The sequence below is a fragment of the Esox lucius genome, chromosome 4 (genome assembly GCF_011004845.1).
Source record: "Esox lucius isolate fEsoLuc1 chromosome 4, fEsoLuc1.pri, whole genome shotgun sequence".
Taxonomy (NCBI): Eukaryota; Metazoa; Chordata; class Actinopteri; order Esociformes; family Esocidae; genus Esox; species Esox lucius.
In genome coordinates this window covers 3,993,996-4,066,084 of record NC_047572.1, presented here as the reverse complement: position 1 = coordinate 4,066,084, position 72,089 = coordinate 3,993,996, and the positions used below count along the sequence as shown (strand labels likewise).

At 41.6% G+C, this 72,089-nt stretch overlaps 3 protein-coding genes and 1 long non-coding RNA gene across 9 annotated transcripts; 2 read left to right on the top strand and 2 right to left on the bottom strand.

The window, feature by feature from the left end:
- Positions 1-19,061: 19,061 nt before the first annotated feature.
- On the bottom strand, positions 19,062-23,329 carry LOC109615249. Its single transcript, XR_002196227.2, has 3 exons — positions 23,088-23,329; positions 19,510-19,635; positions 19,062-19,094 (listed from the first exon to the last, which is right to left on the bottom strand). It is a non-coding gene; the product is annotated as an uncharacterized LOC109615249 (long non-coding RNA).
- A 5,030-nt stretch (positions 23,330-28,359) lies between these two features.
- Positions 28,360-36,858, bottom strand: LOC105029312. Of its 4 annotated transcripts, none has more exons than XM_013131935.3 (3): positions 36,827-36,858; positions 33,432-33,504; positions 28,360-33,045 (listed from the first exon to the last, which is right to left on the bottom strand). In XM_013131935.3, the coding sequence occupies exon 3, from the start codon at positions 32,839-32,841 to the stop codon at positions 30,769-30,771; it is 2,073 nt and encodes a 690-aa protein (XP_012987389.1). In that variant the 5' UTR covers positions 32,842-33,045; positions 33,432-33,504; positions 36,827-36,858; the 3' UTR covers positions 28,360-30,768. The 4 variants fall into 4 exon arrangements, with proteins under 4 accessions (XP_012987389.1, XP_012987392.1, XP_012987390.1 ...); XM_013131938.4 differs by lacking the exon at positions 36,827-36,858 and adding an exon at positions 33,788-34,622; XM_013131936.3 differs by lacking the exon at positions 36,827-36,858 and adding an exon at positions 34,446-34,622.
- LOC105029314 lies at positions 33,833-46,091 on the top strand. The gene is made up of 7 exons (XM_010902604.2): positions 33,833-33,911; positions 44,029-44,223; positions 44,320-44,433; positions 44,545-44,628; positions 44,735-45,153; positions 45,241-45,362; positions 46,054-46,091. The coding sequence occupies exons 2-5, from the start codon at positions 44,034-44,036 to the stop codon at positions 45,046-45,048; spliced, it is 702 nt and encodes a 233-aa protein (XP_010900906.2). The 5' UTR covers positions 33,833-33,911; positions 44,029-44,033; the 3' UTR covers positions 45,049-45,153; positions 45,241-45,362; positions 46,054-46,091.
- Positions 46,092-48,329: 2,238 nt separating this feature from the next.
- gsr (glutathione reductase) lies at positions 48,330-67,151 on the top strand. 3 transcript variants are annotated; one of them, XM_010902606.5, is made up of 14 exons: positions 48,330-48,497; positions 49,108-49,267; positions 50,386-50,412; positions 50,600-50,688; positions 54,461-54,530; positions 54,693-54,840; positions 55,184-55,238; positions 55,339-55,438; positions 55,584-55,670; positions 55,858-56,025; positions 56,456-56,567; positions 63,760-63,891; positions 64,179-64,312; positions 66,504-67,151. In XM_010902606.5, exons 1-14 carry the CDS (start codon positions 48,418-48,420, stop codon positions 66,651-66,653), a joined length of 1,512 nt encoding a protein of 503 aa, XP_010900908.1. In that variant the 5' UTR covers positions 48,330-48,417; the 3' UTR covers positions 66,654-67,151. The 3 variants fall into 3 exon arrangements, with proteins under 3 accessions (XP_010900908.1, XP_010900907.1, XP_010900909.1); XM_010902605.4 differs by having other exon boundaries at positions 55,858-56,028; XM_010902607.4 differs by lacking the exon at positions 48,330-48,497 and having other exon boundaries at positions 48,989-49,259; positions 55,858-56,028.
- Positions 67,152-72,089: the final 4,938 nt, after the last annotated feature.

The following is a 72,089-nucleotide window of genomic DNA, read 5'->3' as shown; positions in this document are numbered from 1 at the left end:
GACTATGCATACTGACCCTTGGTACAACATTCTATATTCCAACAGATTGAGGACAGCTGGGGGTGATGATACAAAGTACATTACCACAATGGGGTCAGTTACGGACACCCTTCCTTGTGGCTGCACAGCGTGAGGGGATTTTTGTTTTCTTTCAGGCTTGAAAGCTGAAGGTAATACAGCCAACTCTTCAAAACTGCGCTGTATGTGAATGTATGTTTGAGTTAGAATATTTAAATCTGAAAAGTGGATTGTTATTTACACGTTAAACCAGAGAAATGGCGAAAGATAATGCTAACAACAGACCAGACACGGAACAGCCAACAACCTCTACACATAATCAATCTACCACACCCCAAAATACAAATGAACCAACCGTTACTTTGTTACACAGCGATGCGCACAATAATCCTCAGATACAAGGTTTGTTAACCAAGCTTAGTAGCCCCCATTTTTCACACAATCTAGTTGACACTCCTTCAAGCTCTCTGATGCAAACTCAGTGCAGTGATGGCGATGTTAGAGTTATACAGTGTAATGCGTTTGACAATGTTGAATTACGACAGTTGATAAATTTACAAAATACTGGTGAAGTTGGTGATTTTGGCACATTCTACGCAAGTATTATGGCAGGCTTGGATACTTTGATTGTTAGAGCCTCAGACTTTGTACACGGGCCTGGTGATCGTCTGCAGATTGAGTTGATTGGTGAATCTCTGATAGCCCCCGTACATGTGACCATGAGAGCGGATGAATATAATGAACGCACGTTTGGTAATTTACTTGAAAGTGTTATGCAGAGTAATGCCGAGATTATGATTGATGAATCACTAGAACTGGTGGTACAAATTGTCAAAAACCGTGAGGGTGGTGCCCCGCGACATAAAGCTCAAACATTGTTGATAGATCAGATTATCAATAAAAAAAGAAGACATTTATATGTGGCTGTGAATAATGATTCTGCATATTTTTCCATTTGTTTGATGGGTATGTTGAACCTGCAGTACACATATCCTGAGGCCCTGGTTAGTGGTCGTGAGCTACGTAAGGGGGCTGGTTTAGCGTTAGATGAATGTGTGTCATTCACAGATATCGTTAGGTTTGAAGAAATGACAGGGTGTAAAATTGTTGTCTTTCATCGAACAAGGGATGGTCACTTTACCAAGTTTCAAAACAGCGAGGACATCCACCCTAGAACTGTCTTTATGTACTTACATGATAACCAATTCTACGGTATCACAAATCTGAAGGGTTTTCTGGGTGTGTCTTATGTTTGTGACTGGTGCTATACCAGTTTCAACACACGTGGTGATCATGGTTGTAAACATAGCTGTAGTGTCTGTCTTCATGAAGATTGTCATACCCAACCCCGTAACACAAAGCAGTGCCCTGACTGTAAACGGATATGTTATTCTGATTTTTGTTATAGCCAGCATAAACGCTTGAAGCACTACAAAAGTGCGGGTCGTTGGGTTAGCAGGTGTGACCAGAAGAAATATTGTGTCGACTGTGGTCGCTATTACAATGTCAGTATTGCCAACTATAAAGCACACAGGTGCATTGCTAACATGTGCCCCAATTGTAACGTGGATCTGGCGGTTGAAATGAATCATCAGTGTTTTATAAAACCAGCCAAGCCCGAGGACCCCAGTGAGCGCTACATATTTTATGATTTTGAGACTATTGCCAATCCGGTGAATGGTGTACACACTGCACATTTTGTGTGTGCAATAAGCTTTGATAACAAGACGTGGTGTTCAGCCGGAGATGGTTGTGTCACTGCTTTTTTTCAAAAGTTTAGGCAACCGAAATATAATGACTACACATTTATAGCACACAACTCTAAAGGTTTTGATGGTTACATCTTGATGCAGTACCTTGCTAACAATGGTATTGGCACGACACTTATTGCTAATGGTAGCAAGCTCATGATTTTTACAGACAACACATTCAATCAGAGATACATTGATAGTCATTGCTTTCTACCTATGAAGCTGTCAGCCTTGCCACGTGCTATGGGTTTTAAGGATTCGAAAAAAGGCTACTTTCCTTACAAATTTAATATCAAGGAGAATGAGAAGTATGTTGGCCCCCATCCGGAACCGCATTACTATGGTGTGAATACCATGATGGCTAAAGAAAAAGATGAGTTTTTGCAATGGTATGCAACTGTTTCCGCAGACCCCTTTGTCATGCAGGATGAAATAAAGGCTTACTGCGTGAATGATGTGGTCATCTTGAGAGAGGGTTGTATGCGCTACAGACTCGAGTTCCTGGAGTGTGGTGGTGTTGACCCATTCCGGTCAATTACGATTGCTTCGGCTTGCATGAAAGTCTTTTGCAACAGATTCCTCACCAAGGACACCATTGCATTGGTCCCCTCAGACAACTACAACCGTTGTCAGAAGACATTCTCAAACAGCTCAATCCAGTGGCTTGAATATGTGGCCTCCGATGAGAATATATCAATACAGCATGCCCGGAACAGGGGTGAAGTGAAAATCGGTGCCTACTACGTTGATGGATATGCTGAACGCGATGGTTTTAGCACGGTCTATGAATTTCTATGTTTCTGGCACGGTCACCCAAAGTGTCATTGTTCAACAAGCATCAATCCAAGGACAAAGATTCAGTACGGGTTGATGCACCAGCAATGGTTGACAAAGCTAGAGGCTTTGAAAGAACAACACAACGTACATGTTCAATACATATGGGAGTGTGAATGGAACCGGCTTAAAAACACATCCGCAGATGTCAAAGCTTTCTTGAAGACCTTTGGTGCTCTAGAGCGCCTTGACCCTCGGGATGCTCTTTTCGGTGGTTGTACTAATGCGATTCATCTGAAGTTTACGGCTCGAGAAGGGGAGACTATTCAGTATAACGATGTCTGTAGTCTTTTCCCCGTTCTGCAACAAGACAAAGACTTATCCGATTGGGCATCCAGACATAATCTTTCGAGATTTCAAACCACTAGACAACTACTTTGGTATTGTTAAGGCTACAGTGTGTCCACCGAAAGGCCTTTATCACCCCGTTTTACCACACAGGGTTGGCGGTAAGCTGTTCTTTCCATTGTGTAGATTATGTGCAGAGTCTGAAAACCAGGTAACTGATTGTTCACATACTGATTCAGAAAGATCTTAACCCGGTACCTGGGTTTCTATTGAGCTGGTTAAGGCTGTTGAGAAAGGTTATCGCATTGTGGAAATATTTGAAGTCTGGGATTTCACCAGGACATCAGATGATCTTTTTGCAGATTACATGAGAACATTCCTGAAGCACAAGCAGGAAGCTAGTGGCTTCCCACCATCTGTGGTTGACGATGAGGCTAAATACCGGTATATCCATGAATATCATGAAAAGGAGGGTGTGCAGCTTGACAAGGAAAACATTGTTGTAAACAGTGCTAGGTGATCTTTAGCTAAATTGGCAATGAATAGTCTTTGGGGTAAGATGGGTGAGCGGACTAACCTTATGAACACAATGTTAATTACAGATCCGGAGGAGTTTAGCCACTACCTTTTTTCCAGTGAAATAGATGTTGGTTATTTCTCGTTCATCTCAGACACTGTTGCGATGGTACAGTGGCGTTACACAAAACAGACACCAATCAAACCACGTAACATTTTTATTGCCGCGTTCACAACCGCTTATGCTAGACTCGAGTTGTATTCACTCTTGGAGAAGTTGGATAGACGTGTACTCTACACAGACACTGATTCCGTGATCTTTGTCACACGCCATGGGGATTGGGTCCCCCCACTGGGCCCGTTCTTGGGTGACTTGACCGATGAGTTACCGGATGGTGACAGCATAGCTCAATTTGTTAGTGGTGGGCCAAAGACATATGGTTACAAAACCGTTAAAGGTCTGACCTGTCTCAAAGGAAAAGGCCTTACGCTCAACAGCTACAACACAACCATTGTTAATTTGGAGACGCTGACACGACTGGTTGACAACTTTGTATGGGGTGAGGGCAGTGATGATGATCATGTCCTTGCTAATGCAGACACAATTGCTAGAGATAAAAGAACATTCACGTTGAAAAACTGAGTAGTGTCTAAGCGTTTCAGAGTTGTGTACAACAAGCGTGTACTGCTCCCTGATTACAGCACAAGGCCTTATGGGTACTAAACCACAGTCTAGGATGGATAGCGGTTTTGACCCGCAACTACAACACCCGTTCAGCTGTGTCATTAGTGGCCCCAGTAACTCTGGTAAAACATATTTTGTGAAGATGTTGGATAATGCAGAGGTTGTATTCTCCAAAGAAATTCAAAATATCGTCTGGGTTTATTCATGTTGGCAACCTGTTGAAAGTAAGGGAGATACATTTTATAGAAGGTCTACCAACATCGCTGTGTGATGACAATCTGCTACCGATTCAGAAAAACAACCTTTTAATTATTGACGATTTAATGAAAAGTGCATCAGAGAGTTTGGAGATGGAGAGAGTTTTCACACAATATTCACACCACCGTAACCTGAGTGCAATTTACCTCGTCCAAAACATGTTTGTTAAAGGCAAATCTAGTAGAACTATTAACTTGAACACAAACTACCTCATCTTGTTTAAAAACCCCTGCGACAATCAGCAGATTAGTATTTTAGGCAGACAGATATACCCCGGTCTTTCTCGATTCTTCATGGAGAGTTTTAAAGATGCAACACATCCGCCTTTTGGTTATTTACTTATTGACTTTAAAGCTACAACACCAGAAGACTACCGTCTGAGAACAGGGTTATTTTCAGGGGATTGGCCTTTCGTGTACGTTCCTAAGAAAGTTTGATCATGTCTAAACGCATTCGTAGAAATTTACCACTTTTGAAAATGATATTTAAGGCACCGGCAAGTCAACGAAAAGTTATTTTAGAATCAGCATCCACCTACCTCATTCTATCACTCTGTGAAATAGCGCTTAATCTAAGGCGCGGTAATATACCCTTAACCGAGTCGCAGCTCCGAAAAGTAAAGAGACAAAAAGCCAAAATTATATACATGTCAAGAAAGAACACGGAAAAGAAAAACCATCAACCAATCTGGAGGTTTTCTACTGCCTTTACTAAGCGTTGCAGTTCCATTCTTAACCAGTCTAATTGCATCGAGACAGGGTTAAACAACATGGAGCATGCTCAGAAAATGTTTCTGGTGCCACAACATCAGTTAGAAAAACTGCGAGAATCCAAAACGACTAGCACCGATGTAAGACAATCTGTTGAGAATGATTTGGACTCATCGATTCGCAATATACTGTTGAAGCCTGATATGGATTTACATGAGAAAGCTAAAAGATACTCTGCCATTTTACAAAGATTTTTGACAGTTGTGCGCCAGGGGGAGCTTGATACAAACACCCTGACTTTAAGTCTACCCGGGTCTGAGACCGGGTCTGCTGTAGTAAACGTGACTGAGAATAAGCAAACTGTTGACCGAAATGTTGACCTTGTTGATTAAATTTTGGATAATGTGCCTGTGAAGCGTAGAAAGAATGTTGAATATATTCTTAATAGAATGCACAGGTCTAAAGATTTTACTTCATGGAATTCAAATGGTGAATTTGTTTTCAAAGGAGAGATAATCAAGGGCTCGCACCTATTGGATCTTGTTAAAAGTGTGACAGCTACCAATAAAATTGCTGACGATAGAAGACCGTTGGGGTGGGGTGTGTTTTTAGAGGCCATGGCATGTCTCAACATGCCTTTTACAACTATTCCAAATGCGCATGTAAGACGTAAAATCAATTTGTATAAACAAAAGTCTGGTGACACAATGGATGATTTAGCCACACCACCAGCAACTGGTTTTCAAACAACCAAAGCTTTCTTTGAACCTCATACCACGGACCCCGCAACATGGCTTCCATTTTAATGTGTTTTAATTTTATTTGTGATACATTGTATGTTTGTTTTATCTTGAATAAATGTTGTATGAAAAATAATATGTAAACATTGATGTGGTTTTACAAATGTTTTTATTTTTGAATAATAAAGTTGACATACACGTGATTGGCTTTTCTATTTCTTCAACAACCATGGCACAAATTAAACGTTTCACAAGATTGAGCATGTTGTATGCAATTAAACATTTGCTTATCACGCTTACTCTGGTACATCTTAGCTACAAACTTTGAGACTAGGGCATCATTTTCTCGTAAATCATCAGCATAAAAAGACATAAAATCTTTAAAACGCAGACCTTTTGTCATTAGAAAGAGAAAGAACAAACAATGCTGTCCACACGTGGTTGAAACCAGGTCCTGTACTTGTTTTGAACTGTATTCCACATTCTCACAGGTTTTCAGAAAGGCCTTGATTGACTTGGGAAAATATGTAAAATCCGGGGGGTTTCCAAAACTGTCATAAAACCTTTCAATGCCATCATCTGTTATGTAAATAGCCAGCCAGTGCTCCCCAGGTTGATTGCTTGGGTGTGTATTAACAATCATCATTGATGCAACATCTCGGACAGGCACCCTAGGTAGTTGGTCACTTGCCAGCACACCATAGAAATGAGTCCTAGATGAAAATTGGTTCACAACACTGGTCAACTCTGTGGTATTCATTTCCACACAGTTCTCCTAATAGTAGTCAACCATGACTTGTCGCCGGTTTGACACTTCGATAATGGAGTCAAAGATTGAATAAACAACTAAATTAATTGTGTGGGGTAGTGGTTGTCTGAACCTCATCTCAAGTCGTACATTCCCTGACTTGATCAAGGATATGTGCTGACCACATTCCTCGTCTGGCGCGCAGTTGAATGCATAAAGGGCATAGCCGTGTAAGAAGTCCGACCTGTCAATAGCCAAGGCTTGGTCCTTTAGGTGTTTTCCTGAAGCTAAGGCCAATTGGTAAAATTCACGCACTGCTGACCCTGTTGTGTAATTTGGTTGGAATGGTTTGCTAGGAAATTGCTGACCATCTAAATACATAGACAAACTCCAAATTATAATGTTTGAAATTAAATGGATTCTTTGTGTAACTTCCGGTAAAACTGTCATTGTCCACCAATCCGATTACAATACATTTTGGCAGAGGTCCTAAAAATAGGTTTTCCTGGTTACAAACACGACCCCCAGCCGATAAACTAAATGTCTTCATACACACTCTTTCAATTGGGTACTTGGCATTGGTTGAGAGTAGCGCTTGAGCGTGTCCAAGTTTCACGGCTGGTGAAACAGACACTTTCTTGACAAATAGTGACGCTGATAGTATATGCAAACGATAACGCACATCCCCGACCCCCATAAGGCAAAACTCATCTTTACCGCGCACCATCCTAACCTTTATGTCAACGCCGTTTAACATAAGTTTCTCTTGAAAGAAGATATCGCTATGAACAGGGCCGATCATTTCAAATGTTGTGCTATCCACCGAATAGGCTGCCCTTTTCGTAAGTCCATCATTCTCGCCTGCAGGGTCCGTAACATCCATGTGACCTGCGGCATCCTTGTAAAACAACCCAGCTGAAAACTGTGTCTTTAATGTATCACATCCATAATTCAGAATGCTCTCTATAACGGCTCTGTAGGGGTATGTGTTGCTACTCTGGCTAATTAAACGATCACCCAAGGAGACATCCACTTGTGAAAATAGGGTGGCTATCGGATAGTTTATAACCCCAACACGTGCTCCGGCATCAATATTAGTTCCGTCCGGTTTAGTGACTTTTACACGTAGGTACAGCAAAGTATTGTTTAGATCAACGTAGTCTTCGCCATTCCCGGCAATAAAGAACTCCAGAGGGGCTGCGTCTGATATTGCTGATAGGGTCGGTATTTCAATGTATGTATTTTTCTCAATAGATGTCTGTGTGAATGGAACTGTGAATAAATCCAACTCTGTCTTCATACATTCGCCAGACATACGGTGTAGGAGTGCCATCTCTCTAAAATATATTCTTAATCAGATTTGTCGTGTTCCCTTTGAGTGTCCTCTGGTGTGTATGTCCTCTTTTAACCTTGGCTCTGGTTTTTGTCTCATTCTTGCGTTTTTTACTCTTGGGTAGGCTCCGCCTACCAGGTGGTCTAACACCTCGAGACATAACCATCAATCCAGAACTATCCTGCTGTTTTGTTTGTCGTGACATAACACTGTTGACAACATCGCCGACTATATTCCTAGCCGCACTCTTCAGATGTGGTTTTGCTATGGAGAACCCGCGCTTCAACAAAGGTATTGCCATCCGGAAAAGCCCTCGGAAAAGGCCCCCTAGACCGGCCCCATACATTGCTAAGCTACCATGATACCCTGGTAAACCGTTACCGGCCTGTGTTGTGTAGTATTCAACATACCTTTGAGGATCATCATAGAGCTTCTGCAGCTGCATCTTAAACTCTAAAAGATTGTTTGACGGGTCTGAGGTGTAATTTTGCAATCACCTTCCCCACTACAAATGAAACCAGCTGGTTTTGATCAGATTGTACTTCAATACAGATCTCATCAAATTGTCTCTTACTAAGAGGTACGTAGTGTGGCTTGTCGTACGTCACTGTGACAACTTCATTCTTTCTCCCTGTAATATGTACAGTTCGCAGCAGTGGGACATGACTGTCACCAACACATTGATAATCAATTATATCTGTAGATGTATAAGGTGTTAAACCCCGCCAGAATATCTGTGGGGTATGTTCCGTACCATGTGGCGGGCCACCACTCGCCTGGTTTTAACCCCAATATCTGTTCCAGTTTTGCGCTAAATTTCAAACTAAACTGGGGCTCACCTTTTAGAAACACTCTATTTTTAAATTCATCGTACCCCACCGATAAACCATGTGTTTTTATATGACTGTTGAGCTCTATCACTAGTTTTAATATGCTGCTGTAATAACCGGTGTCAAGTTCATATTTCAAGTTTTGTCGTTTTTCAAGTCAAGTAGTTCAAATGCGTTTTCGCCCCGTGTAAAAGTTTTCCACGTATGTGGGTATTGGAACTCTATCAAAGATACTTCCCAATCGCCTTTCAAATCTATACCTTTGGCAAATTTAGTGGTATAGCACGAACTCGTGTTGCTTGGATAGACATGTCTCGATGAGTTACTGGGCAGCGTTATGTAGAAGCCACCGTCACCCATGCTGATCGCAGTCAATGTAAATGACGTGATCCTGTAAATCCTGGAGTTTTATCCAGTTTCTAGGTCAACCACTTGTTCCAATGGTATCCAGCTGTTGAATTTCTCAGGCCAACTGTCACGGTCGTGGGATGGAAAGGACACAGGCGCAGAGTAGAGGTAGGGAAGGTAATCCATGTTTAATCAAAAAAAAGAAAGAAGGACTCCAACAAACAAAAAGGCAGCAACCAGTGACGTGGGTCTTCCTTACACAGGATACACAAAACCAAAATGAACCACGCCTTGGGGCCTACAAACTAAACTTAAATAGGGTCCCCAATTGGAGGCAATAACTAACACCTGCCTCCAATTGGGGAAACCAAAAAAAGGAGTAGAGGTGGCTAAAGGCCACCTCCTGTCCTGTCCTGGCTATGCCCTGAGCCCAGCGCAGAGATGGCTAGGGGCACAGCCAGGACGTGACAGTACCCCCCCCCAAAGGCGCGGGCTCCCGACCGCAAGACCGGGACGACCACACCCGGACCGGCGGAGGCTCAGCGCCCGGAGCCGCCGGCACAGGCCGGGGAGGCGGAGCCGCAGGGACAGGCCGGGGAGGCAGAGGGTCAGGAGACGGGAGAGCCGGCGGAGGGACAGGAGCCGGCAGGAGAGCCGGCGGCGGGTCGACAGCCGGCGGAGGAGCAGGAGCCGGGGGAGCCGGTGGAGGAATAGGAGACGGGGAAACCGGCGGAGGGTCAGGAGCCGGCGGAAGAGCCGGCGGAGGAGCAGGAGACGGGGGAGCCGGCGGGGGAATAGGAGCCGGCGGAGGAGCAGGAGCCGGGGGAGGCGGCGGAGGGTCCGGAGCCGGCGGAAGAGCCGGCGGAGGAGCAGGAGCCGGGGGAGGCGGCGGAGGGTCCGGAGCCGGCGGAAGAGCCGGCGGAGGAGCAGGAGATGGGGAAACCGGCGGAGGGTCCGGAGCCGGCGGGAGAGCCGGCGGAGGAGTAGGAGCCGGGGGAGTCGGCGGAGGAATAGGAGACAGGGGAGCCGGTGGAGGAACAGGAGCCGGCAGAGGAACAGGAGCCGGGGGAGCCGGCGGAGGGTTGACGGCCGGCGGGGGAGCAGGAGCCGGCGGAGGAGCAGGAGACGGGGGAGCCGGCGGGGGAATAGGAGCCGGTGGAGGAGCAGGAGCCGGTGGAGCCGGCGGAGGGTCAGAACCCTGTGGGAGAGCCGGCGAAGGAGCCGGAGACGGGGAAGCCGGCGGAGGGTCAGGGAGAGCCGGCGGAGGGACAGGGAGAGCCGGGACAGGCGAGGGCGCCGCTGAGGCCGGGACAGGCGAGGGCGCCGTTGAGGCCGGGACAGGCGAGGGCGCCGCTGAGGCCGGGACAGGCGAGGGCGCCGTGGGACGATGCGGGGGCTCCTGGGCAGATGAAGGCGCTGCGGGACAAGGCGGCCAGTCAACCGCTGGCTCGGGCGGCGGCAGCCAGTCATCCGCGGCCCCGGGCGGCGGCGGCCAGTCATCCGCGGGCCCGGGCGGCGGCGGCCAGTCATCCGCGGGCCCGGGCGGCGGTGGCCAGTCATCCGCGGGCCCGGGCGGCGGCGGCCAGTCATCCGCGGGCCCGGGCGGCGGCGGCCAGTCATCCGCGGGCCCGGGCGGCGGCGGCCAGTCATCCGCGGGCCCGGGCGGCGGCGAAAACAGGGCAGCGGGAGGAGCTGGCAGCTGCGGCCACTGGGCAGCGGGAGGAGCTGGCGGCTGCGGCCACTGGGCAGCGGGAGGAGCTGGCGGCTGCGGCCACTGGGCAGCGAGAGGAGCTGGCTGCGGCTCCCAGGCAGCGGGGGGCGCTGGCGGTGCTGGCTGCAGCGCTGGCGGCGGCTCCCAGGCAGCGGGGGGCGCTGGCTGCGGCTCCCAAGCAGCGGGGGGTGCTGGCGGCGCTGGCTGCGGCTCCCAGGCAGCGGGGGGCGCTGGCGGCGCTGGCTGCGGCTCCCAGGCAGCGGGGGGCGCTGGCGGCGCTGGCTGCGGCTCCCAGGCAGCAGGGGGCGCTGGCGGCGCTGGCTGCGGCTCCCAGGCAGCGGGGGGGGCGCTGGCGGCGCTGGCTGCGGCTCCCACGCAGCGGGGGGGGCGCTGGCTGCGGCTCCCACGCAGCGGGGGGGCGCTGGCTGCGGCTCCCACGCAGCGGGGGGGGCGCTGGCTGCGGCTCCCACGCAGCGGTGGGGCGCTGGCTGTGGCTCCCACGCAGCGGGGGGGCGCTGGCTGCGGCTCCCACGCAGCGGGGGGGCGCTGGCTGCGGCTCCCAGGCAGCAGGGGGCGCTGGCGGCGCTGGCGGCGCTGGCGGCGCTGGCGGCGCTGGCGGCGGCTCCCAGGCAGCGGGGAGCGCTGGCTGTGGCTCCCGGGCAGCAGGGGGCGCTGGCGGCGCTGGCTGGGGCTTCCGGGCAGCGGGGGGCGCAGGCTGCGGCTTCCGGGCAGCGGGGGGCGCTGGCTGCGGCTTCCGGGCAGCGGGGGGCGCTGGCTGCGGCTCCCGGGCAGCGGGGGGCGCTGGCTGCGGCTCCCGGGCAGCGGGGGGCGCTGGCTGCGGCTCCCGGGCAGCGGGGGGCGCTGGCTGCGGCTCCCGGGCAGCGGGGGGCGCTGGCGGCGCTGGCTGCGGCTCCCGGGCAGCGGGGGGCGCTGGCTGCGAGAACCGGTACGGCGGGTCCCGATAGCCCCACCAGTCCTCACATCTCCCTATATCAGGGAAAGCCCTCATAGGCCCCACCGGCGTTGTTGCCCGACGCTTAGGAGCTGGCACCGGGCAGGGCTGGGGCACCTGGACTACCCCACACGTGAGCACGGGTGGCACGGCCGCGTCCTTCCACTCCGCCTGCCCCCACAGCACCCCGCCAAGAAATTCTTGGGGCGGACACACGGAGGTTTGCTTACGTCGCCTCCGTCGACGTCTCCTCCGGGGTGGATGCTGTGGAGGCCCGGTGTGCCGCAGAGGACAGTAGGGGTTCTCCTCCTCCTCGGTGTCGCTGTCCGGCCAACCGAGGAGTTCCCCTACCGTCCATTTCTGCTGTGTCTCTTGGTGGTGGTTCATTCTCTCACGGTCGTGGGATGGAAAGGACACAGGCGCAGAGTAGAGGTAGGGAAGGTAATCCATGTTTAATCAAAAAAAAGAAAGAAGGACTCCAACAAACAAAAAGGCAGCAACCAGTGACGTGGGTCTTCCTTACACAGGATACACAAAACCAAAATGAACCACGCCTTGGGGCCTACAAACTAAACTTAAATAGGGTCCCCAATTGGAGGCAATAACTAACACCTGCCTCCAATTGGGGAAACCAAAAAAAGGAGTAGAGGTGGCTAAAGGCCACCTCCTGTCCTGTCCTGGCTATGCCCCGAGCCCAGCGCAGAGATGGCTAGGGGCACAGCCAGGACGTGACACCAACCAAGCCACTTCACAAGACACATTTTCCTCCCTTTCTGTACTTTCTCATTCAAAACTGCTTCCACTTTAAAAGTTTGATCCTTAGCCACGATTATTTTCAGCAATTCCTGTTCATAAAAGGTCCCAACTATCACATCACCATCGTAATCTTTTATTCTATATACAGGAGGTACCCGAGGAATGCATTCTGTTATTGTAAAATATTCATCTGTGTACCCTTTTTCATAGCCTTTTGTAAACGCACCTCTCAGCTTTGAGAGTCTTACAGTATCCCCAACCTGGAACTTGTAGATTTGATTACCATTTCTCGTTAATGTTGTGCCATACAGGTTCTTGAGAACTAATCTAACATTTTCTTCACAAACGTCAGCAGGCTTCATCTAAATAGACCGATGGTAGCTATGGTTGTACCCACGAACTAAGTCTTGAATAACCTCAACATAGCGGTGAGTGTTGGCTGCTGTCAGATACCTCCACATTCGTGATTTAATTGTTTTATTAAACCTCTCAACGATACTCGCTTTGACATCATTTCCTGTAGCAAAATGTTTTATGTTGTACTTCTTCATCAACATTTCAAAATGTGAATTAAAAAACTCCTTCCCCTTGTCCGTTTAGACTTTTTGTGGTGTTCTTCCTTCTTTTAATGTCTTCAAATGCTCGCTTTACTTCTATAGCGCTTTTATTTCTCAGCACGCGAATCCATGCGTATTTGCTTAATACATCTATGCATGTTAACATAAATTTCATGTTATCGTTTTCCACACTGTAAGCACTCATGTCAACCAAATCCAGCAGAAATTGTGAATTCATATCATGAACAATAACTCTATTTCTTTTAAAATGTATAGCTACAGGCCTGTGTAGTGTGTATGTATCCTGGGCGAGCAGCCAGTCATTGGCCTCACCATTTTTGAGGATCTCCCCGGTTTTTTCCAAGTATGCTCTTTTCAAACCCTCTCTACCCACATAAGCACCAGGGTTTGCCGGGTCATAGTAAATACTTTTCATAACCTGTTCAGACATCGTAGAGTGTTCGAGCAATAATGAGAATTAATACATGTTTAACAATGTTTTATTTTGAGTTTTCGAAATTACACAACCAATATATTCAGAAAAGTTACACAAACATTCAGATTTCTCATAGTCTTTGTTTATATACATGTTAACATGAGAACTGAAGCTACCCTGGCCTTAGACAACAGACTCTTTGCTTTCATCACACCATGACCCCGCTGCGTCGCATACAACATCCTCATTAAATGTGTCCATGTACTCATCCCTGTTCTCACTCAGTCTCTGTGTGATGTCCAACTTGAGCTTGTGCAGAAAGTTCTCAGCGGCCTTGTGAACATCAGTCATCGGTGTGTGAAAACCAGATGCGTTCAAAGCCTTGACCAACACATGTTTCAGTCGCAGTGTTAAAACTGTCGCCACAATGTCATCATAATGGGCCTCAAAAAAATACTCAGGCGGTTCGAGACATGAATGTCTTGTCTGGCTCGGGTGGTCCACTTCGCATCCGATGCATGCTTTGTGTAGAATAGCCCCAACAACGTTTTCCAGAATCATACCCATTGTTGCTTTGATGATCTTTAACATTTTTGGTGCAAGTTGTTTGTCCATTTTGTGATAACTCTTGTTAGCATTTGAAAGGTATGACAGGTTAAGAGGACCTAGTTGATCACCAACCCTGTCAATCCAATGGTAGTTTCTTGTTGGGTATGCCGGTGGAATCGAGCTGTCTGGGTCAGGGGTTCTGTAGAAGGCTTCAGCGTTGTCATCCCAGGCGTCACACAGCCAGTCCTCAGCCTTGGGTTCTTCAATCACCGCTTGGTTGTAATCTTGAGACATGTTTCGTAAATTCTTCCGACTGCTTGAATGTCACCGGCGGTCTGTCGGTTTTTATGCTGTGTTGATGAAGGTGTTGGCTTAAGGCGGGGCTTCGGGGTCTTAGGTCAGTCGATCAGTCCGCAGTCACAAACTAACACGCTGATATTTTCCGGAAATAACTCCAATCTGACAGAGTCATACTCTTTCAGCCCCTCGACAACTTTAAACAGTACATCTACTGTATTATGTGGGCCTTGTTTTGGCCCCAAATAAAACACTTTTCGAAAGGTGACCCATAAACTGGCATTAAAAACCATTTGATCGGTCACACCAGCCTTAAACACTTGGCCTTCGGGTAATTCATAAAATGCAACCTCCGGTAGCTCTGGGTTGTAGATGTATCCCCCGATCCGACCATCGTCCAATTTCCACTTCTGTGTCAACATATCCTTGTGAGAGGCATGAACAGAACAATGTGTTGTATACAAACGTGATTTATTACAAAAGCTTTTGGAGACAAGTGTCGCCACACAATGTCTACGGATCAACAGTCAAAACAGCATTTTATACTTCACCTACGCCCAAAAGATAGAGGCGTTAAGTTAGCAAAGCAAGTGTGCCATTGATCCAATTCCAGTTCTATACCTTATAAGGATAAATGCAAACATCTTCTTGCCCCCTTGTGGTTTCTGTCTTGTCTGTCAGACTATGTGTGTGTGTCTCTAACCTGTTTCCTGTTTCTCAAAAGACAGACATGCTAAATCTTTCTCTCCCAGGCAACCGCTTGAACAGGGTTTCCTGTTCTCCTACTTGCACCTTCAGTTTTAGCTCATGTTACAAACACTTAATATTTTGCTTCATTGCTTACAACAGTTCACTAACTTATACAATCAATATATCTACACAACCCAAGTTGTAATTAGCGCTCAGTTCAGAAGCCTGCATCTCTGATGGTATGGGTTGCATGAGTGCGTGTGGCATGGGCAGCCTACACATCTGGAAAGGAACCATCAAAGCTGACAGTTATATCCAAGTTCTAGAACAACATATGCTCCCATCCAGACGTCGTCTCTTTCAGGGAAGACCTTGCATTTTCCAACATGACAATGCCAGACCACATACTGCATCAATTACAATGTTATGGCTGCATAGAAGAAGGATCCGGGTACTGAAATGGCCAGCCTGCAGTCCAGGTCTTTCACCCATAGAAAACATTTGGCGCATCATAAAGAGGAATGTGCGACAAAGAAGACCTAAGACAGTTGAGCAACTAGAAGCCTGTATTAGACAAGATTGGGACAACATTCCAATTCATAAACTTGTCTCCTCAGTCCCCAGACGTTTGCAGTCTATTATAAAAAGAAGAGGGGATGCCACACAGTGGTAAACATGGCCTTGTCCCAACTTTTTTGAGATGTGTTGATGCCATGAAATTTAAAATCAACTTATTTTCCCCTTAAAATTATAAATATTCTCAGTTTAAACATTTGATATGTCATCTATGTTGTATTCTGAATAAAATATTGACATTTGAAACTTCCACATCATTGCATTCTGTTTTTATTCACACTTGTAGTGTCCCAACTTTTTTGGAATCAGGTTTGTATACAACACATTGTTCTGTTCATGCCTCTCACAATTTATTAAAAGTGAGTTAAAGTGAGTAGGGGACAGCAGGATATGTTGTCACACTATTCACACTGTAACATTTACAGGGCACAATACATCACAATGCTATAAATTTCATTCCAAATGAAAGGAGGAAGTCTTGGGCACATACTTTGTATTCATTACCTCCTCATATCTTATTTCAGTATGGAATTGTAGACCGTTAAATAGAAAGTGTGACAATTTTCCCCATCAGCAGGGAAGTTGTCACACAATGTAGGGTAAGCTGTTACATTGGATTATCAACAAATAAGAACACAACTAATTCATTGTGAATATTGATTTCTTATTCAAACCAAATTCAACTTCATTAAAGAACTCAAAATGAAAACAATCATGCCTAGAAAATCTGGCAAATCATGCCTGTCAATAATGCTGGCATAGCAACTGCAACTTCACCAGCCCCACAGCCTTTAATATTGTCAGGTGGTGTGTTGTCATTATCTGTCTTTCTTTTATAATTTCTTACAATCTTTCTTACAATCTTTCTTACCTTCCCCCAGAGGCGTTGCTAGGATCACAGTACATTCAGGGCTTAGCTAGTCTAGGGATATGTCAGCTGCTTTAAACTATACGTATATATAATAATCAATTTACAGTAACATTTAATAATATCATCTGAGCTGATTAAAACATATTACAATGTTTTCTGAGCATGTTCTACATGTCTATTTATACCAGGGCAAATGGTCACATGTGAAAACTTGCCCCAAGGTCATTGAGACAACTTGCCCCAAACTGACATGCGTGTTAATGTTGGTTAAATCTCAAGTATAGCTCAACATAGGACTGCAAATAAAGTATCAAAAGACATGCTATTGTCTCCTCCTCTCAGTGCAAAATTATAATTTTCTACGTTCATACCTAACAAGGTTTTCTTGCATAAAAACCTTTAAAAAAGAAATGTGTGTTCACCTCAGATTAGAGTGATTGTGATCACTTGGGAATAGGAAGTTGACCATAGAACTTGTAGTCACACAAAGTAGCTATTTGATTTTTGAGAGAGCACCTTTTTAGTGTTGAGGTATGAGCAGTGTGACAATTTACCCATGTGACAACTTACCCCGCTCTCCCCTATTCTTAAAACATTCCAATTCTGTGATGGCTCTATGACTAACGAAAGTAATAGCCACAACCCAATAAAGTAACAACATGAGTGGGTAGGGAAAACGATACTAGCTGTGCTGGTAATCTGAACAGCAAATGAACCAGTCAGAAACATGAAGATGCAGCGTAGAGCCCACTGTGAAAGAATAGTGCGGAGTAAGGCTAGCTGTTAAGGTGGGGAAGAGGATCGATTAAGAAAATGAACCCAGAGGACAATGAGATAGAAACTAGGGATGATTTGGTGACGAAAATAAATCATCTGTTGTTTGAGAATATATTTTGGGTTCCAGAGAGATTTCATAAACTAATGCAGGCCTAATATTAAAAACTGGTAAGACGGTGGTTAGAACAACAGCATCACAACAAATCCATGAAAAATGTGTGGCAAAGAAGTCTCCTCTGGGGGTTGGGCGGGTGCTAAGCCCGGAATGTATTGTGATCCTAGCAACGCCTCTGGTCAAGGATATTGTTTTTATTTTGTTTCACTAACAATGTATTACTGTGATCTTCATGGTTCTATAAAATAATTAGCAAAACTTCTTATTCATACAGATTATATGTTTGAATTTCATGAATAAGATTGTAATAATAAGTTTATAGCTAAAACGGATTTTGTCGCGTTGCATGTGATCAAGTATGTCATCAACATTACAGTTAATTCACAGGGAGCGTCATCCTTTATCTGGGGGTATCACTCATTAAGAGTGATCTGCTTCCGTCTGGGTACTCTCTGGCCACCTGGCTATCGCAATTATTACATTGCCTGATCAAAATAATTTGAGCCACATTGCAATTATTTTTATAGACAATATTTTTGCACAATGTTGAGATTTCAAAATCATCTTTCAAATCTGAATAATGGATTTTAGATTTACTGTACACCTGAATTCATCAATACATGTGGTTAAAACTTCTCATGTGTCTAATAGTTCATTTTAATCATAATACAGTGTCCCACTTTACCTAACAGAATTTCCCACACAAAAAAAGAATAGCCTACATAGAATGATTATTTCTAAGAACACAGGCAATAATATTTTCAATTTTTTATTAGGCCCTACAAATGTAGTTAATGAAAATTACACAACATTTAATTATTCAAAATAATTCCATTAGAATTTAATTTGAATCTCATTGTGATGTACAAGTTAAAATAAGAGACCCTGTCGACCAGTTTGCTATGATCATAGGATATCGGCATGAATAGCCTTACAAAGGCCTAAAGCACATTTGCTTGATAAAGACAATAAATGGGATAAATAAATAAATGAAAGGATGATTTCCAATTGCCTACACTGTCACAGTGTCACCCGTGATCAAGCCAGCCTCCCGCCGCTGGCACCGCTTTCACAGTGCCGTTTTCACAGTCTCCACTATTAAGCACATCTGTTCCTGATCACATCAACCAGGATTTCCCATCATTATGCACACCAAATCCTCATTACTAGGCCTACAGCTAAGGAAAACTGTGCATCAGGGTTTATGTTAGCCAGCAAAGGCTTTTCATCGGTATGAGGTGTATTCTGCCAGATGAAAATATCAATATCAACATGACCGGGCTCCTTTTACGTGTTCCCGCTGTTACTTTGCATTTCTTGTCTACTGGATCGGATTGGCCACATCTGATCCTTGTGGCACCGGATCACCCCGCGGGGGTCTGGTACCCTGTGATGGCAATTTCTAAAATTCCAAAGTTCTATGAAAATGGTAGGTAAGACAGGAGAAATCAATTGCGCAATAAACGGTTTTAATGAAACTTGCAAGGAGAAAGTATACAGGTTACAAAGTAACGGTGAATAGTTTCTAAATAAAAACATCATTTCGACATCTTTTTCGGATGCCTCCGGAACGCCTTCCTGGGAAGGTGTTCCGGTCCCGTCCCACCGGGAGGAGACCCCGGGGAAGACCTAGGACACGCTGGAGGGACTATGTCTCCCGGCTGGCCTGGGAACGCCTCGGTGTCCCCCCGGAAGAGCTAGAGGAAGTGTCTGGGGAGAGGGAAGTCTGGGCATCCCTGCTTAGACTGCTGCCCCCGCGACCCGGCCCCGGATAAGCGGAAGAAGATGGATGGATGGATGGATTTCGACAGTATTTATTACATAGGAAAAAGGGGTGTGGTAAGATGCTGCCATCTGTTTCATGTCAATCAAACACCTTTCCCTTTGTTCTATCACACACGTCAAATGCTATCTCCCCCCACCTTATCCTTCCTGCCATAATGTTTACTGTAGTGTTTACCCAAAGGGGCCAACTGACCTTACTGCCCCCTTGCTGTATCTTCTCCTATCCTGTCCTAAAACCCATTGATCTGCATCTGGACAGACAATAGATGTCCCCTATGCAAATACCAGATCCCACACATTCCTGTACCTATCTTAACAGTGGGACTCAGTATTTTAATCAGTGAGAATACATTGTATTAAGAAATTTCCACAACATACCCGCAAATGATTCAACTGCTGGAGGACCACCCGTGGACAGTCCCTCTCGGACAGGACGTGCTATCCCAGGCCGGGGGAACGATCATTCACCCACCTTCGCTCTCAGAGACCCTCATGGTCTGGCTCCTGAACGGGACAGGCTGATTAGAAGGGGACTGTCTACTGCAGTAGTACACACTATACAGGGCGCTAGGGCTTCATCTACTTCCAAACTGTATTCCACGAGGTGGGACATGTTTGTGACTTGGTGTGAGCGGTCTTCCTTAGACCCTCTATGTTGTCCAGTTAAATTGATTCTGTCCTTTTTACAGTACCTATTCGACATAGAGAGATCACCCTCTACTATTAGAGGTTATGCCTCTGCGATCTCAGCTTGTCAAGAGGGGTTTGCTGGTAACACTGTTTTCAGCCACCCGCTGATTAGGCGTTTCCTTTTGGGTACACGTCGTCTCCGACCTGTGGCCAGGACCGGTGCCCCTCAGTTCAGATCTTTCCAAGGTGCTCAGAGCGCTCTGTGCACCTCCTTTTGAGCCCTTGGAACAGAGCTCTCTCAAATCGCTTTCTATGAAGACGGCCTTGATCCTCGCATTGTGCTCTGAAAAATCTAAGTTGTCAATGTTTAGTGATTATAAGGTACATACAAATGTTAACTAGCATGTTGTTATTAATTATCATTTCTGAAATTCCAGTGGAAATATTACTATTTTACTTTGGTGAGCGACGTGGCTAAAAAATACGCCTCCTATTATCGGTCATCATGCTCGATTATCAGCCGCCTTACTATTTTGTCCAATAACGTTTTATTTCCTCTTTATTTGTGTTACAAATGCCTGATCATAGTTTCAATTACGTGTTTACTAGAAAGTTTTAACTACCTTTCATGCCTTCTGGTGAAGAAGGGAAAAAGTTAGATCACTGATATTAGCCTACGTCTGGTCTGTCACGCAAGTCGATGTTCATGATTTGCAACAGAAAATTCCATACATAAAATGTTGTAAGTATTTAATCCTCCATATATCACTATAACAAATAGGGGGTGGCCGATAATATGGGATGTTAGCTAGGCTAATAACATTGATGTTCCAGTAGCTAACTTTGGTATTTGTCTAGAGCAGGGGTGGGCAATTATTTTTTACAAGGGGCCACATGAGAAACCTGAATTGTGTCAGAGGGCCACACCAACAATAACTTGAACTTAATTCTGATCAACTTTCTCCCATTGTAAAATGCACTAAATTATATATTTTGAATAGCTGGTACTGATAATCAGAAGAATAAAACTATTCTGTAAATATTTATATTTGGCGATGTGAAATTGTGGTGTAAAGGTCAAATAAGAAAACAAAAGCAATTATTGAATCAGTGCAATATTTTTTTTAACTTGTTAATTACAGCAATACAACAAACAATAACTTGTAATGTTTTCCACCTCATTTTACCTCTTCAGTGAGAATAATCCAGTCTATTCTGGGCTTGAACAAGGGCATTGATATCTGGCTGAATGTCTGAGGTGGCTATGCGAAGGACAGCTGAGAGGTAGTCATCAGTGATAGAGGATCTGTGTTTGGATTTGTTGAACTTCATCACTGAGAATGTCTGTTCACATACATAGGTAGATCCAAAGAGGACTAGAATCCTCTGAGCATGCCTCCTCAAGTGTGGAAAATTGTCCTCTTTGAGGGAGGAGTAAAAGTCCAGCATTGAGACTGACCTGAAGTGCTCAGCCAGAAGTGTGTCAGACTGCAGGTCAATGAGTTCCATCTGAACATTATCCACACTGCAGTTGAAGGGAGAAGAAACCATGTGCATTTCACTCTCAAGAGTTTTGAAATCTTGAATTCACCTCAAACTCTGCATGCAGTGCTTCTAACATGGTTGAGTACTTGTGGATGTGATCGGCTGATCTTTTGGCTTCCTTTAGTGTTGGCAAGTGGGTCTGAATGTTGTCCTTCATTTGGCTTGAGATAAGCTGCAACTTTCTCATGAAAGCCTTCACTGTACATCTCGTGCACAAAAAGGCCCTTGCACTTCAGTTTGACATTTAGTTTGTTCATTAGTGCAGTCACATCCACAGCGAATCTGAGGTCTGCCACCCAGTCTTTATCTGAAAGCTCCGGGATGTTATGTCCTTTCTTAACACAGAAATCCTGAATCTGGTCCCTCAGGTCCCAGACACTTTTCAGTACTTTGCCAAGGCTGAGCCACCTGACAGTGCAGTGATAGCTTATGTCACCATGTTCAAAAATTGTCTGTGATTTAATGCTCTCGCTCGGATGAAGTTTACTGTTTTAGTTACAGCATCAACAACATGGTTAATTTTTAACAGTCTTACATAACACTTCCTGATGTATAATACAATGCAAAAATGTCAATTTCTGCACAGGGTTAATTTCTGTCACTTTATCCTGCATTCTCTTTAAAAGTCAAACATTTTTCCCCGTCAGATTTGGACGACCGTCTGTTGTCACACCTGCCAGCTTGTCCCATTTCAGTCCTAACATGTCCAAACATGCATTTACCTCTGTGAACAAGTCATTACCAGTGGTTGTCCCTTTCATTGACTGCATGGCTGCCAACTCCTCAGTGATTTGAAAGTCTGCAGTTATCCCACGTAAAAAGATGAGTAGCTGGGCGGTGTCACGTACATCGCAGCTCTCATCTAAAGCCAGAGAAAAATAGTCAAAGTCGGACGCTCTGTTCTTCAGCTGAAGCTCCAAGTTTCCTGCGATGTCCTCAACCTGCCTTGTTACAGTGTGTCGGGAGAGTGCCACGTTCTCAAATGTGCCCTTTTTCTCCAGGCACAACAACGTCCAATAATCACTCCTTAATAAACTCTCCGTCAGAAAACGCCTTACTTTTGCTACCGATTTTGTGAGAAATTACATAACTTGTCCCGACGGCTGCATCTCTGGGGGTGTGAAGTTTCGTAAAAAGTCCTTTTTGGGTTTGCAGTTTTGCTAGCAACGCATCAGACTCCCACGCGCGCTCTCCATCAGACAGATTTCTGTATTTATCCTCATGCTTGGTCTTGGCGATTCAAATTATAATCATTTAACACAGCGACCTGTGTACCACAGATTAAGCAAACAGCTTTACCTTTAATTTCTGTAAAGAAATACTTGGCAGTCCATGTCTTGTTGAAAACATGGCATTCGTTATCAACTTTTCTTTTCTTAGCGTGAGCCGACATCTTGTGGGTAACCTGGCTAGCGTCACTTGTCGCTGTTCACCTTCACTCTCAGCTTACGCACGCATATACGTCCATACGTAAGTAATACAAACGTAACGCTTTTCAAAATAAAATAAAACCTAAAACCGAAACACCGAAAGAAAAGATTGTGTCAATTATTCGGTTGCCGAATTTTCGGTGCATCCCTATAATTTATGTTTGGCCTCACGCGGGCTGCACAGGGACGTAGAAAATGGCCGTAGTTTGCCCAGGTCTGGTCTAGAGGAACCATGACAAACAATAACATGAACAGTATACTGTTCAGTATAATAACATGAACAGTATCCTTACTTTTCCAAAACATAACGTTATAGCATTTAACATGCATCATGTAAAACATTGTGATTACCTTAAACCGACTGGTTATCCAGTTTCTGTGTCTTCCACCATGGCTTCCAAAAACGCAGCAGCCGAGTTAATCGTCGCCGCAGTGCCATAGAAGGCCAACCTCTGACCCATGTTAAGAATTTCCGTGTATCAGAATCTCTGAAGAAGGATGAGGCTTCGGTCCAAATGAAAATTTAACACAAAGATTTATTAATAGGAAATTATAAGTCAAAATACATGTCAAATACTTGTTGTAACCCTCAAGCTTCCACAAATATTCGCCCCGAATCAAGATTAACCATTGGTTTGGTTTCTCCTGCCACAGGGACGGTTACTTTTCACTCTTGTGGGTAAAACCCATCCTTATTGGCTCTTCGTTGGCATGGTGACATGTTGGACGAATCTCTTTGTTTTCGCTGTCCAATGAAGAAGGGCATGCTTTAAACTCTTCCCCCTTGAGGTTATTTTCGGTCACAGATCAACAGGTTCTAGCATACAGATGTGAAATCTTAACATGGTTACAGTCATTTACATTATATTGTCCTAACCTAGACTAGAACATCAGGGGGTTGGAGACAGCAGGTTTCTTCCTGCTGTATAGGCGGCAGTTTCATTTGTATGTTAATGGTTGGGTTTTAATCCTGTCTCTCTAACTGAGCCAGGTGTAAAGTCTGAGTGAGTGTGGCAAAAAGACAGTCTTTACCAATTCTTCCCAGAGATAAGGTGTGAGAATTTCAACAGTATGATGGAGTTTTAAACCTTGGAAGTTATACCTGGCTGCAACATACAATTTAATAAAACAAAAACATAAAAATACATGGTTATTAAATCACCATTATTTAAACTTAATTTATCTCAACACCCAGCAACGCATGTAGACGGTCAAACTTTGCTCCACCGGTCAGAACCGCTTCAGTTATTGTGATCCTCGATCTTCTTGTTGTCTTGTTTACATTTTTTAAGCTTCTCCCGGCACTGTTTCCCGGTGTGAAAATGTTCAGCACACATAACTTGCAGGGTATTTTCACAAACACATTATTACGGATTGCAGTTTCCAATTCCCGCTGTATTTGGTCCTGAACACAATAAGGCCTGGACTTTGTCGTCGGTCCATCTGTCATTCAATTTATATTCTGCATAAAAAAGTGATTCTGTTTGTAAGCACAATTAACTCCTTTACGATGGCTGCAGACATTTAAGAAAGGGACGTTGAAAACGTATGTAAGTAAACTCCACTACTACTCCACCAATCTGAATTGTTCAGCACCGCAAGCCCCACCCAAAAAGTTCTGGTACTCTGGGAAAGTCCCACCTCCCGAGCAGGGACTGTTTTGTGGGTAAAATGTAGTTCCTGGTTCTAGACCCTTGTTCCCGCAGTGGAAACGCAGTGAGTTCCTCGAAAAGTTCCTAGTTCCTGGGTATAGTTCCTGTGGTGGAAATGTAGCTTTTGAGTCACTCTTGTCCAAACAGAAGTCTTCCGTGTTTTCACGTCACCTTTTGGTATCGCCTCAGCTCACTTGGAACCTTGATGGAGCAGGTACTAAAAACAGTATCAGGTACTGTCCTAACTTTTGCTCAATAGAAACGCAGAAAAGGGGAGTAGAGTTGAGCCGGTACCATGCAGTGGAAAAGCCCCCCAAAACGAGTAGAGGCGAGTGGAGTCAAGCCGGTACCATGCATTGGAAAAGCGACAGTAGCGTGGCAGAGATTGGTTGGTATGCGGGGGCTCTCATCTCCACCTTCCATCATGGACTTGGAGAAAACATCTTCAATTTCTGATTCTGGAGCAGTGGGCGTGATGTCATGGCTCAACTATCGACAGGGTTTCCCAGAGTCAGGATCAGAGAAACCCATTCAGTTGGGAGGGACTTGGATTTCTCAACCTGAGCGAGATAGAAGAATGAGGGATCGTCGTTCCCTCTGCCTCTACTGTGGGGATCAGGTCACTTCTGATCATCCTGTCCGGAGCTTTTGGAAAAGGCAGGTCTCGCCCATGTTAGAATTTGCAGTTGCATATAGTGATTAAGTACTAGAGAACCCATACAAATCAAGGGATAAAATACATTCAGTATTTATTGGAATGAAGCAGCAGAGTTGTCCTATTAAATGAACGTTCCAAAATGTTCTTACTGCAAAATGGTTTCTAGTGGTTATATAGCCTACATTGAAGTGTGTGTCTCCCTATCACATCTCCACAAGGACCCCCATGCCAACCATCGGGTTCTACTGGCTGTCTCCTTCCTGGGAGGAACAATGTTATGCCCTCAAGGCTTTTGTGGATTCTGGGGCTACTGGCAATTTTATGGATATTGTGTTAGCTCGGCAAACAGGGGCCAGGAGTTACAGTATTTAGTGGATGGGGAGAGGTTTGGGCCTGAGGAGAGATCTTGGGTTTCTGCCTGGAATGTCCTGGATCTGGTGTTGATCCAGAATCTTCATCGCCAGTACCCTGGGGAAACATCTGATGCCTTTCCCATGGGGGAGGACTTCTATCCCCACCACTGGGGGCTGCTAACTGAAGTATATCAGCATATGGATACTGTGGAATCATATGAATGTACAGTATGTTTTATTGGAAGTTAAAAGTGCCTAGATAATGAGAACAACAGAATCATCTGTGTTTAGAATCTCTCTCTTTAGTTCACACTCTGCCAACCTCAGGAATGTGAAATGTTTACATTGACCATTTGGCATGGGGTTCTTGTTGAAATATGGCCTGTGTTAGGTAGACAAACCCTTCAATGTATATACCAACTAGCAACAGTCTTTACAGTGAGATTGATTTGAACAGCCAAAAGGCAACACATTAGTTTTCATGCTACTGGTTTATGCCATTTTGTCACTTAAAAAAGAAAATCTATTTTTTGTTTCTTATTTTGAGAAATCTCTGCCCCATTCCTGCTCTTAGGTCTACCTACACACCATCACAGTATTTGCATAGTATTTTAGTTTTCTTGAACTGGAGTTACTTAGCAAATCAGGTATTACTGAGGTGAATTATTGATAGTAAAAAAATACTACATGTTACTGACTTAATAATTTAAGTAACGTGTTTTAATAATAATTGAAAGTATTTTAAACATTTTGTTTTACTTTCTAAATTTGAAATTCTCACAGGAATAATTTTGAAAATGTAAAATATGATTAAGATGTAGGGGTGTAACGATTCTTCTTAACCACGATTCGATTCACGATTTGTGGTTGTCGATACGATTCAAGGCCGATAATGGTTCATTTAGAACGATACGATCCGAAACGATTCAGTGACTTGAAATCGATTCAGTATCTTTTCACCCAAAAATCCAACCCGTTTGACTAAAATAAATACCTGGATAGTGGACAGTGCAGGTGAAGTTTCCTAGATTCCTGTTGTTTCTTGTAAGGGAATCAGGTATCAATTAATTATGGATATAAACAAACAAGTAAACAACAATTAATAGCAAATGCTTTCACATTTTATTTGAATAAAGTGCAACCAACACTTTAGGTTGAATTAACAGGAAGTTAAAATGTTCTGCTCTCATTTTCAATATTCAATACATTTTCAATAAAAGTACAGTAAGTGCAACCAACATTTCAACAGTAGGTTTACCTGCTACTTGTGCTTTTGTTTTTCAACATAAAAATACTACTATATTACTATCAAAAATTAAGTGCAACCAACATCTCTTCAGGTTGAATTAACAGTAGGTATACCTGCTACTTTTGCTGTCGTTTTTCAACATAGAAATATACAGTACTAATATCAAAAATAAAGCGCAACCAACATCTCTTCAGGTTGAATTAACAGTAGGTATACCTGCTACTTTTGCTGTTGTTTTTCAACATAGAAATAATACAGTACTAATATCAAAAATAAAGTGCAACCAACATTTCTTCAGGTTGAATTAACAGTAGGTTTACCTGCTACTTTTGCTGTTGTTTTTCAACATAGAAATAATACAAATACAGTATTAAAATCAAAAATGAAGTGCAACCAACACTTTCCACACACTGGACCGCTATGGTGGCTTGATAATTTCTCGCTCGTCGGCTTCTCCTCTGCCATCTGCCATGCTATGTTTTGTTGTCTTTGCGCTGCTGCTGGCCCGGGGCGATGACGTCGCGGATAGGTAGACTGAATCGAGTAACGTTTATCGCCTTTATCATTAAAAGTGCTAAGAAAAAACATTCCTATAAAGTCTGACGTGCTTAAATCCAATGGGTTATTTCCTAGTATCGATACAATCGATTGATTACATTTTAAAACGATGTTAGATCGATATATGTCGTCCGGAAGGCCAACTTGCTGAGCACAGATCGATGTAGTTGGATCATAGGAATATATATCGATACATCGATGTAGTAGATGGATCGTTACACCCTTATTAAGATGTTTATTCTCCTCTCCTATATTAATGGTAATACCCATGGTTTACTGTCCGATATACAATCAACAACTTTTAACAAATACACATTCAGAGTTTACCACCCTGCTTAGATACAGTATATTTTACCTTTATAGCCTAGATTATACATTTACACTTCATATTTCAAATGTCAATCTTGCTGGTTGTTCCTAATGACACCAGTTGTCTTTTTACAGACAGACCAAATTGAGAAAATAAATCTCTGTTGTCCAGTGCGATCAACTCGGATGTGATTGCTGAAAATGTCACAATTAGTGAAAAAATATCAGATTGAGCTTATTATAATTCTGAACCTGTGATGACTCATTCCCAATTAAAAACTGCAATTTAAGTTGCAGGAGCCCAACCCTATTAATGCTACTACAGCCTAAAATGTCAAGGCTACCCTGTCCGGCATCCCCTCGACAGGTGGTGCTGGGGCTATTTCCCTTTAGCGTGACTCCTGGCCACTGCCTTTAAATAATCATAAGTCACAATGATGAATAACTTTTCATTCAGGAGCCCCCACTGTGTTTAACATGCATATTCTCTATTGTTGTAGATATACATTGGTCATTTTGCAGACGCTTTACCCAGAACAAGTTACACATGTTGTTAGGTTGAAGTGCCTTGACTTAAGACAGGAAGATTTTCCACCATGCCAACTTAGGGATTTACTTGATCTAGCAACCTTTTGGTTACAGGTCAAATCTTTAAAACTGCTAGAGATACAATGGAAAGTAAGTATTAACTTAACAAGAGAAATAGTAACCAGGGGTACATTAAAAGCGGTAACACCATTTGGCCTAAAAAATGTGCCTCATCAACTGGGTACACAGTACACATTACTTTTAAAGAAAGGCCCTTTTTGGCCAGTTTGTACATTTAAATTATACAGCAATAACAATGTATTAAAAAAATCTTTATTTAAAATGGCACATAAGATAATACATCATACATTAGAAGATAAAAAAAAAAATGACAGCATAAGAACATTTCATTGTCAAAAGTAACACCTAAAAGGATGGGGAAAAAAGTACCCAGACAACATTCAAAGATCAGCACAACATTTAACTCCATATACCATATGATTAAGGCAATACCAAAAACAACTTTTCTGACACTTACATAAAAAGAAATATTGAAATGATTGAGGAAGCAGTTCTGATACTGAACAGTTCAGACAATAAATGACTGACATAGAGAACAAATACATTTGTGAGAAATACGTTATATATTGAAAAGAAAATAAAAGCAACATGTTGGTCCCATGTTTCATGAGCTGATAAAAGATCTCAAAATCAACCAACAAATGCATATCTCTATCATCCAAATCCATATATTAGGGCCAAATTAATTAATTTCAGCCAACTGATTTCCATTGTTTCATGTTACATTTACATATTTTTAAATGCTTAATGAGTTCAAACATAATACCCTATTAGAACATGATACCCTATTGATTTAATGCAAATGAAAACATGCAGTCTGAAAACATGTTTGTAACTAGGATTTTAATGTATGAATCAATATATTGCATCCACAGCACTACGAATGAGTGGTTAAATAACTTTAGCCCCATACCTCACTTGAAATTTAAAGTGGCACGAGAAAGCTTCATTATTGTTTCAATTGCAGAATGTCCCATTAGGCAACCACAATACTAAGCAAAATCTAAAATGGCACTGAGGATGGATAATGTAACAATGTAACTCCAAATAATAGAACACAAAAAGTGGGTGTAAGGGATCAAAGGATTAGGTTGAGCATGAACATTCCATGTAGATGTTACGCGGTAGCATAATCTTCTGAATACAGTAAATGCCTGACTAGCATATAAACGCTCAAATGTTGATTTTAATTTTCATTTATTCACTGGTAACAGGTAGCTTCTTCTGCTATATTTGTTTTACAAAAAAATTGTTACTAGCAGTTGCAGTGAAATGTTCATCCATCAGACAATATCTACAAATCTGTTAATTCACATCTGCAATCCAATTTACACTGCAACCAGCAAAATATATAATTGTACAAGCTGATGATACATGCCTGACAGCCCACTTGATTTTCAATAGGGTCCAGTCATTCATTATCTTAGAACTTACAAGTTAGGCAATATGAAGTGTAGGCTAGGTGTTTTCAAAGTCTGAGACATCAGTCCTTCCTTACCTTCAGAGATTGTTGACAGACCCCATAACAAGGTAGATATCAGAAGCTGACTGCAAATGCAAAAATGTGTATGAACACAACATGAACACACAAAAGGTACTTCATGAGATGTCACAACGTTCAGGGCATTGCATGCATATTTGCAGCCCTAAAAAAAAGCTTTTTCTATAACCATATTTGCATTTATTTGTGTTTTTCCAAAACTGCAAAGGTTAATGAATTTTGATAAACTTTCACACAAATGATGAGACTAACAAACTGATTCAATAAAGGAACATTCTGAATAGGCCAATGAACTTGCTAATGGCAGATCGTACAGTAGAAGATCAGTCCAAAGACATACTAGTGACACTGACTCATTCAAGCAGTTTTTCTTGATTCGATGTGGGTTTCCCAACTGACATGACTAATAAATGTGTGCATGATGTGATCAAACAAAATCACCAGCATTAAAATAAAAGTATGTTTTTGTAGTAGGCTATTGAAAAACAAAATAATGAATTGGCTTGTAGCGAAGAGGGACTAGCCCCAATTATCTTAGCTATTGTTGTGTGCATTTACTGGCGGATTCTCAATTTAATAATCCAGCATTGCCTGATGGGAGGCATTTTGTTTTGAAGACTGAATTCTTAAATAAAAAGTGTACATAACTTTAATATATTCACAAGTTACATTTTTAAGGATTATCACCAGCACTGTGTTAATAAATTAATCTACAATTAACACTACCTGCCTGCCATGAAATCATGTAAATAACATGTCTCTACCATTATGATGTATATTATCTGAGAATAGCTTGTTCTAAAAACATTTTAAAAAAAACATAGATGACTGCTTTCCCATTTCTTTTGCACCTCCTCTGAAGATCTCTGGCACCCATTTCGGGAGGTACACCTCACACTTTGAAAACCCCTGTAGCCATACACGGTCGGTTTACAGTTTAATGAACACCTTTCTCACAATTTTGTGGTATACAATTCGTTATTATGGCCTTGCCTCATTGTAGCAACGCATTGGAAGCTCGGGAGAGTCGAAGACCATTAAAGTAAATCATTAATGGTGATGCAATGCTTCAACCTCTTTGATGTTTTAGTGTTTTGTCCCAAGCGAATGAATAATTATTTTCCATGACACATTGCCATCATCCTAGTGGGAGGCAACAGTGCATCCTATCACCTCATACTTCTGTCCCATGACTTTGCTCAACTTCATTTTCATTATGTGACAAATTGGTCCATCTTCTGTAATTGTCTCCATACCTACACGCCCTCTAATAACCTGTGGTTTGGGATGGTTGAGAACCACAACGGGTTGGTTAGGGCCTGGTTGTTTCACCAGCTGGTCCTCTTTTAGTGGAGTTGGACAGAGGAACACCATGTCCCCTGTGGTTCCTAAAACATGTGCAAAAGTATTTGACCAAGATGAAGCTTGTCTTTTCCTTTTCTTGTTTTGTTTGTTTGATTCAGGTGTGCAACGCTGAAGACTGCTAATCTGCGGACTTAGCTTTTCATTGTCCACTTCTACACGTATCCTTTTCAGTGATAGCTTTAAAGATGATGAGAACTTGCCAGAAATGTCCCTCTTGTTTGCTGTGCAGCGCAGGACAGACGCTTTTCCAGTGTCAATTTGGCCAATCCAAGTGTCCCTTGTCATAACTCCTTTTTTGGCTACACTTGGAGGACTTGTGTTTAAGTTCAAAACAGTTTTCCGTTGGAGCTTTAACGTGACACTGTGCTTGTCCTTCTTCAGTTCCAAAGCATTTCCAGTTAGTGATTGGGTGTGTGTGGAACACTGATCAACCTCGTCAGCAGTCTCCACCTGGTGACAGGCTTTTGCAGTCTTAAGCGACTTATGTGCAGCAGACAAACATTTGGTGGTCTTTACCTTGTGTTCAGGCCCATTAACCACAGTTGTCATCTTAGAACTAGTGAGAACCAAAGAATTCTTGGCATTCCCCTGCTCTCCAGTTCCTGAGGGCATATTGTTACCCACAGCTATGCTTCGAAGAGCCCCAGCCAAAAGTTGAGGGTTACTCAGAGAAAATACAGCGGAAATTACTGGAAACCCTTTGGGTCCTGGAAAGTCATTAACTAATGGATCATCTGACTGATTCCACCCAGAGTTGTTTGTGTCGGAAACATGACCAGTCTTAACCTCTTTAGGTTGTTTTTTTTGGGAGGGGATTACCAGTGGGCTACTTTTAGGGGTGCCCAAGACAAGAGGTAACTTTGCATCAAGAACACCTTGATCCATACAAACTGAAGGCAAGGAGTTGCCTTCACCTTGTTCCATCCTGGACACACTTAATACAGGTGGAAATGAAATTGAGTTTTGAGATTTTTTCTCAGAATCAAAGTTCTCTACCTTAACTTCTTCCTTTATCCCAAATGGCTGATTAAAATGTTCCTTTCGCTCATCTTTCATAGGGGGCAGAAATTCTCCAGAAGGCTTTTTCAGTCGTGTTCCATTTGTGTAGAGGGCAGTTGTTATTAAGTTTTTCTCAGGGTTATATATTTGCGGTGTTGATATATGGGCTGTACAATTTTGCACTGGCTTGTCTCCATTTGGAGTGCTGTTGAACATAGCCGACTTTCCCATAGCAGTATTTTGTGAGGTTGTGGCCCTACAGTCTTTTGCTACAGACCCATAAGATTGTTGGGGGACGAGTCTCAGCTTGAGTTCCTTGGTCCCATTGACTGTTTTCACCTCAACAAGCTCCACAAGGCAGCCAGGGGGTATGGTCCCCTCTTCGGGGAAAGAAACAGTCAAAGGCCTGTTGTGTTGTATCGGTTCATTTAAAGGTGCCAACAACTCTACCTCCACTTTGGGCAATAGGCTTGCATTTACTGTCCCATCCATTGGCCTTTCGTCATTCACTCTGGTCATGTTATTCCTAGTGCGCAATGGTGCAACCCTTGCATTTAACATCCCAGAGGTGTATCCCACAGTTGTAGAATCCCTGGGCAAAGCACGGGGGAGAGAGGCAGGTTTACTGTTTCTGCAGACATTCAGACTGGGTCTTTTCTCTACAGATGTACTGTGCATTTGCTTCATATGCATTTCAACATATTCTTTAATTGCAGCTCTGTAATCACAGAGCTGACATTTGAAGGGTTGCACTCTGTGGTGCTGTTCGACATGGTGGTTTAGTTCAGCCTCGCTGTATGAGACATGGTTACAATAAAAGCAGTAAAATCTCATTATCGCCTCACGCTCCATGACTGGTTTATTCTGCAAAATTGGTGGCCATAAAGTGACATTTCTCACAAAAACACAGGCTGGAAGTTTTTGATTTTATCGCACAATTTGTGTCAAACTCCCATCTTCTTGCATGCTAGTCAAATGAACTGAGTGTTTTGATTAAAAAAAATCACAATTGATATGTTCTTCAAACGTGTAACTCCTGGTTGGGCTTATTCCTGCCTGTATGGAAAAAATAGGAAGAGACATTAGTGCTTAATTAATTCCATACTAACATTCTCTCAAATCATTATAGGCATGTGGTCAGACAAGCCATATTACCTAATCTGTTTTTTGATATATTAGTGAAGTCACTTAATATTGAAAACACCAATGAAAAATACACCGACATTTTGTGTAAACAGTGTTGATAACCTCACTTGTAAAATGAGATAATCTAAATTACAGCCAGTTAAATTATTTTGAAACATAACACTTATGACAAATTTCAAGATACAGCCTGTCTAAAGATTGTAGTCCTATATACTCATTTAATGCCTGTAGTTTAGCAAACAGTCATCCCTTGAGCGATATTTTATCCCATATCAAGTATGTTGGCAGGCACCAACCTTGCAGCTTAATAACCATGATGTTGCCTTCGTGGGAAATTATTTCGGCACCCCTCGCCAGCCTAAAACATCTCTGTAAATAGCAATTGAAGTTTGAACTCAAACTAACATTTAAAAATCATCAAGCATTTGAACAAATACGAAAACAGACAATAACTTCATAAGTAGATAAAAATGATCTTGGGCAAAATAAATCTTACATTGGTCCACTTTTCATGTGACCTATATTGCGCAATCTGTGGCTGCCACTACAGTGCGTAGTTGTATACAGTTAAGGGATTCTCCAAGTACTGGAGTACAAAAATACTTCAAAAACCACTAAGATGGATTTTTCTTTGCTATAAATAACAACAAACCCTTTGTCAGTGGGACCACCTCTGGCGGTGGTAATACATGGAACGGCTGAGGGCGCCAAGGAGAGGTTTGAGAACACCTGGGTATTATGGGCCACCAGCCACTATTTGCAATAATCAAATTTCAGTAAGTGTATAGCAAAACACAAAGAATAGCAATATTACTGTAATGTGACATAAGTATAAAGATTAATATAGATACATAATAATTACATGCAATGCATATATTTTATATAAAACTCTTACAGAAAAATAGGAATGCTCTACATTTAAATCACGCACATAACAGGTAAGACAAAATGAAAATTACATTCCGTATTTCTAATCTTGTTTAATGCATTGGTTTTTGTGGTCAACCGTTACTGAGACCGCTTATTCGTCGAATTAAACGCAGTAGTGCGCGACGCGACTCTGCCTTGTTTTGACCAAGATTAAGGCCTCGCGAATTCCGTTATTATTTATCTTCGTACGGAATGTCGGACATCTAGCGAGCTAAAGCAGGCTAACGTCCGAAAAGACTGGATGTGACTTAGACAATTGCTTAAATGACAACATGTCTTAGTATTCATTCTCTTACATTGCATGTCAGTTTAATTAAGATCAGAAAATAGACGGGATATGCTAGCTGCGTTAGCTGGTCAATGTGTGTGAGCATTCTAACCTTTGCTGACACTTCAGGCGAACATGTTCTGCTGCCTACACTTCGCACGAACTGTCACATCTACACGCCGAGTGTTGACTTCAAGTAACTGACTGATTTGTTTTTGCAACAAATTACAAATTCAACTGCTGGTTAGCAACGACGTGATATTTCTCCGTATACTGTTTTTTTATCAGCGTCTTGTGAGCAACATTAAAAAAACATTTCCGGGTCACTGAAATTAGGAAACATTCAAAATAAAAGAAGCTTTACTTCAATTACTTTCAAACTGAAATTTTTTATTTATTGTTTAAGAAAAAGTACAATTGACAACAATTAATACTTTATCATATTTAAGAGTAATTTACATCCAGCAACACAATATTTTCCACACCCTCTTTAACCCCCAATGCAAAACACTAAAGTAGACTGTACATACATATGTAATATGTATACATGTACATATTATGTACATGTACATATTACCCTATACAGAAAAAAACTATTCTATACGCCACAGTGATTGTATGGCAGGAATTGTTCAGGAGACTATAGAGTGATTAAATGCAAAAAAAAAAACAAGGATTTTTGATGGCATTTTACTCCACCCATACCATTGGCCACAATGTAACTCAATGGACATGAAATACATATAGCCCTATACAGGAAAAACTGTTCTGTATGCCACAGTGAATGTATTGTAGGAAATGTTCAGGAAAGCCTGTAGATTCAAAGCATGCTGGAAAATAAAGGGGCACTGTGTATTTGCAGTTGTTGCTGGCATTTTACTCTCCCCATACCATTGGCCATAATGTAACTCAATGGATATTAAATACATATTGCCTCGTACAGAAACAAGTACTCTATAGACTGCAGTGAATGTAACGTAGGAAATGTTCAGGAGAGTGTCTATTAACCAAATAAAATGTGTGTTGGATGGGCACTGTGTGCTACATCCAGCAACACTATTTTCCACACCCTCTTCAGTCCCCACGGCAAAACCCTATAATATACTGTACATGACTCATACAGAAAAAACTATTCTATACGCCGCAGTCAGTGTATTATAGGAAGTGTTCAAAAGACTGTATAGTGTGAAATGTGCTGGAAATTTAAGGGGCAATATATTTGCAATTGTTGATGGAATTTTACTCCGCCCAAACCATTGGTCACAATGTAACACAGTGGAAACATTTGTTAGCCAACAGATGAAAGGTGATTTTGTGTCTTTTAGAACTTCCTTTTCGCCCACTCGCTCAGGTAATCTGCACTCTAAATTAATCTATTGAGTTGCATGGTTCACTTTTACAATGGCTGTTCAACTTTCCTGCTTGACTATGCAGCCTTACAAGGCTCTGCATTACTAATGCACTATTAGTTCTGCACCCAAAGACTATGCAAATGTCATACACTAAAGTACAGATTTCCTTGAGATGTGTGGAATTCAACAAGCTGAACATGTACACTCACCTAAAGGATTATTAGGAACACCTTTTCAATTTCTCATTAATGCAATTATCTAATCAACCAATCACATGGCAGTTGCTTCAATGCATGTAGGGGTGTGGTCCTGGTCAAGACAATCTCCTAAACTCCAAACTAAATGTCAGAATGGGAAAGAAAGGTGATTTAAGCAATTTTGAGCATGGCATGGTTGTTGGTGCCAGACGGGCCGGTCTGAGTATTTCACAATCTGCTCAGTTACTGGGATTTTCACGCACAACCATTTCTAGGGTTTACAAAGAATGGTGTGAAAAGGGAAAAACATCCAGTATGCGGCAGTCCTGTGGGCAAAAATGCCTTGTTGATGCTAGAGGTCAGAGGAGAATGGGCCGACTGATTCAAGCTGATAGAAGAGCAACTTTGACTGAAATAACCACTCGTTACAACCGAGGTATGCAGCAAAGCATTTGTGAAGCCACAACACGCACAACCTTGAGGCGAATGGGCTACAACAGCACAAGACCCCACCGGGTACCACTCATCTCCACTACAAATAGGAAAAAGAGGCTACAATTTGCACAAGCTCACCAAAATTGGACAGTTGAAGACTGGAAGAATGTTGCCTGGTCTGATGAGTCTCCATTTCTGTTGAGTCAGAATTTGGCGTAAACAGAATGAGAACATGGATCCATCATGCCTTGTTACCACTGTGCAGGCTGGTGGTGGTGGTGTAATGGTGGTGAATTCCGTTATTATTTATCTTCGTACGGAATGTCGGACATCTAGCGAGCTAAAGCAGGCTAACGTCCGAAAAGACTGGATGTGACTTAGACAATTGCTTAAATGACAACATGTCTTAGTATTCATTCTCTTACATTGCATGTCAGTTTAATTAAGATCAGAAAATAGACGGGATATGCTAGCTGCGTTAGCTGGTCAATGTGTGTGAGCATTCTAACCTTTGCTGACACTTCAGGCGAACATGTTCTGCTGTCTGATGAGTCTAGGTTTCTTGAACATGACAATGAGTTCACTGTACCTAAATGGCCCCCACAGTCACCAGATCTCAACCCAATAGAGCATCTTTAGGATGTGGTGGAACGGGAGCTTCGTGCCCTGGATGTGCATCCCACAAATCTCCATCAACTGCAAGATGCTATCCTATCAATATGGGCCAACATTTCTAAAGAATGCTTTCAGCACCTTGTTGAATCAATGCCATGTAGAATTAAGGCAGTTCTGAAGGCGAAAGGGGGTCAAACACAGTATTAGTATGGTGTTCCTAATAATCCTTTAGGTGAGTGTATATGCCAACTCTATACCTATCATCTTTACCAGAAAACAGTTTTTTACAGAGTTCACTCCCCTGTAGCATTAAATGACTTTTACAAGCTCGTATGATACAGAAGTCATCTCCTGTGGCATGTCGTTTGACAAATGTCCAGTAACGCCGCAAATACATCTATATTGTGTTGTTATTAAACACTTTCATAGCTGAATTAAACCACACTAAGGACCTATCCCTATTAATTTCTATTACTATATTATATATATTGAAAAAATTATTGTTTATCTATAAAGTATAGAACTGTCTTTTGGCCTCCCCTACATGTCTAAAGGTGGTACAGCAGGCTAATGACCGGTAAATGAAAATCATTGACAACTACTTTAGATCGTTGGCTGAATTGTTAAATAATCACCAAGTAAAGTGGTAATTAAAATCTTCATTATCCCAAGGATCAAAACTGATAGCTGTTCAGCAATTTGGAATGTGGCCAATGGAATGTGGTCAACAATTAAAAATAATCAGTGCCCATTGATTTTCCAGCATATTTTGAATCTACTCCACTCTATACACTCTCCTGAACATTTCCTACAATACATTCACTGCAGCGTACAGAATTGTTTTTTCTGTATGAGTCAATATGTATTTCATATCTATTGAGTTACATTGTGGCCAATGGTATGGGCGAAGTAAAATGCCAGCAACAATTGCAAATACACAGTGCCCCTTGATTTCTTTGAATATAATTACTCTAACCACTCTCCTGAAAATTTCCTACAATACATTTTTACAATATACTCTAAGCAAAGTGGCTTGATCGATTAATTTAATATTATTAAAATAGCGTTTTACCGCTGACATTTATTTTGAAGGCTAAATCCGAAAACCGGAAGTCTTATTGTTGCTACGGAATCTCTAATGTTGCCAGCATGACACTACTAAGCGTATTGTGAGCAACATTAAAAAGTGCTTCCAGGTCACCCAGTTTGGGAACATGTCAAAATAAATGTCCCCTAACATAATAATAGAAAAGTGCTATAAAACTGTATTAATTCATGATTTATGACACATAACTTCCTACACATTGGCATTGGTTAATATATGTTCATATTTAAGTCACATTTGCATAAAATCTGGGTTTTGAAATGTGTTTGAAAGTCTAATAAATTCAGTAAATGCATATCACTGTACATGCAATACATAAAGTGAGGGAAAAAAAATATTTGATCCCCTGCTGATTTTGTACATTTGCCCACTGAAATAATCAGTCTATAATTTTAATGGTAGGTGTCTTTGAACAGTGAGAGACAGAATAACAAAAAAAATCCAGAAAAATGAATGTCAAAAATTTTATAAATTGATTTGCATTTTAATGAATGAAATACGTATTTGATCCCCTCTCAATCCGAAATATATCTGGCTCCTAGGTGTCTTTTATACAGGAAATCTGTAGGGTACACACTCGAGTGCTCCTAATCTCAGCTTGTTACCTTTATAAAAGACACGTGTCCACAGAAGCAATCAATCAATCAGATTCCAAACTCTCCACCATGGCCAAGACCAAATAGATGTCCAAGGATGTCAGGGACAAGATTGTAGACCTACACATGGCTGGAATGGGCTACAAGACCATTGCCAAGCAGCTTGATGAGAAGGTGACAAAAGGAAGAAAAACAAAAGAACTGTCAATCTCCCTCGGTCTGGGGCTCCATGCAAGATCTCACCTCGTGGAGTTGCAATGATCATGGGAACGGTGAGGAATCAGCCCAGAACTACACGGGAGGAACTTGTCAATGATCTCAAGGCAGCTGGGACCATAGTCACCAAGAAAACAATTAGTAACACACTACACTGTGAAGGACTGAAATCCTGCATTGCCCACAATGTCCCCCTGCTCAAGAAAGCACAGGTACAGGCCCGTCTGAAGTTTGTCAATGAACATCTGAATGATTCAGAGGAGATCTGGGTGAAAGTGTTGTGGTCAGAGGAGACCAAAATCGTGCTCTTTCGCATCAACTCAACTTGCCGTGTTTGGAGGAGGAGGAATGCTGCCTATGACCCCAAAAACACCATCCCGACCGTCAAACATGGAGGTGGAAACATTATGCTTTGGGGGTGTTTTTCTGCTAAGGGGACAGGACAACTTCACTGCATCAAAAGGACAATGGACGGGGCCATGTACCATCAAATATTGGGGAAGAACCTCCTTTCCTCAGCCAGGGCCATGGATGGGTATTCCAGAATGACAATGACCCAAAACACATGACCAAGGCAACAACTGAGTGGCTCTAGAAGGAGCACATTAAGGTCCTGGAGTGGCCTAGCCAGTCTCCAAACCTTAATCCTATAGAAAATCTGTGGAGGGAGCTGAAGGTTCAAGTTGCTAAACGTCAGCCTAGAAATCTTAATGACTTGGAGAAGATCTGCAAAGAGGAGTGGGACAAAATCCCTCCTGAGATGTGTGCAAACCTGGTGGCCAACTACAAGAAACATCTGACCTCTGTGATTTCCAACAAGAGTTTTGCCATCAAGTACTAAGTCATGTTTTGCAGAGGGGTCGAATACTTATTTCACTCATTAAAATGCAAATCAATTTATAACATTTTTGACATGCTTTTTTGGATTATTTTTTTTGTTATTCTGTCTCTCACTATTCAAATGAACCTGCCATAAAAAATATAGACTGATCATTTCTTCGTCAGTGGGCAAATGTACAAAATCAGCAGGGGATCAAATAATTTTTTTTTCCTTACCGTATTGCCTCCCCAGCAGGCACCTTAATATCAATTTGAGGTCAAATATAAGTCAAGATTTGATCAAGATGCTGTATAACATTTTAAATTCAGTTTGCATGACAATTTATTCCAGTGGTAGGTGGGTGAAAATACGAAGCTAATGCCACACAGAAATTGGTTTAATGTTTATGTAGGCAAATATGTTTGACATCCGATTGACATATAAATCAATCAATTTTAGATGTAGAAATTGATGTAATATAGACATCACATTGACTTCAAGGATTGGTATGTTTACTTAGTATTTATATATTATATAATATTATATTTATACATTCATGGCGTAAAATGAATTCATCATCAGCTTGATTATGTTTAAATATTTTTTTCCCCTAACTGAGGCCTCAAAACGCATCCTTTTGGCACATCTCCTTTTGAACCGTATGTAGCCATTTGATACATTAATTCACGCCCAGTGATGTGCTTTTAGCTCATATTGTCATGAGTATCTGGCAGTTTTCAGAAATAAAATCGGTGATTGGACGGCAAAGATATATGAGACAGGAACCACAATTTTTCCCAAATTTGAAGCTCCGGCTGGAAAGTGTTAATTAGTGTTACATTTACAGTAGGTCTAATGTTTTACAGTAAAAAAACATTGACATTTGATGTCTGATAAACAAAAACAGGTACCCTACAGATTTTTTTATGATTTCCTTTATGCAGTTCAACAGATCTGGACACAATTCCCATTTAATGAGGATTTCCCCTGCTGTTTAAAACCACACCTGTAGATGTCGCTGTGCTAGTACCCTCTGGTTATGACAAGGTCAAGTGTGAGCCGCGAGAATCCTAAAACGACCCAAAGGAAAATACTTTCAAATCATCATGAACTCGATCGTGTCCAGCTTACGTTCATCATCTTTTAATCAGGTGGATGTGTTGACATCTCATGAAATGTAAAACATAGGTTAAACTTAGAAGAATGCGTGTTTTAATGAAACATAAGTTTGTGCAATCACTATTTCTGGTACTTTTTGTGTATGCTATAATCTCCTGCCAGTGAAAGCTAATGTAGCCTGAATAATGCTAGGCCAGTTGAAGCTGTGTAAAAAGGGGAAGCGTCACATATGTGCGTTTGCCACAGTTATGTCGATGTAATTCAGACATATTGCAATTTAATATTTCCCTATAGACAAAGAATATGCTACAAACACTTTAGTATGGCTTCAGAATGTACTAATTAGAAAGTTAGCTAGTAACATTAGCATGGTAGTATTGCTATGAGTATAATGCTAGGTCACTTAGCCTGGCAGCTAAACTAGCTAGCTAGCCTACCGTTTTGGAAAATAATTTACATTTGGGGACCTTTAGAAGTATTTGAAACTCAGTCTAGAATGGGTTAAGGTATGGTTTTTAAATGTCAAAGGGGTAAATGTTAATTTTACGTTTGTTTGAACAACTTCTAAATAGGCAGCTCCCATGATTTTACATGTACTTTACGCATGAGTGCGCGAAATGCATTGTAGCATAGGAATCTCTCCGCCATTTTAGATTATTTTCAGTTTCGAGCAACGCTGTCGTAACTGGACAGTCGCTGTGTATCGGCTCGATCCTGTATTCAAAATTATAGCACTTGACAGACTGTTGTACGTTTTTCATGAAGTAAATAATCAAAATGTATAATAAAATGAAAGGAATAAACTAAAATAATACAAATTATTAATGCATTTGAAAATAATAATAATCAATTAGATATATAATAAACATTATTCCATCAAATGAAATATTAGTAGATTCATAATAAACTAAGCTTTGGAAACTAGTTTACTATTTTTGCAGCTATATTTTGTGTGATGGCATACCACAGAAACTGGCAGAAATGTCATGCCGAGGTGCTGGCTCTTGCAGCTGATGATTCAAACAGCAGTAATGCAGATGCGTTGCTGAGGGCTGTGACTCAGTGTTGCTGAGTCCATTGAGGATGAATCTGTGTCTTTGTCACCTTTAGCTGATGCCAACATCTCGTATTATGACTCTGATGTATTAGTGCTGTCTTCTGACACTGACTCTGAGGTTGCTGACAATCTGTCTGAGGATTCTGCAGAGGAAACTGCTCCTGATCTGGGAAAAGAAGTTGCATCTTGGGCCGCAACCAACAAATGCAAGCGGTCTGCACTAAATGAACTGCTAGACATTCTAAGACGCCAAGGACATGGCCTCCCCAAGGATGCCAGAACACTGCTGAAGACCCCCAAAAGAGTGGCAACAGTTGAAATGTGTGGTAGACAATATGCTTACTTTGGTATTACATCTGGCATTTTGAAGGTTTTAGCCCAGTGTCCTGATTTCTATGAAGATTGCATAGACATGTGCATCAACATTGATGGTATTCCACTGTTTAAATCATCAAATATGCAGATGTGGCCAATCCTGTGCAATTTCCATGCTTTTGCACCCTTTATTGTGGCACTCTATTGTGGAAAAGAAAAACCCAGCCCAGTTCAAGATTACCTGTCCGATTTTCTTCAGGAGTTCCAGCAACTTAAGCAAGACGCCATAGTGAAAATGTCCAAATTGGGCCCAAAGTGTCAATATTTTGTGTGGCCACCATTATTAATGATTCATTCATTACTTGGGCATGGAGTTCACCAGAGCTTCAAAGGTTGCCACTGGAGTCCTCTTCCACTCGTCCATGACAACATCACAGAGCTGGTGGATGTTAGAGACCTTGCGCTCCTCCACTTTCCGTTTGAGTATGCCCCACAGATGCTCAATAGGGTTTAAGTCTGGAGACATGCTTGGTCGTTATCATGTTGGAATACTGCCCTGCAGCCCTGTCTTAGAAAGGAGAGGATCAAGATCTGCTTCAGTATGTCACCGTACATGTTGGCATTCATGGTTCCCTCAATGAACTGTAGCTCCCCAGTGCCGGCAGCACTCATGCAGCCCCAGACAATGACACTCCCACCACCATGCTTGACTGTACAAAGACACACTTGTCTTTGTACTCCTCACCTGGTTGCCGCCACACACACTTGACACCATCTGAACCAAATAAGTTTATCTTGGTCTCATAAGACCACAGGACATGGTTCCAGTAATCCATCTTCTGTGGTCTGCTTGTCTTCAGCAAACTGTTTGCGGGCTTACTTGTGCATCATCTTTAGAAGAGGCTTCCTTCTGGGACGACAGCCATGCAGACCAATCTGATGTAGTGTGTGGTGTATGGTCTGAGCACTGACAGGCTGACCCATCACTCCTTCAACCTCTGCAGCAATGCTAGCAGCACTCATACATCTATTTCCCAAAGACAACCTCTGGATATGACGCTGAGCACGTGCACTCAACTTCTTTGGTCGACCATGGCCTGTTCTGAGTGGAACATGTCCTGTTAAACCACTGTATGGTCTTGGCCACCGTGCTGCAGCTCAGTTTCAGGGTCTTGGCAAACTTCTTATAGTCTATGCCATCTTTATGTAGAGCAACAATTCTTTTTTTCAGATCCTCAGAGTTCAACCCCATGTTGAACATCCAGTGACCAGTATGAGAGCGGAGTGTGAGAGTGAGTGTGATAACACCAAATTTAACCCACCTGTTCCCTATTCACACCTGAGACCTTGTAACACTAATGAGTCACATGACACCGGGGAGAGAAAATGGCTAATTGGGCCCAATTTGGATATTTTCACTTAGGGGTGTACTCACTTTTGTTACCAGCGGTTTAGACATTAATGGCTGTGTGCTGAGTTATTTAGAGGGTACAGCAAATGTACACAGTTATTCAAGCTGTATACTCAGTACATTGTAGCAAAGTGTAATTTATTCAGTGTTGTCACATGAAAAGATAATCAAATATTTGCAAAAATGTGAGGGGTGTACTCACTTGTGAGATACTGTATATTACTAAAACGAATGTTCCTTAAGGCTTTTCCAGTAAATATCATTGTGAGGGTGGGGAGGTTGTATACAATTCTTGTTCTGAGAGTGGAGGAGAAAATTCTGCCCTTATGTAGATTGCATGCAACACATTCAGAGAATGACGAAGATGCCTAAAGTTAGTTGTTGCAGTTGCCGGAGTTCCAACTGCAATAAATCAATTAAAGAAATCTCTGCATATTTTGTTCTGGTTGTTGTACAGATCTCATGATGTGGGTCAGGGCAGTTTGGACAGAGCCAAAGGGAGAAGAGGCGGGAGTCATCCCGGAGGTTTGGGTGAAGGAAAACATGGTTTACTGGCTAACAGGGGCTAATGTAACCAAAGCAGCCGAAGAAATGCAACAACCAGCAAGCAGCTGGCAAAGGTTTCCACTGCTGAAAATCAAAATCAACTCAAGTAAGTTTACATAAAGATTTTTAAAGCTAAATCTGGGTTATTCTACTACTCAAATCAATTTAGTTATTATAAGCATGCTTGTTCCATTTACTTCAGAGAAGCGAGAAGAATGTGAAGCATTCGACCAAACAACAACTGCAGAGCTAAGTGAAGAAGAATGCACTCCTGTCAGGAGGGTGAAGAAGAAAACATACCCAGGGTTTATCCTAGGTATAGAATAAGTGCACATTGTGGCAGCCCCATAGTTTCTGGTGCTGGACAATAGTATATGTTTGTGACACTATGCATTGTGGTAATACTGTTGTTTCTCCTCTTACACAGATGAGGATGAAAGCAGACTAGATGGTGCTGGAACCGGATGTGGTCATGTGCAGAAGCGATGTGTGGAAGCACAGTCACAACACAGTAAGCAAACTGTTAAGCATTATAATTTAGATATATTTATCTGAAAGTGCTTAATGCAGCAAATCCGTCATCTAATTGTTCCATTTTGTTGTATTTCATTCGTCAGGTCCATCCTTGCCAAAACCACCAAGGGTTCAACAAAAGAGATCTAGAGCTAAGTCCCACAGTCTCCTACACATCTCTCAAACTACGCCCCAAAAGATCCCAAACTCGGCACAAGAGCTGTCGCTCTCCATTCCACAGCACTCCACGCCAGAGATCCCCCTCTCCACGCCAGAGATCCCCCTCTCCACGCCAGAGATCCCACACTCCGCGCCAGAAATCCCCCTCTCCGCGCCAGAGATGCCCCTCTCCGCACCAGAGATCCCCTTCTCTGTGCCACAGCACTCCGCGCCAGAGATCCCACTCTCCGCACCATAGCCCTACACACCAGCATTCCCACTCTACTCATTGGAGGTCCCACACTCCACATAGGGGGAAACCAGCACCCAGAGGGTGGTGAACCATTCCCATTACATAATGGAAGTTAGTATACCTCCTTATTTTCTTACTGACAGTGGTGTTGTTGCAAATGGGACAAACATTTTTTATAATTTCTGATTTGACCTTCAGAGTTCCAAAGACGGGTCCTCTATCTGCTGGACGATATTCGGGAAAAGCTGTCCCAGGTGGGCCGAAAATGTGAGCCCCCAGACTCTCAGTTCCACCTGGTGAAGATGAACGGCAGGCATGAGGTCAAGAATCTGGCTGATAAAGGAAATAAAAATCTGATTTGTCAGTTTAACTATGCCAGGCCAATAGTAATACTGTTCCTATCATATTCAGTGTTTTCTGTGTTCCTGATTTCTTTTTCTTTTTTTTACTCTCAAAACTTCACATCTAGTCACATCATAAAAGCTCTGTTGAATAGTCACATTTAGGTATTAAGTCATTGCCTGAGTCATTATATGAAGTATTGAATAAGTTGTCATATGCAGTTTGTCTTGAATAATCTTTCCATTTCTATTACACATTTCTAGAATGAACTGCTGTTTTGTAAATCAATATAGTCTTCTTGTATGACAATTAATTACATGATCTGCCGACAAATTGCAGTACAAGCTGAACTGTAAAATCAACTGTTCATTCTGATGGCACTGACATGTTGATTGGCACAAGTACTTGCTTTTGAGACATAAACTAAGCATTTTACAAAGCATTGTAGAGGTAATAACTGTGGGGCAGTTTGTACTGATTGGATCGAAAATGCACTTACTGTTGTGCAAACGTTAATGCTAATTTTAGAAATGCACAAGTGACTGAGAAACTAAGACAGTCCTCTTCTGCTTGAAGGCTCAGCCACTCTGGTCACTTATTTGTATTGCTCATTCAGCTAAAGAAATATTGGTTTCTGATTTCACTTGGTTATGGTTTTTCCTTTTACAGAGTTCGTACAAACAAGTTGATGGCCATGATGAACATGGATGGCACAGGGCCAAAGAAAGTCTTTGGCAAAACACGGCTCTGCCAAGTTATAAAAGGTAATTGTGTAATACTTCATTACTTTTCTAGTATGATTTGATTTGATCTAGATCAGTTCTGTCCAGTCCTCTGAGATGCTCAACTTGAGTGTATCAGACAACTGCACCTTACAGATCTGGAATAAATACGTTGATTTGTCTTGAACATGTACTTGGCAATTCACTTCATTGACTTATTACCCAATTGCTCTGAAAGTACCATCTAATACTTCTTCATTATCCATGCTTGTTAAGAGAGTTCTAATTGCATGTTAGTACCAGTGATGGTTTCTGAAAATCTTATAATTTATTCTGTACTTTCTAATGTCCTATAATTGTGATAAAGGTTGCTCCATCTTCATTCAGGTGCTTTACAGCAGTCAAAACCAGCATTGTCAGGGGTGGAATTAAAAAAATAATAATATGAAGAACTATCTCTGGTCTGCTCCCGACAGATATGGGGGTATGGGACGCCAAAAGGGCCAGACAGCAGTCGATGTTTGTTCAGGTTCAGAATAAGTACTTGACAAAATCCAGCCTACATTTGTACTGTTAAATTTAAAGCTGTACTTTTCTTAAACTTTTGTTTCATTTTTTGGTTGTCAAGAATAGGACAGTGTGTGGATGTCAAATGGACATCATGTTTTTGACATCAGTTGGATTAGCATATTTGACGTATTGTTTGACGTCAAAGTTTGATCTAAATTTGATGTATTTTCTACATCAGTGTGTGGATGTCAAATGGACATCAAGTGTTTGACATTCAGTTTGATTTGCATATTTTACCTGTTTTTGACATCAGTGTTTGATGTAAATGTTATGTATTTTTAACATTAATTGCCCACTGGGTCATAAAGCTATGATTCTATGTGCTGCAGTCCATTTTTGGAAATACTCTGGGCCCAGTTGTTTAAAAAGTTTAATAGAAATATTGAAATCCCATGTTTTGCCATCCAGGATCAGGTTATCCATCTTACTTTTGGGCCAGTTTTTCAAAGCAACATTGGATTGGATCACCCTGATCCAGATTTCAAACTTTTTAAGATAACCATATCCGGATTACTTCTGCTCTTTTGGTCTCTCATTTAAGAACTGATTTATAAGCATCATCTCTTTTTTTTGGCAAAGGATGCTTCCAGCCTTGTTTCTTAGCTCCCGTGGCAGTAACTTCTGGCTCTATCAGTGAGGATCCATTTTCGTCCTCAATGAGTAGATCATCTCTGATGATTGTGTCATTGTAATTAATATACAGAGATAAACGACAGTTCAAATTAAATATATTATTTTTGTTTGATATTGACAGCTGTTTGGGGGCTTATTTTATGGGGACTAAATATTTTTTACTTTACTGAAAGGCTGAATAGGTAGCCTAATGTCTACCTCATCTGCTTTATCAGTGTAACAGTTAAACAAATCAAGCGCAAAATATTAAATGTAGATATACTACATTATAGAAAATGTGTATTCTTCACCAATTTTAAAGTTTTATTACATGTTGTTCCTAAAATCCATCCTGAATCCACACTTCTGCTGGGATCAGGATAATCCTGATTTTTTTTTAATCAAAGTTATCCCAACAAAACAACACTTACTGAAAGTTGAATCCTGATCAAAACCAAAATTGGATTACATAATCTAATCCGATTTCAGAATCCTTATTTTCTTTTGAATAACCCATTTTCAATCCGATAAGCGAAATCCGCCCAGATTACTTCTGAAGAACAGGACTCACGAGGACGTGTATAGTGTCAAATCATGGGGCGCTGTGTCATTCGCTGGTCACTCTCTGATGAGGGCAATGTGTAATAAGAAGACGTTGAACGTTGCAGATCGCAAGTTAACAAATAGAGCCAACGTGATTCCATATTCCACTCATTGAAGGACGCACCGTTTGATCTAGTTCTGTTTCTCTCTCTGAACGTTTCAAAACGTTTTATCTTACTAACCGACCTTCAACTGTGCTCGTTAACTCATTGTGTGGTTTATATACGTCCTATATTTCGTGTTTTAACAATTAAAATATAATTGCGCTAATCATAAAAAAAAATCATATGCTCAGTGAACCCATTTTTAAAAATGCACATTTAATATATTCGTAGAATTTTATATTTCTCTTCATTTAGGTCAAGGTTCCAACTTTTGTTTTGAAGTCCCGTAACTACTTATGTTGTAGTATATCTTGTAAGCAGCGTGTTTTTATGTTTCTTTATTATTAATGTGTCAAAGGTTATGTTATACCCGTCCGCTTCAAAGCTGTCTTAGCTAATATGAGATGAGGAGATCGTAAAACATGGAATGGATCAAAATGTCTAGACAGCAGCTTTTAAGCACTGTAAATGCGATTCAGACCGTGACACGGCCATGGTCTAGGTGGGTGTTTTCTTAGCCAACTTAAAGTAATTTATTTTTAGGTTTACACATCTGGAATCAGCGACCACGAGTTGTTTAACAAGTCATTAGCCGTCCCAGTTCAGGATAAAAAAGAAAGACATTCAGTTGACACCACATGCGTAGTTCCAACCAGCCAAATTGTTTTCGCGATGTGGTTTATTTGGCTTTGAATAAAAGCGTTATTTGTTATGGTAGCTATATGATGGATATATGATGATAATATATAATTAATAGTAATGTTGATTATTGGTATTCAAATTTTAAACGGGTAGACTGTTGTAATGTGTAGGCAATATTGAGTAAACTATGCAATGGATTTTATCTGCCCGTGCGCCTAATTTCACATAGGCTAAAAAATAATATATGCACTGTACATCACCATTGTCAAAATTGATTCTGGGATTTACAGACCATTGTTGCAATTCACAATGACTAAGCATTAGCTTTCACTTAGTTAGGGGGATCCTCCCATTCGCCCAAACAACTGCCTCTGGTGCTGTGTGTGCTTCCTGGTAATGGCAATGATACAGTTCAGCCGGACGCAAACTTCGCTTTTCTCACTCCTGCGGTTGCTATCACCCTTCTACAGACACAAAGTTAGCCGTCGGAGTATGGCCTCAGATGCGGCAACCCGGTTCGATTTTCTGGTGATTGGTGGTGGATCTGGGGGTCTAGCTGGTGCACGCAGGGCGGCGGAGCTCGGGGCCACTGCCACGGTGATTGAGAGTCACAAACTCGGAGGTACCTGCGTGAGTAAAACGTTCTCCTGGTTATAACCAATTTCCTATATGAATAGTTCCAATAGCAACTCCGAATTGCAATCGAATAATTTTTACGGTTCAGCCTCTGATATTCTCTAAAAGTTGTCACGTGTAGTTAACGGGTTCATTGCGAAGCCTCGAGACCACCCTCTTTTTGTAGAATGTTTTTGTGCGGTTGTGTTGTGGTTTGTTGCAGTTAAAAGGAGTGGGCACCGATCCAGTGCATTAGTATTCTTCTGGTACAAGTTATGTCTGACTTTCATATGATATGCCTGGTGTGCCTTATTTATTGCTGTAATGACCAGGAAAGCTTTTGAGCTAAAGTGTTTTATGTATTCGTTATAAACAACAGACAGCCATGAAAGGTCTGTTATGTGTTCTTGAAAACAATTTTTTTCTCAACATTAATTCTGCACTCACGCACATACACAAGTGTTTCTTGCACAGGAAGAGATGGTCCCATTCTGTACATAGATACTTGAAGGATACATTAGGATGTAGTGCTGTTTACCATATCCTAGAATTGCAGTTAACCCTATCCCAAACCCCCAGCAAAAATGGCTTTTCATTTATCTTTAACATTCATTTCTACGTCCTGTCATTATAATTGTTCGCTCAGTTCGAAATCTAAGTAGTACATGACTCCTGTGTTGCGTCCAGTTTTTGACAGCAGATATTTGAGCATACTACCCTATTTTAAAAATTACGTCCTGGGTTCTCTTACAGTATACAATACAGTGGAAGCCATTACCTTCTAAAAACTTGTTGAGCAAAACATCTTGCTTGTTTGTTGAGGGTCCCTTTATATGGACATATCTGAAAAACACCTCAGACATTTTGTGAAAAGACTGCCTGCTTGTCTCATAAACATTTGTCAACATCCCTGTTTATTGTACAGAATAACAGAAGCACAATAAATATACAGATCCAACGGTATAATCCCGAAGTCTTTCGCTCACACACAATGTTTAAAAAGTGTTAGAAATGATTCAATAGTGCCACAGTGACTGATTTGTCTCCTTAGAGGACTAACACTTTTTATTTTTAGTCAGTCATTCTCATGTTATGAATTTTTTAAGGGCTTATCGTGTTCTTTTTTTCCTCAGGTCAATGTTGGCTGTGTTCCTAAAAAGGTATTTTTATCTGGGGGCTGGGGGTGTGGCCTTGGTGTCATTGGTAGAAGCACCTTTAGTGCGGTGTGTGACATACTAATCACACTTTAATTGGAACGCACAAAATTTTAGAAGTCACAATTTTAGAAGGTTTTAGAAGAATGTGGTTGAAAAATAAAAAAGAAATCCTTGCTTGTTTTTCTCTCAGGTTATGTGGAATACTGCCGTTCATGCCGAATTTTTGCACGATCACTCTGATTACGGGTTTGACATTGGAAACGTTCAGTTCAACTGGGAGTAAGTATTTGTCTGTAGATCACTAGACTTGTACTGACATTTTGTCCATATAAAAACTGAATTCACAGCTTACCCAACTGACTTCCCTCCTACTTAATATATTTTCACATGAAGCTGTGTGTGTGTGTGTGAGTCTTGCACAAGACAAAAATTTTTTATTGTTTCCTCAACTTTTCTTTGGTTCCTTATACCAACATGTGACCACACTCTACACATGTGTTGCAAGCTGGTACTGGGATAGCTGAGAAAGGTAACCCAAAAACACGGATAGCTAAACCAAGAATTTATCATTGTTGTTGCTTCCACTGGTTGCTAATTTATGCAGTGTAGAACAGGTTTGCAGAATATTGAGGTTGTATTATCGAGTTCTAGCATCACCATACTTGGTAGTGAGAAATACTTTAAAATGGATGCTTCATCTTTAAAGCCCCATCGATTTTTACAGGGTTTTTGATGTTTTTGTGGCTATACTGTACTATTGGCAAATAAATATTCATCATGCACAGAATTCAAAGCTTGTATAAACAGTGGTTTGAAATCTCCCTCAACAGTGCTGTACAAATGTCATAACTTATACAATAAAATAAGAAGTATCAATTAGGATGCATACAGCAGTAGTATAGGTGCTATGAAGTAAGATGATATTCACTATTGTACAACTGATTCAAAACATGAATGCTGATTGACAGAAAGCTGTGGCAGATGATTTTATATACCATAGATATGACAAAACATCTGTTATTACTGTTCTTATTGGGTTGATTATTGGTTTGTTATAGCAATAAGGAGTTTAGTGTATTTTAAGGAGTTTGGGATATAATGGCCAAAATATCATCACCAAAGTTATATCCAGGCACTGTTCTGCATTGTGTCATGCCTAAGAACAAACGTTAGCTGTTGTATATTCGCCATATACCACACCTCTCAGCCGGCTACAAAGCTAGTGAAACGCTTTCCATTACTAGACTGAGCAAGCAACCATTCGAGCTCCACAGATGATGTCTATCATGTTATCAGGACAGGGTTGTTGTTGTCATCTAAAATATATTACCAACATTTCACAGCATGAAATATGGACAACACAAAACGACATCATTATCGCTTTCAAAGAGAAAGGACGTTTCTAACCTCGTATCACCAAACAACACAGAAACCATCTTTTCTAACGTAAAATGTCATGGCTGCTTTGGCGCTTGCATTTTGAGTAAGGCTATTAAAGTCAAATGACCGCATACCCTTTTCTGGTTTCTTATTAATGATGACATCCATGGAAATACAGTAACAGGCTTTTATCAGGTAGATTTTATGGTATATACATATTATTGTTAAAGAAACACTCAGCAACTGCTACAGTAATTTAAAATGTGGCTGTCTACAGCATAATAAATAAATAAATAATAGATTCTAGACAACAGAATATCGATACAATATTGAGAATAAAACATGCATGTCACCAATGGCGTCGTTAGCCCTGGGTGTCCGGGGCTATAGCCCTGGTTCTTTTATGAATAGCCCCAGATCTCAAACGGACCAAAAAATTATAATAATAGCCCCTGATCTATTAATCTATAATTACGATGTCCCAGGCGGGGTCTCTGCATGTCACCACCAAGGGCGGAGGCAGACGATATAAACATTCAGGGCTTAAGCCTCATTAATGCAATTATCTAATCAACCGATCACATGGCAGTTGCTTCAATGCATTTAGGGGTGTGGTCCTGATTGTCAAGACAATCTCCTGAACTCCAAACTGAATGTCAGAATGGGAAAGAAAGGTGATTTAAGCAATTTTGAGCGTGGCATGGTTGTTGGTGCCAGACGGGCCGGTCTGAGTATTTCACAATCTGCTCAGTTACTGGGATTTTCACGCACAACCATTTCTAGGGTTTACAAAGAATGGTGTGAAAAGGGGAAAACATCCAGTATGCGGCAGTCCTGTGGGCGAAAATGCCTTGTTGATGCTAGAGGTCAGAGGAGAATGGGCCGACTGATTCAAGCTGATAGAAGAGCAACTTTGACTGAAATAACCACTCGTTACAACCGAGGTATGCAGCAAAGCATTTGTGAAGCCACAACACGCACAACCTTGAGGCGGATGGGCTACAACAGCACAAGACCCCACCGGGTACCACTCATCTCCACTACAAATAGGAAAAAGAGGCTACAATTTGCACAAGCTCACCAAAATTGGACAGTTGAAGACTGGAAGAATGTTGCCTGGTCTGATGAGTCTCCATTTCTGTTGAGACATTCAGATGGTAGAGTCAGAATTTGGCGTAAACAGAATGAGAACATGGATCCATCATGCCTTGTTACCACTGTGCAGGCTGGTGGTGGTGGTGTAATGGTGTGGGGGATGTTTTCTTGGCACACTTTAGGCCCCTTAGTGCCAATTGGGCATTGTTTAAATGCCACAGCCTACCTGAGCATTGTTTCTGACCATGTCCATCCCTTTATGACCACCATGTACCCATCCTCTGATGGCTACTTCCAGCAGGATAATGCACCATGTCACAAAGCTCGAATCATTTCAAATAGGTTTCTTGAACATGACAATGAGTTCACTGTACCTAAATGGCCCCCACAGTCACCAGATCTCAACCCAATAGAGCATCTTTGGGTTGTGGTGGAACGGGAGCTTCGTGCCCTGGATGTTCATCCCACAAATCTCCATCAACTGCAAGATGCTATCCTATCAATATGGGCCAACATTTCTAAAGAATGCTTTCAGCACCTTGTTGAATCAATGCCACGTAGAATTAAGGCAGTTCTGAAGGCGAAAGGGGGTCAAACACAGTATTAGTATGGTGTTCCTAATAATCCTTTAGGTGAGTGTACATCCACGATGTCAGCGGGGTTTTATTTCGCGATTTTGGTGCCATCTTCAGTTAGCTAGCTACTGTTGCACTGAAGCCATTATTCTCGAGAGCACTTGTATAAACCCTTGCCAAGCAATTATTTTGATTGGCTTATCAGGTTTTGAGGCATTAGTCAAAGCAATTAACTTTATTGGGTTAACACATTTGGAGACATTACTGAAAGAAAACGTTTTTCCACCCCTTTGCAAAAAAATCCTATAGGTATTCCCCAGGCATAGCTACATGCTAGGCCTGGTTCAAGAGTCTACGTTGGAGTAAGTAATTCTGTTAGAAACACACAACCATCACTTGGGTGTGCATGTGGAAAATGAAGATACATTTCTTACAACAAGAAGTTGCAGATTCACAATGAAAAGCTGTAGATTCTCCATAACAGCCAGTCTTTTTTTTTTTTTTTTTACCAGGGTTGCCTTGAAAGAATTTGCAAGTCATGTTCCTTTTGTTCCTCCTTTAGCTGTTTACACAGGCGTCTGTGGTCACACTTCAGTGTATTCAGTGTATCTGGCAGCAGACTCCACACAGATATCATTACAAAAAGGTGACTGTGAGTGTTGTGGAAAAATAAGGAAGCGGCGACACCCAGTTTAAATTTGGTTGTATGTGAACCACATGGAAGTAAATGGACAGAAGCGTGGAGGGGCCTACCTGAATTTCTCCAATAAAAAAGGCTTGTTTTTTCTTTTTGTTGGCAAATGTTTTGCTATGGTGTGAGCATATCATTCCAAAACAGTTTAGGATAACTTTTTTGTTTTAAGGAACCCTGATATTCTAACATTTAGTGCAATGTTGTAAATTAACACTTCAAAATGTGTAAAAAATGAATTGGCAGAAAAAATGCCTTGTCCAACTTCCCACTCAGTTCTCTAACCAGATGTTTTCTATTTGGTTTGCAGAACCATCAAGGCCAAAAGGGATGCATATGTTAGTCGGCTGAATCATATCTATCGCAACAATCTTGACAAGGTAATCACAAATCTGTTCCTTGATGTGTAGGTTTCTGGTCCAAGACAAACAATTGTTCAGTCAGTTTTCATGGTATAGACATATAATAATAAACGCAAAGTAGAAAATTATTAATCACAATGGTGTTCTTCTCTACTTCTATGAAATGATTAACTCCTTCAGGCTAAAATTGAGACGATTCAGGGTCATGCCAGGTTCACAAACGACCCTGAACCAACTGTTGAGGTGAATGGGAAAAAGTACACAGCGCCCCATATTCTCATAGCCACAGGAGGGTACCCTTCTCTCTTGAGTGACAATGATGTCCCAGGTAAGGGGATTATCCATACAAACAGAATGTACTTTGCAAAATGGGCCAGAATGCTTGTTTATATAGCAAAGCATTTGCTTACAAATTAATGAAAACCTCTCAAAGGGTGTGTTACATTTGAAATAAGAAAAATAAAATTTAGTATGACTGATCTTCCAACTATGTGAATATGTAAAACTGTTATACCTAAACATTTGAATGGTCTCTTTAAAATGCATCCATTAGTCATTACTACTGAACATCGCTCTGGATAATAATCAATTGAATACATGTAAATTCATCATTATGATATTACGCAGTAACAAAATAATAAGGCTGGTTACCTATTTTCATATGATTCCAGGGGCAAATCATGGCATTACCAGTGATGGCTTTTTTGAACTGGAAAGCCTTCCTAAGTAAGTCATTGATATTCTGTTCTGGCTGTTTATTATTATGGTTACACTACATTAAAATGAAGCCTGTTTTTCAATCCTTTTGAAATGTTGCATCCTATAGACGCAGTGTCATAGTAGGGGCGGGATATATTGCAGTGGAAATGGCAGGCATTCTTTCCACACTGGGGTCCAAAACGTCTGTCATTTGTCGACAGACAGGGGTAAGAACCAATCCAAGAAGACCAATCCTTTGGCCATATATCCATCCCATGACCACAATTTACAGTAGTCAATTGGTATAGACCAGTGGTCTAGAATAGGTGGCAACAATGGCATGTCTAATTCTTATCACTTAACTCCTTCCAGGTGTTGAGAAACTTTGATGCCTTCATAAGCACAAATTGCACCAAAGAATTGCAGAACTCTGGCATAGAGTTGTGGAAAAATACTCAGGTAAAATTAGGCATTTTATGAGGATGGCCTATAACTCTGCATTTCGTTGAACTGTACTTGTTCAATATAATAAAGTTGAATCTAATCATCTTGTTTAAATGTAGCCTAATGTTCCATACACAATTTTGTCTATGATTGTTTTTGCTCAGTCTGATCTTAAAAAGGTTGATTGTCCATCTGCTGGCAGGTGAAGTCAGTGAGTAAGAAAGACAATGGCCTGCTAGAGGTCACACTGGTTACCAAAGACCAAGAGAAGAAAAATGACGAGGAGAAGATCAACACCATCCAGGAGGTAGACTGTCTGTTGTGGGCCATTGGCCGGGAGCCCAATACCTCTGGCCTCAACCTCAGCCAGGTGGTAAGGATCCTTCCTATAAATGTTGGCACATTTCTGTAGAATGTTTTTGTATTTTAAATCCAATGGTTTTGGAAAATTCATTGTTTTAATGTATTATCTCCAGTATTAACACAGCAGAGAAATGCACCACACCTGACCCACACACTCTCTGCAATACACATTCAGACTTTACAAGGACATTGCACAAACATTTTGGCAAGAACAAATGTTAAAACAAAGCTGCAAACACTGTGCATTCCTACTGTACTAATGTCCTGTGTTTCATGTTATATCTGAAACCCAGGAAGTTTAGCTACTGCTTGTGTAATGATCCTAACAAACTAAACAATTACATGTATTTCCATGCATTGCACACTGCAAAAACATTGTGTCAGTATGTGGAATGTGTTGGCATGCTAAAGACTGGTTGTTTTTTTGTTTTGGGCAGGGTGTGGATATTGATGAGAGAGGCTTCATCATTGTAGATGAGTTCCAAAACACCACTCGCAAAGGCATCTATGCCGTAGGAGATGTGTGTGGAAAGGCTCTCCTCACACCTGGTAGGCTGTTCTTAAAGGCCCAGTGCCACCAAAAATGTGATTTCCCTGTTACCTTGAGGATATTTCCACTCAAAATAACATTGGGATGTTGTACAATTGATGATAATAACCTTTTTGTGTAAGAGCTGTTAGAAAGCAATGCCTGACATTTAAGCATGTTCAAATGAGATGGATTATTTGCCCTAATTTGTGATATCACAAAGTTTTGTAATAGACCAATGACTGTTAATTTGGGTTAGGAGGCAGGCTGTAGACCGTCTTCCACGAATCAGGTTAACTTCTTCAAATGTGTTTTATAGCTATGCCCACTTGACCAGACAGTCTAAAGGACCCTTATTTCATAAGGTGACTGAGAAAACATTCAATTTACAGCAATTTGGTTTAACTGCCTGGCAAAAACAGATTTGTTTTTCCAGTCTGTCTGTCTGTATGTATGTATGCATGTATGTATGCACGTACGTACGTACGGCTCCGGAAAAAATTAAGAGACCACTGCAAAAAAGTTGAAAAGGATGGTTTTGAGTGAGGAACAGAAGGGTTAAAAAGGTGCAGTGGTCTCTTAATTTTTTCACAAAAGTGAGTACACCCCTCACAGTTTTGTAAATATTTTATTATATCTTTTCATGTGACAACACTGAAGAAATGACACTTAGCTACAATGTAGTGAGTGTACAGCTTGTATAACAGTGTACATTTGCTGTCCCCTCAATATAACAACACACAGCCATTAATGTCTAAACCGCTGCAAACAAAAGTGAGTACACCCCTAAGTGAAAATGTCCTAATTGGGCCCAAAGTGTCAATATTTTGTGTGGCTACCATCATTTTCCAGGACTGCCTTAACCCTCTTGGGCATAGAGTTCACCAGAGCTTCACAGGTTGCCACTGGAGTCCTCTTCCAATCCTCCATTACAACATCACAGAGCTGGTGGATGTTAGAGACCTTGCGTTCATCCACCTTCCATTTGAGGATGCCCCACAGATGCTCAATAGGGTTTAGGTCTGGTGACATGCCTGGCCAGTCCATCACCTTTACCCTCAGCTTCTTTAGCAAGGCAGTGGTCATCTTGGAGGTGTGTTTGGGGTCGTTATCATGTTGGAATACTGCCCTGTGGCCCAGTCTTCGAAGGGAAGGGATCATGCCCTGCTTCAGTATGTCACAGTACATGTTTGCATTCATGGTTCCCTCAATGAACTGTAGCTCCCCAGTGCCGGCAGCACTCATGCAGTCCCAGACCATGACACTCCCACCACCATGCTTGACTGTAGGCAAGACACACTTGTCTTTGTACTCCTCACCTGGTTGCAGCCACACACGCTTGACACGCTCAGAACACAGGACATGGTTCCAGTAATCCATGTCCTTAGTCTGCTTGTCTTCAGCAAACTGTTTGCGGACTTTCTTGTGCATCATCTTTAGAAGAGGCTTCCTTCTGGGACGACAGCTATGCAGACCAATTTGATGCAGTGTGCGGCATATGGTCTGAGAACTGACAGGCTGACCACCCACCCTTTCAACTTCTGCAGCAATGCTGGCATCACTCTTACGTCTATTTCCCAAAGACAACCTCTGGATAGGACGCTGAGCAAGTGCTTTCAACTTCTTTGGTCGACCATGGCTAGGCCAGTTCTGAGTGAAACATGTCCTGTTAAACAGCTATATGGTCTTGGACACCGTGCTGCAGCTCAGTTTCAGGGTCTTGGCAATCTTCTTATAGCCTAGGCCATCTTTATGTAGAGCAACAATTCTTTTTTTCAGATTCTCAGAGTTCTTTGCCATGAGGTGCCATGTTGAACTTCCAGTGAACAGTATGAGGGAGACAACACTGAAGAAATTACACTGTTGTACAAGCTGTACACTCACTACTTTACATTGTAGCAAAGTGTAATTTCTTCAGTGTTGTCACATGAAAAGATATAATGAAATATTTGCAAAAATGTCAGGGGGTACTCACTTTTGTGAGATACTGTTTGATTGGAAGACAGCCAGATAGTGAAGGGGATGTGTTGAAGGTCAATTATAAATATGCTGTTTAAGACAGAGATATTTGGGGAAGCACAAAGACAGCTGGAAAGACCAAGAAGAGAGGGATGGAAAGAAGGCATCATCTAAGACAGACTTGTAATATATTTTGTTAATAAACAAAAAGGAAGCTTCTCCTCCTGGGTCCGTTAATATTCTGCAAAAGAGACAGAAGCCAATAGTTTGACCACTACACATGGTCTTGGTTTGCACAAAATGGTCTCACTTTAAGTGCGGTTGAGCTTAAATGCCTTAGGAAGAAAACAAGCAAGTTTATTTATATACCACAATTCATACACAGAAGCAATTCAATGTGCTTTACAAAGAAAAAGAAAAAAATATAAAAATACAATAGCATAAAAACAAATACTCAAATTAAAACATCAAAACAACATCGTAATAATAAAACATAGAATAAAAATGGGATAAAACTTCTTATAGTCTTTATGTAGAGCAACAATATTTTTTTTCAAATCCTCAGAGAGTTATTTGCCATGAGGTGCCATGTTGAACTTCCAGTGACCAGTATGAGGGAATGTGAGAGTGATGACACCAAATTTAACACACCTGCTCCCCATTCACACCTGAGACCTTGTAACACTAATGAGTCACATGACACCGGGGAGAGAAAATGGCTAATTGGGCCCAATTTGGACATTTTCACTTAGGGGTGTACTCACTTTTGTTGCCAGTGGTTTAGACATTAATGGCTGTGAGTTGAGTTATTTTGAGGGGACAGCAAATGTACACTGTTATACAAGCTGTAATCTCACTACTTTACATTGTAGCTAAGTGTCATTTCTTCAGTGTTATAATCAAATATAACCAAAACTGTGAGGGGTGTACTCACTATTGTGAGATACTGTATGTATGTTTTTGCATATTGGGAATATGCAAAACATAAATTTTCAGAGAGAGGGGTCTATGGACCCCAATTGAGCTTAAATGTACAGGTGCTGGTCATAAAATTAGAATGTCATCAAAAAGTTGATTTATTTCAGTAATTCCATTCAAAAAGTGAAACGTGTATATTATATTCATTCATTACACACAGACTGATATTTTTCAAATGTTTATTTATTTTAATTGTGATGATTATAACTGACAACTAATTTCAGTATCTCTGAAAATTTGAATATTACTTAAGACCAATACAAAAAAATTATTTTTAGAAATGTTGGCCAACTGAAAAGTATGAACATGAAAAGTATAAGCATGTACAGCACTCAATACTTAGTTGGGGCTCCTTTTGCCTGAATTACTGCAGCAATGCGGCGTGGCATGGAGTCGATCAGTCTGTGGCACTGCTCAGGTGTTGAGAGTCCAGGTTGCTCTGATAGTGGCCTTCAGCTCTTCTGCATTGTTGGGTCTGGCGTATCGCATCTTCCTCTTAACAATACCCCATAGATTTTAGAAGCATGAAGTGCTCTAAAACATCCTGGTAGATGGCTGCGTTGACCTTGGACCTCAGAAAACACAGTGGACCAACACCAGCAGATGACACGGCACCCCAAACCATCACTGACTGTGGAAACTTCACACTGGACTTCAAGCAACGTGGATTCTGTGCCTCTCCTCTCTTCCTCCAGACTCTGGGACCTTGATTTCCAAAGGAAATGCAAATTTTACTTTCATCAGAGAACATAACAGTCCAGTCCTTTTTGTCTTTAGCCCAGGCGAGACGCTTCTGACGCGGTGTCTTGTTCAAGAGTGGCTTGACACAAGGAATGCGACAGCTGAAACCCATGTCTTGCATACGTCTGTGTGTGGTGGTTGTTGAAGCACTGACTCCAGCTGCAGTCCACTCTTTGTGAATCTCCCCCACATTTTTGAATGGGTTTTGTTTCACAATCCTCTCCAGGGTGCGGTTATCCCTATTGCTTGTACACTTTTTTTCTACCACATCTTTCCCTTCCCTTCGCCTCTCTATTAATGTGCTTGGACACAAAGCTCTGTGAACAGCCAGCCTCTTTAGCTATGACCTTTTGTGTCTTGCCCTCCTTGTGCAAGGTGTCAATGGTCATCTTTTAGACAGCTGTCAAGTCAGCAGTCTTCCCCATGATTGTGTTGCCTACAGAACTAGACTGAGAGACCATTTAAAGGCCTTTGCAGGTGTTCTGGGTTAATTAGCTGATTAGAGTGTGGCACCAGGTGTCATCAATATTGAACCTTTTCACAATATTCTAATTTTCTGAATTTAGGGTTTTCATTAGTTGTCAGTTATAATCATCAAAATTAAAAGAAATAAACACTTGAAATATAGCAGTCTGTGTGGAATGAATGTATACATTATACAAGTTTAACATTTTGAATGGAATTACTGAAATAAATCAACTTTTTGATGATATTCTAATTTTATGACCAGCACCTGTATTGACTGTAAGAAAATAATTTCATAGTATGAAAAAACTACATTCAATCTGATGAAAAAAATAGATTCAAATGTGGTAGAAGTGGGGAAGGAGCCTGAGATTGTGCGTGAGGTTGAGAGGTTCCGACTAGAGGTAGTCAGGATCACCTCTACGCACGGCTTTGGCTCTGGAACCACACTCCTTGAGAGAGGATGGACTCTTCATCACTCTGGTGTTGCCTATGGTGAGAGGCGGCGGGCTGGTGTGGGTTTGCTTATAGCTCCCCAGCTCTGCCGCCATGTGTTGGAGTTTACCCCGGTGAACGAGAGGGTCGTTTCCCTTCGCCTACGGGTCGGGGATAGGTCTCTCACTGTTGTTTGTGCCTACGGGCCGAACGGCAGTGCAGAGTACCCGACCTTCTTGGAGTCGCTGGGAGGGGTGCTGGAAAGTGCTCCGACTGGGGACTCTATTGTTCTACACCTGGAGGGGCGTGATTGGGAGGAACGGCCCCCCTGATCTGAACCAGAGCGGTTTTCAGTTATTGGACTTCTGTGCTAGTCACAGTTTGTCCATAACGAACACCATGTTCAAGCATAAGGGTGTCCATCAGTGCACGTGGCACCAGGACACCCTAGGCTGCAGGTCGATTATCAACTTTGTTGTCGTTTCATCTGACCTGCGGCCGTATGTCTTGGGCTCTCGGGTGAAGAGAGGGACGGAGCTGTCAACTGATCACCACCTGGTGGTGAGTTGGATCCGATGGCGGGGGAGGAAGCTGGACAGACTCGGCAGGCCCAAGCGTACTGTAAGGGTCTGCTGGGAACGTCTGGCCGAGTCTCCTGTCAGAGAGATCTTTAACTCCCACCTCCGGCAGAGCTTCGACTGGATCCCGAGGGAGGCTGGAGATATTGAGTCCGAGTGGACCATGTTCTCCACCGCCATTGTCGAAGCGGCTGTTCGGGGCTGTGGCCGTAAGGTCTCCGGTGCCTGTCGAGGCGGCAATCCCAGAACCCGGTGGTGGACACCGGAAGTAAGGGATGCTGTCAAGCTGAAGAAGGAGTCCTATCAGGCCTGGTTGGCTTGTGGGACTCCTGAGGCAGCTGACGGGTACCGACAGGCCAAGCGGACTGCAGCCCGGGTGGTTGTGGAGGCAAAAACTCAGGCCTGGGAGGAGTTCGGTGAGGCCATGGAGAAGGACTATCGGCTGGCCTCGAAGAGATTCTGGCAAACCATCCGGCGCCTCAGGAGAGGGAAACAGTGCCCTACCCACGCTGTTTACAGTAGAGGTGGGCAGCTGTTGACCTCAACTGGGGATGTCGTCGGGCGGTGGAAGGAGTACTTTGAGGATCTCCTCAATCCCGCCGTCACGTCTTCCATTGAGGAAGCAGAGGATGAGGGCTCAGAGGTGGACTCGTCCATCACCTGGGCTGAAGTCACAGAGGTGGTCAAGAAACTCCTCGGTGGCAAGGCACCGGGGGTGGATGAGATCCGCCCTGAGTACCTCAAGTCTCTGGATGTTGTGGGGCTGTCTTGGTTGACATAGTTGTTCCAACTATAGGGGGATCACACTTCTCAGCCTCCCTGGGAAAGTCTATGCCAGGGTTCTGGAGAGGAGAATACGGCCGATGGTAGAACCTCGGATTCAGGAGGAACAGTGTGGTTTTCGTCCAGGCCGTGGAACACTGGACCAGCTCTATACCCTCTACAGGGTGATGGAGGGTTCATGGGAGTTTGCCCAACCAATCCACATGTGTTTTGTGGATTTGGAGAAGGCATTCGACTGTGTCCCTCGTGGCATCCTGTGGAGGGTGCTTCGGGAATATGGGGTCCTGGGTCCTTTGCTAAGGGCTGTCAGGTCCCTGTACGACCGAAGCAGGAGCTTGGTCCGCATTGCCGGCAGTAAGTCAGACTTGTTCCCTGTGCATGTTGGACTCCGGCAGGGCTGCCCTTTGTCTCTGGTTCTGTTCGTAATTTTTATGGACAGAATTTCTAGGCGCAGCCAGGGGCCGGAGGGTGTCAGGTTTGGGGACCACACGATTTCGTCTCTGCTCTTTGCGGATGATGTTGTCGTGTTGGCACTTGGACGGTTTGCAGCAGAGTGTGAAGCGGTGGGGATGAAAATCAGTTCCTCCAACTCCGAGGCCATGGTCCTCAGTCGGAAAAGGGTGGCTTGCCCACTTCAGGTTAGTGGAGAGTGCCTGCCTCAAGTGGAGGAGTTTAAGTATCTAGGGGTCTTGTTCACGAAATGAGCTTTCTCCGCAGGGTGGCTGGGCGATCCCTTAGAGATAGGGTGAGAAGCCTCGGTCACCCGGGAGGAGCTCAGAGTAGAGCCGCTGCTCCTCCACATCGAGAGGGGTCAGCTGAGGTGGCTTGGGCATCGGTTTCGGATGCCTCCGGAACGCCTTCCTGGGAATATTTCAGATACTTTTTTCTTTTCTTACAGTCAATATATTTGAGCTGAATTTGGCTCCGCATGGGTCAGGTTTGTTGTTCAAGTACACATAAACCCAGAACTTAATCAAACATCTGACCAATCATGCAAGGCTTTAGTTCTGGATTAACCAGAGTAGATTAATATGTTATGTACATAGTTAATTAATCAATTTCCACAAGTGAATAATGTTTCTAAGTGGTACTTTACTGTGACTACATTATTCATCTCCTATGTCATCTAACTACAATACAGCTTCCATTTCACCTGGGTGAATGTATTTAGAATATAAAACAAAAAAGTTATCTTAGTGCACCATTTATATAGCTCAGACAGATTTGTATTGCAAATGTTGATGGCATCATTTGTTTTGTTTGGTGTGGGCAGTTGCCATTGCAGCAGGGCGAAAGTTGGCTCATCGACTGTTTGAGGGAAAGAAGGATGCCAAGGTTGACTACTCCAACATTCCCTCTGTTGTTTTCAGCCACCCGCCCATTGGATCAGTGGGCCTCACGGAAGGTGAGTGTGCCCCTAACTAAAGACGTCCTCAGCTGGGTTGTGCCCCTTGTCTCAATTGTCTTCTGCTGAAGTAGAAAGAGTTGTTTGTGCTCTATTGTTGGTCTGTAATAATTACCCGCCTAACCCACAAAAGTGTGAGATTTTCCCCAGTAAATATTGTTGTATGTCATCTTGCACTGCAACCATAGGCTGTTCATGCACTATCAGACATTTTCAAGAGTAGCAAGATTTTGTTGTTTATTACACGAGAAGCGGATGGTCTGACACTTGGTTTCCTTGTGTTACAGAGGAGGCCATTAAAAGCAGGGGGAAAGAGAATGTGAAGTCGTATAAGAAGTCTTTCACCCCAATGTATCATGCCATCACCACCAGGAAGACTCAGTGCATCATGAAGATGGTGTGTGTGGGCAAGGAGGAAAAGGTGAGAGACACTAACACACCAGATCAACTAACCCTTTAGTGGCATTAGAAATGTTAAAGGAAAATACACTACATGGTCAAAGGTATTTGGACACCTGAGTTGGTCCACCCTTTTCACTGCTATAACAGCCTCCATTCTTCCAGGAAGGCTTTCCACTACATGTAGAAACATTGCTGCGGGAATTTGCTTCCTTTCAACCACATTAATGCACACATTAGTGAATTAACTGATGTTGTGCAATTAGGCCTGACTCACAGTCAAGTTCCAATTCATCACCGACAGTGTTTGATGGGGTTAAGGTCAGGGCTCTGTGAAGGCCAGTGAAGTTCTTCCACAACGATATAGACAAACCAATTCTATATGGATCTTGCTTTGTGCATTGGGGCATTATAGAGCTGAAAGGAAAAAGAAGAGACTCAGAGCCTATGATGTCTGGAACGTGCTGGTTTTGGGTTTTACCCACCTATTATCCTAGGTCTGAATACTTTTCTGAGGTTTGCAATGAAAATAAGTGAGGTCCAGATTTGAGATTGAGGTCCCTAAACTGTTGCCACTGTCCAATGGCGGTGCTGACGTTGCTTTGATAGGCAGCTTGGAACTTGGTGGTGAGAGTTGCAACCAATATTTTACACACTTTTCTTCAGCACTCAGCAGCCCCGTTTTGTGAGCTTGTGTGGCCTACCACTTTGTGGGTAAACTGTTGATGTTCCTAGGAGTTTCCACTTCACAACAACGGTACTTACAGTTGACCTTGAGCAGTTCAGAGAATTTGGTTATTTTCATCTGGTTGTCATATGCCAGTCTCAAAGATGTTGGGATAAAGTTTTAGAGACAAATAAATATAGGCAAGGAGGAATACACAAGCTGATATGAGTTGTGTGCCATATGTCTCCTCCAGGTAAACTCTCCATCTAAGTAGAAAGTAGCTACCTAGTAGTAGTAAGCTACCCATACATCTGTCCAGCGCGGCTAGCCTGGGACAAGTATACAAAAAGTGTTTGTTAGCTTCGTTATAGTTATATCATGGGGAGGATAGACTATAATTCCAAACCACTTAACCTTATGTTGTTGTATAGCATTAGCTAAAATGCCAGGCTAGCTTGTAATTAGCGCCTAGGCTAAAGATAGGAAAATCTGTCCTGCGCCAATACAATAGAACATGTATACAAAAAGCATGTGTTTCCTCAGTTATCGTTATACTAGCAGGATAGGCTATACATTTTTTAATAGCAACCCAAATGATGTTGTTAGATTCTGTAGTGGTTATGTAGTAGCTGCTAATAGTAATTAAAGGCTAAGGCTATCTAGAGTTGTTAAATGTTTCGGCTATTCCCCTTGTAGATGCTAAAGGGAGGAATTTAACAATTTCTTAAATTATTCACAACATTGTGTACCATGTCACAATTTAATTGTTCAGAATGACAGTGTTACTTGGTGCGTTTGATAAATAAAATACTTTGACTTTAAATCAGCGGGGTCAGCTATACCAAAAGGACTCTTTATCCATGTACTTTATTTACCGTTTCAATTAAGAAAATAACATTTTTGATAACTCTGTAAAAGTAATCTCTAATGTTGTTAGACTTCTCTGATTTAGAAATGTAGAAATGTTTATGATGAACATACAGTAGAGGTCTCTAAGCCAGAGGCTTTTTACACTGTCACTTAGGCTAACTCCCTGAAGATGTTTAATGAATTTAATGGAGGAAAAAAAAAAAATCATTATTCATTTGTACTAGGTTAACATACATATTATTTTTTATTGAAAATATCATATTAATTTAGCAATTTGATATGTGTTTTAGGACCACAAAATGTCACAATGTATAAAAACAATAATTTGTAAATGATTCATCGTATATGAATGAAAATAGCATAAAATTAAAGCTGACAGTGTACATTTTCACCTAAGGGCAAAAATACAAAAGCAAATGACAGTGTTTCACTTACCTAACACTTATGGAGCCTCTTTGGATTGTGTCATTAAGGCAAACTACAAAAAAAAAGACTACAGTTGGGAGGAAAAGGACTTAAAAAAGCCTTTGTTTGCAAAGATTTTAAAATGATGTGCCCTAATAAACATGACCCAGGATTCAAGATCTCTGCCATATAACCCTATATTTTCAGCTCCATGTGCTAACTCAAATGCAAGCTTACTTAATAATTGGAAATGGTTTTCTTCTGCCCCCAGGTGGTTGGCCTTCATATGCAAGGCATTGGCTGTGACGAGATGTTGCAGGGCTTCGCGGTAGCCATCAAGATGGGTGCCACTAAAGCAGACTTTGACAATACTATTGCCATTCACCCCACCTCATCTGAGGAGTTTGTTACAATGCGTTAACAACGGCGACCTCTTAACCCCTTCCTTTCTTATACAGGATTAGTGGGCATCGCAAGTGGCTCGGCCAACGTTTCTCTGCAACAGCTCGATGACGCATGTCCAATGACAGCTCTCTACTTCCAATTTACTCTCATTCAGGTTCTCTTTTATGCACATCGCTTAAATCTTTTAGAAAATGCCTAAATGGACCAAGAATAGGAATTTACTGCTTTATTCAGTTGTTCTGTGGATGTTTAAGCAGTTAATATTCATTTATTAAAAAATACCAGGTTTTGTACTGACTGTGAAATGGAAGTGGTGGATCTATAGGCATTTTTGTCAAGTCGTTTGCATTGGGAGGAATTCTCTCTTGGTGTAACCACACTTGTCGGTCATTGTTTTGAAACCCAAACACTGCCCCCATTTACCAGCACTAGTAGGACACTATTTAACTACTACTGAATTGCAATAGATGCATTGAATAAACTGGCAAACTTGCATCTTCATTTTCCATTCAAATATTTTGTTCTGTTTTTTTCTATGGGGGTTGGTACCCTTAGTGTTGAATTACAGTCAGCTACAACCCCATTTCCAAAAAAGTTGGGACACTGTGTAAAATGGAAATGAAAACAGAATGCAATGATGTGGAAATCATTCAAGACCTATTTTTAATAGAAAATAGTGCAAAGACTGAGACATTTTCTTCTTTCTTGAACAAGAAAAGGAACCAAGGCAAGCCTAGTTCTGCCAGCCCACGATTGAAAGGGATGAATGATATTGCCCTCTCTGGATTCGAACCAGGGTGATAGACTGTGTCTTTAACCACTACACCACTAAGCTATACAGGTGCTGGTCATAAAATTAGAATATCATCAAAAAGTTGATTTATTTCAGTAATTCCATTCAAAAAGTGAAACTTGTATATTCATTCATTACACACAGACTGATATATTTCAAATGTTTATTTCTTTTAATTGTGATGATTATAATTGACAACTAATGAAAATCCCAAATTCAGTATCTCTGAAAGTATAATTTGAATATTGCTTAAGACCAATACAAAAAAATGATTTTTAGAAATGTTGGCCAACTGAAAAGTATGAGCATGTACAGCATGCAATACTTAGTTGGGGCTCCTTTTCCCTGAATTACTGCAACAATGTGGCGTGGCATGGAGTCGATCAGTCTGTGGGGCGCTGCTCAGGTGTTATGAGAGCCCAGGTTGCTCTGATAGTGGCCTTCAGCTCTTCTGCATTGTTGGGTCTAGCGTATCGCACCTTCCTCTTCACAATACCCCATAGATTTTCTATAGGGTTAAGGTCAGGCGAGTTTACTGGCCAATTAAGAACAGGGATACCATGGTCCTTAAACCAGGTACTGGTAGCTTTGGCACTGTGTGCAGGTGCCAAATCCTGTTGGAAAATGAAATCTGCATCTCCATAAAGTTGGTCAGCAGCAGGAAGCATAAAGTGCTCAAAAACTTCCTGGTAGATGGCTGTGTTGACCTTGGACCTCAGAAAACACAGTGGACCAACCAGCAGATGACATGGCACCCCAAACCATCACTGACTGTGGAAACTTTACACTGGACTTCAAGCAACGTGGATTCAGTGCCTCTCCTCTCTTGCTCCAGACCTGGGACCTTGATTTCCAAAGGAAATGCAAATTTTACTTTCATCAGAGAACATAACTCCGCAGCAGTCCAGTCCTTTTTGTCTTTAGCCCAGGCGAGACGCTTCTGACGCGGTGTCTTGTTCAAGAGTGGCTTGACACAAGGAATGCGACAGCTGAAACCCATGTCTTGCATACGTCTGTGCGTGGTGGTTCTTGAAGCACTGACTCCAGCTGCAGTCCACTCTTTGTGAATCTCACCCACATTTTTGAATGGGTTTTGTTTCACAATCCTCTCCAGGGTGCGGTTATCCCTACTGCTTGTACACTTTTTTCTACCACATCTTTTCATTCCCTTCGCCTCTCTATTAATATGCTTGGACACAGAGCTCTGTGAACAGCCAGCGTCTTTAGCATTGACCTTTTGTGTCTTGCCCTCCTTGTGCAAGGTGTCAATGGTTGTCTTTTGGACAGCTGTTAAGTCAGCAGTCTTCCCCATGATTGTGTTGCCTACAGAACTAGACTGAGAGACCATTTAAAGGCATTTGCAGTTATTTTGGGTTAATTTGCTGATTAGAGTGTGGCACCAGGTGTCTTCAATATTGAACCTTTTCACAATATTAAAATTTTCTGAGATACTGAATTTGGGATTTTCATTAGTTGTCAGTTATAATCATCAAAATTAAAAGAAATAAACACTTGAAATATATCAGTCTGTGTGGAATGAATGTATACATTATACAAGTTTCACTCTATGAATGGAATTACTGAAATAAATCAACCTTTTGATGATATTCAAATTTTATGACCAGCACCTGTATTTGTGCCGAGATGTGGTGTCAGCATACTTTCTGCATTGTTAAACCAATTAGTCAAAACTCCATGGATCTTGGAACTAATTTCCTACATTAGCAAACATCCAAACCAACAACAGGTTTAACAGGGTCGCTACACTACATTCAAGCTGTTAATTAGAAAGAGTAGATGGCTAGCTAAAAGCTATACAGTAATGAAAACAATAAGCCACTCCATGGCTGGTTTGTTGCTTTAGAAAACAGTTGCTTTAGACAGTTGAATAGCCAACCACTACGATATGTGAACTACTACAGTGGAGAGAACAAGTATTTGATACACTGCCGATTTTGTAGGGTTTCCTACTTACTCATGTAGGTCTGTAATTTTTATCATAGGTACACTTCAACTGTGAGACGGAATCTAAAACTAAAATCCAGAAAATCGCATTTTATGATGGTTCTTCTTACAGTCAAGGAAAGCTGCAACGATAAATGAGAATGCATTTTAAGGATTTCAGTGTTTGTTAAAATATGACTACAAAAACCTGCGTGAAGTTGGCACCCCCCAAACGCAAAACGTCGTCAATCTATGCTCAATTGTTTGTGCTCCGTTTGTGCTGGTTTGTGCTGTAAAAAGTTTTGTTTGTGCTGCTTCGGTTTTTTAGATATTAACATAATATTTTTAGGTCAATCTGAGGTCCCTTAGCCCCCCCACATGCTCCAAATTCACCCAAAATAGTCTCGTTCATTTGTGCTTTGTTTGTGCTGGTTTGTGCCGGTAAAAGTTTCGTTTGTGCTGCATTGGGTTTTAAAATATTAGACATTGAATTATAGACAATGACGTCACCCGCCCCCCCACATGCTCTAAATTCACCCAAAATAGTCTCGTTCGTTTGTGCTGGTTTGTGCTGTAAAAAGTTTCATTTGTGCTGTTTCGCTTTTTTAGATACTAAAATAATATTTTTAGGTCATTCTGAGGTCACTCACAGGTCACATGCTCCAAATTCACCCAAAATAGTCTCATTCCTTTGTGCTCTGTTTGTGCTGGTTTGTGCTGTTAAAATATCAGAAATTAAATCAAATTAATGTTAATATTTATTAGACCTATAGGCTACAAATAAGGCTGACTGAATAAAATAGATAAATCAATGGTCACAAGATCAAAGATAGTTATAGACAGCTCTGTATTTTTGTGTGAAGTTAGTCAGTAGCCTATAGCCTATGAGCATTTTATTTCGGTTTTGTCTATTCAAATCTCTAAAATGTTAGATGCTAATAAAGATGATTTAATAGAACATCATGCAACTTCTTATCAGTGTTTTTTGTAGTCCTGTAGTGTTTAATAAAAACGTCATGTTGTTCGGATATTAGACCTATGTCACTTTTTTTTTTCTGCCACTCTCTCTCTGAGCAAAATGGATTTGTGCGCGTGTGCCATCAATTTGTAGTTTAAATGTAACTTCAGCATTTTGGGCAAGAAAACAGCTAAACTATCCTTGAGGAGAGCACACTTTTAAAGTAGAATTGACGAAGACGTTCTGTCATCACATAATTTGTTGACTAAACAATTATCTTCACTTCAGTGTCTCCTGATTGTATTTTATTTGTAAAATTATTTTTGTTGAACATTTTGTATGTCAAACTCTTGTTTTCCTACTCCTGTTAGGAGAAGTAGTATGCTATTTTATGGAAGTTTGCACTCAAGTCTATTATTTTGTGTGGTATCTTTTAAAGATTGTAACTTGTCAGTATTAAGTGTTTTTAAGTTTTTATAGGTATTTTTTTTGTGGTTAATGGAATGTTCGATAGTACACAATTAAATTTGAAAAGATAAATATTTTTGACTTAATTGAGTCATGAGTTTCCACATACATATAGTAGTAGTAATTAAATTATATATACACACAGAAACATAAATACACTCACAGTAGCCTACCAGTGAAAAGTTTTAAAAAGTGTTTCTCAAAGTTTCAAAAATACAGTAATATTGTGAAATATTATTCCAATAATACTGCAGTTTTATATGTGAATATATAGTAAAGTGTTATTCTTGTAATCAAAGCTAATTTTTAACATCATTAGTTCAGTGTCACAGGATCCTTCATAAAACATTCTAAAATAGCTAGCCTACTGATGTTATCAATTTGATGCTCAAGAAACATTATCAATTTTGAAAAGAGTTGTTCTTTTCTTCTTCTGAAAACCAATATATACAACAATTCAAAGATTTGGGTTAACTAATGTAGCCTATATAAAAAATAAAAAAAACTTTTATTTAGCAAGGACGTAATAAATTAATAAAAAGTTGATCAACATTGATCAAAATTAAGAACCTTTCTTAACTGAGCACCAATAATAATTGAGCATACAATCAACATTTTACTATGATTTCTAATGAATCATGTGAAATTGAAAACTGGAGTAGGTCTAATGATACAGAAAATTCTGCTTTTACATCACAGGAATAAATGACATTGTAATTATACATATAATATAATATATAACCCGAAAATAGCTACAAAATAGTAAATAGCTGTGATCTGCATCAGTTCGTTAAAAGTTGAAAACGCACAGGATAACAGTAACCTATAAGTGAATATTGTGATTTGGTTTGCCAATTCTTTAGGTCTTACCTTTGTTACTTCAACTAGCCTACTGTTAAAAAAGTGGGCTGGTGCACCGTCTATAATTCTCTCATTCAGTGTCTTTCCCATTCAGTTAATTGTGCACAAACGGAGCACAAACGAACGAGAATTTGGAGCGTGTGGGGGCTGGTGACGTCATCAACAATAATTTAATGTCTAATATTTTAAAACCCAACGGAGCACAAACTAAACTTTTACCGGCACAAACCAGCACAAATGAAGCACAAACGATCGAAACAATTTTGGCTAATTTGGAACATGTGGGGGGGCTGAATGACCTCAGATTGACCTACACATATTATTGTAATATCTAAAAAACCGAAGCAGCACAAACGAAACTTGTTACAGCACAAACGAAACTTGTTACAGCACAAACGGAGCACAAACGATTGAGCATAGTTTGACGA

Excerpts from the sequence above, each read along its gene's own strand:
- LOC105029312 (XM_013131935.3), bottom strand. The coding sequence starts at position 32,841 with ATGGAGCGTGAGGCGATAATGAGATTTTACTGCTTTTATTGTAACCAT.
- LOC105029314 (XM_010902604.2), top strand. The coding sequence starts at position 44,034 with ATGATGTGGGTCAGGGCAGTTTGGACAGAGCCAAAGGGAGAAGAGGCG. Across the intron at positions 44,224-44,319 it reads GAAAATCAAAATCAACTCAA|AGAAGCGAGAAGAATGTGAA; the intron begins GTAAGTTTACAT and ends CATTTACTTCAG. Across the intron at positions 44,629-44,734 it reads GGAAGCACAGTCACAACACA|GTCCATCCTTGCCAAAACCA; the intron begins GTAAGCAAACTG and ends TTCATTCGTCAG.
- gsr (XM_010902605.4), top strand. The coding sequence starts at position 48,418 with ATGGAATGGATCAAAATGTCTAGACAGCAGCTTTTAAGCACTGTAAAT. Across the intron at positions 49,268-50,385 it reads ACAAACTCGGAGGTACCTGC|GTCAATGTTGGCTGTGTTCC; the intron begins GTGAGTAAAACG and ends TTTTTTCCTCAG. Across the intron at positions 55,239-55,338 it reads GAACTGGAAAGCCTTCCTAA|ACGCAGTGTCATAGTAGGGG; the intron begins GTAAGTCATTGA and ends TGCATCCTATAG.